A 72,089-nucleotide genomic window follows, 5' to 3' on the forward strand; every position below is an offset into this window, starting at 1 on the left:
GCATGTCAGTCTCGTACCAGAAGAAGCTTTGAAAACAAAAATTAAAAAATGTTGAGCAACAAGTGTCACAGCTTTTTGAATTTATCAACTTCTTTAAAACATTTGGGCAACCATCGAGCTTTAAGTTGCATTTAGTCGACACAAAGTTCCCACATTGACAAACACGAGGTCGATGACCCCCTATGAGCAAACACTTAACTTAATCATTCAGACTTTTAAGTTAGTTTAACTGGTTTACTTCTCTTCATAATGTTTAATGAATCTTAATGTTTCTGTTTGAGCTCCAGTTGGCACTGTCAGGGTCCCTGTGCCTACCCGGTCGGCTCAGCATGGCTACATATGTTTTTATTTTCATTTTTGTTCCTGCTCTCTCCCTTCCTTTCTTTCCCTCCTCCCTCTGCCTGGGCGGAGCTCACCTGTGGGCTCCTGCCCTTGGCCCACGCACCTGTAGCTCATTACGAGAGTGTTCCAGCTCCTTTATAAGATGGCAGCTCTGTGTCTCTCGTCGCTGGACCGTTGCCAACCCTCGTCAGTGTAACTCCAGCTCAGTTAACTCTAGAGTGTTTCTCAGTGATCTTCCGTTGTAATCCCTTCGTGTCTCTGTGTACAGATTCCCTGGACCCACCCCTGTGTTTTCTGAAGTGATCGAGTGTGCGAGGAGTGGAGTAAGCCATCGTGCTTTCTGTGGAGTGTGAAGAGGAGCGTGTGGAGTGGACGGAGTGTGTGTGTGGACTTTCAGCGTCTTTCCCTTTCGTGTGTGGACCCCCGGAGCCTGGCCTTCCCCTCACCTTTGTAAATAGATCACCTGGTGTACTGTAATAAAGACTCTTGTGTTTTCGAGACTTAGGGACTGCGCGTCCAGCCACGATGGACTCAGCAGGCTCGGCGTCACCAGCCCCAGCCCCGGTCTCGTTGGAGGAGCTGTTGCAGTGACACGAGCAGATGTTGATGCGGCTCAGTGGAGACGTTGCTGCTTTGTCTCTGGCTCTCGCCCAGCGGACCCCGTTGACCGACTCTCCGCCCCCGCCAGTCCCCCTGGCGGACGAACCCGCCCCGGGCGCGAGTGCGTCCCGGCCCGCAAGCTTGGTCCAAACTGCTCCTGTGGTCGTCGGGCATCAGCCTCCCTCTCCAGAACTATTTCACGGTGAGTTGGATAAGTGTGCAGGATTTCTCACACAACTCACATTCTTTTTTCGCCAGCAGATTCACTTATACCCTGGTGATGGAGATAAGATCTCGTTCTTTGTGCAACTGTTACGTGATCGCGCATTACAGTGGGCCCAGGCAGTGCTGCGATCCCACCCCGAAATCTCCTACCCCGAATTTCTGTCGAAGTTTAAAAGTGTTTTTGACAAAGGATCCGAGGCTGCCGCCGCCGCTCAATGCCTGTTAAATCTTAAACAAGGTAAACGCAGAATGTCGGATTATTCTGTCGATTTCTGGGTTTTGGCTGAGCAAACGGGGTGGGGGCAGGAAGCGTTGAAGAGTGCCTTGCTACATAACCTCTGTGAGGAATTGAAAGGCGAACTAATAATGCATGACCTGCCTGCCTCTCTCGATTCGCTAATGACTCTGTGCATTAAGTTAGATGATCGCCTTCGGGCTCGCAGAGAACTGCGGGGGCGGGCCTTTCAGGAGCCACGGGCGCTCACGGACCCACCAGCGGGGGAGAGGAGAGCTAAACCCAGCGTTGCCCACGTTGGCGAGCTAAGCGAGGAAGGCGAGCAGCCCATGCAGCTGGGTCGCTCACGGCTAACGCCAGTGGAACGTCAGCGACGCATGGTGTCCGGTGAGTTCCTGTATTGCGGCCGTAAGGGCCACTTCATTGCCACTTGTCCATCTCGACCAAATGGGGGCGCCCATCCATAATTAAAAGTGTCTTTTCAGTGGGACCAATCGGAGCAGGAGGCCTTCCTACGTCTCAAAGAACGGTTCGCTACAGCGCACATCCTCTGCCAACCCGACCTCGAACAACAGTTCGTCGTTGAAGTGGACGCATCAGATTCCGGGGTCGGAGCAGTGTTGTCCCAACGAAAGGAGGGTAAGCTCCACCCGTGCGCCTTTTTCTCTCACCGTCTCTCCCCGGCAGAGCGTTGGATGATGGATGATGTTGGAGACCGGGAACTTCTGGCTATCAAACTAGCACTGGAGGAATGGAGGCATTGGCTAGAGGGAGCTACTCAACCATTCATCGTGTGGACGGACCACAAAAACCTGGAGTATCTCCGAGCCGCGAAGCGACTCAATCTCCGGCAAGCAAGGTGGGCACTCTTTTTCACGAGATTCAACTTTTCGATTACTTACAGGCCCGGGAGCCGCAATGTGAAGCCAGACGCACTCTCCCGTCTGTATGACTCCTCCGAAGCAGAACCTGAGTCAGGCCCGATTCTTCCAGCCTCCTGCTCCATTGGCACGGTGACCTGGGAAATCGAATCTCAAATTAAGGAAGCCCAGAAAACAGAACCAGATCCCGGGACCGGGCCCCCAGGTCAGTTGTTTGTGCCCTCATCTGTTCATTCTCAGGTACTGCAATGGGCACACGCCACCCGGCTCACCTGTCACCCAGGGGTACACCGAACCATACAATTCCTCCAGCGTTACTTCTGGTGGCCCACCTTGGCTCGGGATGCACGGGAATACGTCACCGCCTGCACGACCTGCGCCTGTAACAAGTTGTCTAACCAGCCCCCCTCTGGATTGCTACAACCGCTACCCACTCCGGGACGGCCGTGGTCCCACATAGCCTTGGACTTTGTCACCGGTTTACCGGCTTCAAGAGGTAACACAGTCATTCTAACCATTGTTGACAGGTTGACAGACTCTTGTGTTTTCGAGACTTAGGGACTGCGCGTGAGTCCGTTCTGTCCCGCTGTGACAGGCACAGCTCTCTCTTCTTCTATTCAAAATATGAGCTCAGATTGTTCCAATCACTGTTCTTCTCTCACAGTGAGTTAACCTGACATAGTGTTACAGTGTGGACGCCCCACAAACTAAATACATAAGAGTCTGTTTCAAACAAACACTTAAAGTAAACACACACACACACATACACACACACACGCAATAAAGTAAACACAGTCAACAGTGCTGACATCAGACGGTCCATACAGACTGACGTGTCTCCATTCCTGTACATATTGTCTGTGAAGGTTCTCAGTCATCCAGGTCATCGTAGTCTAAGGAGCTTGGAAAGAAAAGTGTCTGGACTTCTTTAAGTTGCTTGAAGACGTTTCACCTCTCATCCGAGAAGCTTCTTCAGTTCTAAGGTCAAATGGTGGAGAGTCCCAGATTTAAACCCTGTGGGAGTTTCCCCCCAAAGACATGAGCTCACCTGAAGCCTTGGCTGATTGTGACCTACACCCATTTTCACACCTTGGCTCATGTGATTAGGTAGAGGATCATCAGGGGGTCCTTTTGTCCTCTTTGGGGGGATACTCCCACAGGGTTTAAATCTGGAACTCTGTCTGGGAGGCTGTCCTTTAAGGAGGTTTGACATGTGAGAAATTTGTCTTTATGGTTTATACTAAAGAACAAACTGAACTAACTCATAGATTTGACCTGAGGAAGAGTCAACTTTAACCCCAAACTTTATTAAACTAACCTAAATCTAGCCGAGTAGTTCTGCTGCCTGAACCTGACCAAAGTGTAACTGAAACACATTAAAATAATAAACTGACTGAAGAAAACGTCTGTGTTTCACAAAACTGAGAGGTCAGCGGTCCCCCACAGGCTCTCTGTGATGGTCTGATCAGCTTCAGTCCGACACTAAGAGTCTGTTACTGGAGCTCTGTGGTTCTCAGCACGTTTCTCCCAGTCCAACAAACCTTTGTGGACGGCCTTAAATGCATCCCTGTAGCAGGGCAAGGGCGCCCTCTGCTGGTGGACATCAGTGCTCACATAAAGACATTCAGCAGCTTCAGCAGCATCAGTGAAGACTTATTTAAATGGACACAATCTGGAACACTGCTGTTGCATTCACAGACCGTGGGAAACACAGAACTTTCTTTTAAAACTCGTGTTTCACAACACTGTATTTTATATATGCTATGCTGAAAGTCCAAATTCCAAACAAGTTCATATAAAACACAAACACTAGCGCAGGACGCTGAGAAAAGTCCATTATATCTCATAAAAGGTATGAAAATACAACTCACACAAGAAGGGCCAGTTTGTCACAGTCCAGAGCATGATGGCTCCGTGTTTGTGCGTTATTATAAGGATGCTTCGTTTCAGGTAGTTTCTGGTTTATATTGGTGCTTTCTAGTCTTTAGGTTTTGTTTCTGTGCCTCTCTTCTGTCCCTTGTGTTACGTCCAGCTCTTGTCTTTGATGTTTGTGTATTTCCTGTTTTACTTTGACAATCCCGTGTCCTGTGTTAGTGCATCCTGTTTTGCTTCCTCTCTGTCTTGTCATGTGTGATTAGTCCCAGCTGTGTGCTGTGCAGTTCAACATCACACTAATCTAGAGAAACACCAACGTACTAAGAAACACAAAGCTGTGACACTTTAAGCGTTCCAGCTGAACAGCAAACATAAAATCACAGTCTGCTGTTTGGAAGGGCGGCAACAGTTGAGAGCGTTGCTGCCTGAATGACAAACACTGAGGTGAAAGAAGATGGCAGTCAGAAAGTAATGGCTATTGTTTGCAGCAGATGATTTTCTGAGTGTTTTATTAGTAATACTTGGTGTTGTGAATGGTTTCCAGCTCTCTAATAGTTTTTCTTAGAATATTGTTCGATGTCAGTGGAGCTAAAAGTAGAAACATTGTTTGCTACTATTCAACATTCAGGGAACTAGTGAACATTTCCTCAAGGACTTCAACTCCAACTCTTCTCCCACCTCCTCTCCTTTGAAAAAAACATGGTAAACTTGTGATATGCTGACTTTAAGTTGCAGAATTTTACCTTTTTTATTTAGTTTTGATTGACAGTTTTATGAGTAATACATACTTTGAATAATTCTCATATTTATACAGTAGTACCTAATCACACTGGACAACACATGTTTGCATGGCAGTGCACGTTGTCACATAAACCTTGAGACCAACACACTTCAGACCCCCTGGCATGTCTGGTTGCTGGTGAAAAATGTGCATTCTCCAACCTGACTGCTGGCTAGGGATGGGTGCCATGATGGCACCGGTTCTGACATAAACGGTAGTAACCAGACCGAAAAGCAGCGCACATTTCGGTGCTTTATTTCGGTGCTTTTTTTCCCTGAGCCAATTCTAGCCAATCATTTTACGTTTCCGAGGATAGTAGGCGGGTCCAGGTACGTATGTTCTTTTAGAGCAGAGCTACAGATTAAAAATGCCCAAGGCGAAGCGGTCAAAAGTCTGGCTGTACTTCACAGCAAAAGATGCAAACTCAGCAGCCTGCAACAAGTGCTTTAAGCTGATACTGTGATACTGTCAAATGAGGTAACACCTCAAATCTGATGAAACACCTGGCGACGCATAGCGGGTTTTTTTTAAAGCCGAGAAATGCGCCGTGTTTGATAGCTTGCTGCGAGACCTCACACCGAGCACATCTACTGCGGGTGTGGTGCCTGTTATCGGACCCGGAGTTAGCAACATCCCCCGAAAACCCGAAGAGTAGAGTCCTGGCCCCTAGCCCTGTCAGAAATGATGACGGATGATGATGGCAGCAGCAGCTGTTCTTCTCTGCGTGAGTAGCTTCATGTTATTCGTGTATAATTTACGTTGAGTAGGCTAACCACGTTATTACATTAATGCATGTAAGGTGAACTAGCAAACACCGTCGTAGTTACATGCGGCTGTCTTCTTGTTTGATGGCAGATACTCCCTTCACCCTGGCCAAAAAGGCTAAAATGACCAAAGAAAAAGTGGAAAACAGTTAAACATGAGAGGTTTTTGGACAAAGTTTGTGTTTTTTCCATTGTTTAAGCACTGCTTCCAGCCAAGAGTGATACCATATATGCCCTATAGCTGCAGAAAAGGCTAACATTGTTATCTTTTTACAAAAAAACAGCTAAACATGAGAGGTTTTTGGACAAAGTTTGTGTTTTTTCCATTGTTTAAGCACTGCTTCCAGCCAAGAGTGATACCATATATGCCCTATAGCTGCAGAAAAGGCTTACATTGTTATCTTTTTTTAAAAAAACAGCTGAACATGAGAGGTTTTTGGACAAAGTTTGTGTTTTTTTCCATTGTTTAAGCACTGCTTCCAGCCAAGAGTGATACCATATATGCCCTATCAAGGGCGTAGATTTGGTTTTGGCATTGGTGGGGACGGGTGTTTCAACCACCGAACCCCGCCCTATTTCTTTTTTTTTTTTCCTTTTCGTCTTTGCTTCTTGATAAAAAAAGAAGAAATATACTTACCCACATATGCTATTCTACATGCTATTAAACCATTTAAAATTACAATTCATAGTTTTATATGTGAATTATATAATGTTAAATTACTATTAAACAAATGACTGACTAAGTATTTTAGACTTTAGTTTACTTTAGCCATATTCCACATAAATCAGGTATCATATAAAAATAAAAATAGCTTCAAATACAGTCAAGACAATAAAAGAATATGACTTAAGGACTTAAATGTGGGATGGAGCGATTTCGCAGGTCTTTCCTCCCCACTGCTGTCAGACTCCACAACAAAGACTTTTGCAGCTGATCAAACACACACTACACTGTGCAATAAGACGTTGTAAGTTGTATTTTTACTCAGTTGTATATAACATTTGTATTCTATTTTTTATCCTAATGTATATTTTATTCTATTTTATTCTACTATTTTATTCTATTCTGTACAGTTGTGTACAGTATATTATTCTTATTGTAGTCTAAATTTTTGCTATATAACTTTGCACTGTCCACTTTCTGCTGTGACAAAATGAAAGGTTATCTTATCTTATCTTAACACGATTACTTCATTTATAGTACACCAACTTCTCTTATACATTAGCACTAAGAGAACACTAAATGAACTGGTGGTTTTTGTCCATAAAACTCATCTAAGATGACCACAAAATTATTATTCTGTGCTTGATGTGCCTCACCTTTGGCCCTGGCTTTTCCCCTCTGACTGCACTAGGACATATTGATAAAATAACACATTGATTCGTGCCATATAAAAAGTGAGACATGTCAATTCAGATTCTTTGTCAAATCTACACTAATCAATCAATTTACATCAGCAGCCTAACAATTGTAGTGCAAACTGCACTACAAGGTGGAATATTTGCAAAATCATGACTACCTCATGATATTTTGTCTCAAAAATTAACCCCATGAATATGTCAGTGCCACTAGGATGAAATTATTGTGTCCCCCACATTTTAACGTTAGACATATAATTTTAACAGCCTCTTTAAACTAATATCCTGGCTTGCTCGAGGCTGCCGTTTTTTCTGACAGTTTCAATCAAAATTAGAAATGCTACTCTGAGATTGAGATAACTAATAGTGCTGCATGTTGTGCAGTTAGTTTCCAAAACACGTAATTCATGGTTGCATACAATTTTAGATTGATGTGGGCCAAAGCCTAGCATAGCTTGTAACGTTATTATGACGGAAACATTTTATGAGTGAGCTTGGCTTTAATTGACTTACAGGTTTCTTTGAAAAATACTTTCTTATATGCACGTTCTTCCTCTTTGCTACCGTCCTCCTCTCAGCGCAGGTTTGCCGCTGCTGAAACTAAACAGAGCTCCCTGAAAGGCTCAGCCAATCACATTGGCCATATTTGTCACATGAGGTCGGACTCCAGTAGAGAACGTAATTTAACTCTTTCTGCACCGCTGGGTGACTGAGACGCTCACAGATCTTTTTTTTTCTTTCTATCGGGTTTTTTTTTTTTGTTGTTGTTTTTACAAGAAGCGATCAAATTATTGGTGGGGACATGTCCCCTCCGTCCATGCCAAATCGACGCCCTTGTGCCCTATAGCTGAAGAAAAGGCTGACATTGTTATCTTTTTACAAAAAAACAGCTAAACATGAGAGGTTTTTGGACAAAGTTTGTGTTTTTTCCATTGTTTAAGCACTGCTTCCAGCCAAGAGTGATACCATATATGCCCTATAGCTGCAGAAAAGGCTAACATTGTTATCTTTTTACAAAAAAAACCCCAGCTGAACATGAGAGGTTTTTGGACCAATTTTGTGTTCTCCATTCTTTAAGCACCGGTTTGAGCACCGTTTAAGCACCGGCACCGTTTCAAAAGTACCGGTTTGGCACCGGTATCGGATAAAACCTAAACGATACCCATCCCTACTGCTGGCTGGTGAAATTAGTCACAACGAGGGTCATCCACCAAAACCTCCATGTGACTGCTCTGATGGATTGAAGCTTGTCCTGATTGGCTGGAGCTTGCATGGGAGACACCAACGTGCCTGTAAACACTCGCTGAGGATTAGCCAATCCGTGGAAAGTGACTTTAGAGTAAAAGTTGAAGCTGAAGCACGTTGGTTGCAGAGGTAAAGCCCAGCTTTTACTTTGAAAGTGAAGCTCTATGTCTCTCGTTTGGATTGCACTTTCTCAAGTTGTTGATTTTGCAGGTAAACTTCTATGCAGACTGTGGGCAACTGCAGCAATCTGCCATATGTTCTGGGCCCGTGTGTCTGGGACATCACTAAAGCTGGATTTACATCTTTGCGTCCCTTCATGTACCTGTTAGATGAGACAAAGAAAAATGCCAGTTCAGCACCACAAACCTGTGGAGATGGATCGTCCTGCAGTCCTTTAATAAGACAGTAGAGTGTAACCTCTGTGCTGCTGAATGGCAGCTGGTTGAAACGTCAGCTTGAATAAGAAGAACAAAGTGAATTTGTTTACTTCAAAAAGCCCTTTGTCTGTTATGATTTCTGTCTTTTCCTGGCAGAGAAGAAGTTAAGGACAAACAAAAAGCAGAAGCTTGAAAAAGCTTCACCTCCTTTAGAAGCTCTTCTACATATTTTTCTACATATGATGACAGCAGCTCTGAGAAGCCTTGTATAGGACCAGTACAGTAACAGGACCCTGACCAGTTCTTTTCATTTAGTTTTTAACTCTGGTTAGCAAACAGCTTGTAGGCGTCTTATTGCAACCTTCTGGCAACAGCAACACATTGCACACTGTATTAGCAAGTGCATGAAAAATACAAGTGAATATGTTTTTTAACAGATAAAAACATTAAAATAATGTTTAATTTCATGACTATTCAAAAATGCAAACAACATTTCAAGACACATTTTCAATATGGAAGGAAACAAAGGAAAGGAAACAAGGAAACCAAATGCCATTAGGTGAAGAGTTCAGGCTAAGGAGACCTTTAGATGTGTTCCTCTTGTTGTTGCTCTTTTTAGGAGATTAGATGTGAAAGTCAGTTTTTATTGTGACAGGAAGAGGCACCGATTGGCTAATAATCCTAATTATTACTGTTCTTTTGTCTGTTTGCAGAAACATGGCAGACATGTTGCTGCCCTTGAGAGAACATCATTGAAGTGAAACACAGAAGACAACAAAGATATTTGTAATGTGAGAAACTGCAAGGACATGAGCCAAAATCCAATAAAGGGAGCATCACTCCCCGAGGTCTTTAGTGTCTTCTCACATTTATGGAAATGTCCAAAGTTTTGCAGTCGTGCCTAAAAGGCTACAAAAGTGTAAAAGTGCCGTGAGCGGTCAGACATGAAACTGTGATGTTTGTCACTGGAGGAGGAAGTTTCCATGATTTTGATTTAAAGACTTAAAAAGATCAAAGAAGTGCTTCCTGTAAATCACAGCTGAACCTTTATGAGCCTGTAAGCTCTGCCAGTCAATTCACAACGTTGAAGCTTTTCCAGCTCTTTAACATGGCTGCAGGGAGCTCTGCCCGAAGTCTGAAGCCCAGGGTTTAGACATGACCCACACAGAGTAGAGACCAGTCAGGAATCATAATATCCACTCTAGAGCGAACAAAGGCAGGTGTCTACTAACCAAAGAAATCTACAGACGGAGGTTAAGTGTGCATCATTTCTATACAGTCAAAGTCAATAGAAAATGATGTTAAAATGATGATGAAGTGAGTGAACCAGGCCACACAGAAATCTGATCCCAAACACTGATTCAGGTAGATTATAATAAACTGATAATACAGATATATTTCTCATTCTAATCCACAAATAGAAAGTACTTCATGTGTTTGTCTGTGGGGCATCACAAACACAAAGCTGTAGAGACACAAATCTGCTGAGTCGGCTGGTAATAAGGGAAGATTTTCTCCGTGTGAGCCGACGGGTTTGAACCCACTGTCGGGCCTTTCTGTGAGAAGTCTGCATGTTCTCCCCATGTCTGCGTGGATTATTTGCTGAGTCTAAATGTGCCAATGCTCGTCTGTCTCCATGTGTCAAAAGTCTGGCTGTACTTCACAGCAAAAGATGCAAACTCAGCAGCCTGCAACAAGTGCTTTAAGCTGATACTGTGATACTGTCAAAGGAGGTAACACCTCAAATCTGATGAAACACCTGGTGACGCATAGCGGGTTTTTTTAAAGCCGAGAAATGCGCCGTGTTTGATAGCTTGCTGCGAGACCTCACACCGAGCACATCTACTGCGGGTGTGGTGCCTGTTATCGGACCCGGAGTTAGCAACATCCCCCAAGAACCCGAAGAGTAGAGTCCTGGTCCCTAGCCCTGCCAGTGTAGCAGAAATGATGACGGATGATGATGGCAGCAGCAGCTGTTCTCCTCTGCTTGAGTAGCTTCATGTTGTTCGTGTGTAATTTACATTAAGTACACTAACCAGGTTATTATATTAATGCATGTAAGGTGAACTAGCAAACACCGTGGTAGTTACATGCGGCTGTCTTCTTGTTTGATGGCAGATGCTCCCTTCACCCTGGCCAAAAAGGCTAAAATGACCAAAGAAAAAGAGGGAAACACCTAAACATGAGAGGTTTTTGGACAAAGTTTGTGTTTTCTATTCTTTAAGCACCGGTTCAAGCACCGGCACCATTTCAAAAGTACCGGTTTCGTACTGGTATCGGATAAAACCTAAACGATACCCATCCCTAGTTCAAAGCACTTCATAATGATGGAGGTGAGTTTGACAGGACGGTAGTGGTTAAAGCAGGAGGTAGATGACTTCTTGGGTACAGTAATGATGGTGGCGGCTTAGAGGCATGTGGGAACGGCGGCCTGACCCTAGTGATGTGTTAAAGATGTCTGTGAAGACATTTGTGAGTTCCACAGCATAGTCCGTCGGTGCTCGTCCGAGGATGTTATCAGGACCTGGAGCTTTGCGTGTATTGATTTTGGCAGTAGACTTGTAGTCTGTGATGGTTTGTATTCCTTGCCACTGACTCCAAGGCTGTGTCCCAATTCAGGGTATGCACGCTTGAAGTACGCACACTACGCGTACTACGGACGGTGCGTACTACAAGTACGGGAAGTGCGGAAGTGAGAGGCTTGTGAAATGGGACGGTCTAGCCTTCGTCGCGCTGTTCAGGTTGCCTAGCAACCATGATACTAACTGCGAGAAACGTGTCATACAGCAGTGTGTGACAGAAATGAAGGAGAAAAAATGTTTTGTTGGTCCTTCATTTTTGTCATGACAACACTTTGATCAGTTGAGTATCTGAGGCTGAGACCACGGGACTGTAAAACATGATTGGTGGGCTTTATTTCTGTACTGAACAGTCATTTTAAGATTAGCTAGTAAATAACAATTAGCTAACGTTGTTCATGAAACTAAAATCATCTAACTGTGGTAATGTACATATTATATTGCCAATATTATATGTATTTGTAACAGAGCGAAGGTGATTTTTGCACAGTGTTATTAAAGGAGGGAAACCTTCCTCAAAATGGACAGAGCAGTGGAGCAGCCAAGGGAATGCAAACGAATTAAAAACTGTATGACTAAAACATAATCTATTATATTTAAACAGTTAAAAATGTAAAATGAATTAAAACAACCCTGGCCAGGGAACAACACAATAGAAATCAATAAAACACAACATTAAAAATCCAGTGGCGTCCGCCACAGTATAAAAGTCACTAAACATTTACAATCCAGGCAAGCGGTGCAGAACGGGGAAACCCGACGGCGTCCTCGCCTTCCTGTCCCTGTTCTCCGCTCCAGCGCGCTATTAAAAAAAAAGAAGAAAAAAAAGGGCAGCGACAGTAACTAGTCTTTTAGCGGCTACCGTTCAATAAAGTGGGATAAGTCAGAAGACTTACCCCAGGTGGGCAGAGCTCTCAACTCTCTCTCTCTAACTATATATATATATATATATATATATATATACACACACAAACATCACTAATGTCACATAACTTTGCCGACATGTGGCCAACAGTAATGTTTTAATGTTCTTCGTTATTAAACATTCGCACATAAATAAGTGACATAATATTCAGTACTCACTTTTGACAGTTCACTCTTCGGCCGCTCCCTTCTGCCGTATTTTGCGGCAAAATTACCCACACCCACCGCCGCGCTATGGATTATGGGATATATGGGGCCACGAAGCGTGCACCGGACCACGCTTGATATTTGGGGAAATCAACGGCGCATCTGGAGTATGCATTTGAAGTACACTTTGAATTGGGACAGCCGTCGTCGCGTGGCGGTGACGTATTCGCACTTGAAATGCGTACTTCAAGCGTGCATACCCTGAATTGGGACACAGCCCAAGTATCTCTGCTGTCGCTGAAGCTTTGCTGTAGCTGATGCCACGTGACAGGTTTGCCCTTGCTGTTCTTAGGCTCACCTAATTCCCTGCTCTGAAGGCTTGCATTTTTCAACCTTAGGAGCATTTAAACCTGACCTGTGAGCCATGGTTTCTGATTGGCCCGGACAGTGACAGTCCTGGTCTCTATGACATCATCGATGCATTTTGGGATGTAGGCAATGACAGTTTCTGTATATTCCTGAAAGTCTGTGGTGTTGTCGTGTGTGGCAGCCTGTGGTGGAAAAGCAGTCTTGCAGTGCCTCTGAGGACCCTTCTGGCCACACCTGTACCTGCTTACAAACTGGTTTGGTGACTCTGACCAGGGCCTGGAGGAACCCATGGCACACCTAGGTTTCTGCCTGTAGTACTGACCCTTATGCAAAATAGGTGGAATTAAGACACAGTTCCAAAAGCAAACACAACTGATCAGTGCTGAGAGTGGTCCTGTTGCTAAGGTTGGGGTGATCCTGTAATCTCTTATGAACTACCTCCAACGCTTCTATGACTGGGATGCAAGTGAAGACAGATGTAACATCTCTCTCTCACTGTACATGTACTGTTTATAAAAATAGGGGACAAATGTTTGACATCAATTTTGTTCGATTTGAAGAAGGTGGGGGGGGGGCAACTTCACTCACATGTGTTTATAAGGTTGGGAAAACCTGCAGTCAGCTGAGACTTAAGAAGTCACTTGGATGAGTGACGAAACATTTCTCCAACTGAAAATGTCCAGATGAACAGAATCAACCTTTTGGGATTACCTGGATTATTACCTGGATGATTAAGCACGCATGAAGACGTTATTTTATTAATATTTTTAAAATGATAGCAGCACAAACAAAAATTTTTGCAGCACAAACCCGCACAAATGTTCGACATCAATTTTGTTTGATTCCATTAATGTGGGGGGGGCTGGTTGACCTTTGATGACCTCTAGAAATTTTTAGTAATATCTTTTAAATGATAGTAGCACAAACGTTTGACATCAATTTTGTTTGATTTGGGTAATGTGGGGGGGCTGGTTGACCTTTTGACCTTTACATTTTTGTTAATATCTTTAAAACAGAAGCAGCACAAACAACAATTTTAGCAGGACAAACCAGCACAAACGTAGGGCAGTTGATTGACACCCATTTTGTTTGATTTAATTAATGTGGGGGGGCTGGTTGACCTCTGATGACCTCTAGAAATTTTTATTAATATCTTTAAAATGATAGCAGCACAAACGAAAATTTTTGCAGCACAAAGCAACACAAACGTAGCACAAACGTTTGATACCACTTTTGTTGGATTTGAAGAAGGTGGGGGGGCCAACTTCACTCACATAGATTTTTTCAGTCAGTTTTTAAAGTTTCACTCGCTCAGCGTCTCTCCTCTTATCACCGCTGATCAGACACATTTATTTATTTGAAGATGCAGTTAGCGGCTGACACGCTGATGATGCTCAGTAGATCTGATCTTTGTATCTGGATTTATTTGACAGGGACAGTGTTCATGTTCATGGACATCAGGATAAAAACAGAAGATGGAAACCTGCCAGATTTGAGCTAAACTGCTCATTTCCATGTGTAGTCCCTGGGCAGGTCACATGACTCTATCCAACATACAAAGACACACAGACACACAAGAAAAGCCAGAGAAACAAAGACAAATCCAAACAATCCATCATACTGAGTTAAAGTGATCACAGGTCTGCTTTGTTGGAGATGAGCCTTCAAAGTGGAACATGTGGACTGTTCCTTTATTACTACCACTGAAGGCCACGCCCCTCTGGTCATGTGATCATGTGGTTTGTAGGAACGCTCCTCTTCCTCAGAGGATCCACCTGTGCTTCCTCTCCTCTCTCCTCCACCTGTTACAGTGAGGGAACGTCCTCCATGATGGAGGAGCTGCTGGAAAGTGCTGAGAGTTTCCTCCAGAGTGAGACCTCTGTCACAGTTCAGAGGATCTACGGCAGCAGAGACCTTCATGGACACTAAAAGTCTCAAACACACAACAACAACATCACACTGACTCCACTCTGACATCACTGATCAATAATCAAAGAACACACAGATCAAACTGATTGATCAGCCATCAGAGGAGTCGGATCAATGGAGCTGCTTCTGTTCCTGATGTCCCCTGTTTGATCCTGGACCTGAACTCTCCCTGCAGAGGAGACACAAGACAGTCAGACAGAGATTGAGAATCAAACAAACAAATAAAGATACTAACCTTTGACTTTCAGCAGCACAGTTTTCAATCTGATCCAAATGTCCTTGCTCTGGACACCACATTCATATTCTCCACTGTCTCTCTCTGTGGGGTGTTTCAGGGTCAGACTGAGGTCTCCAGTTTTCAGCAGGTCTTCATTCATCTTCGTTCGGTCTCTGTAATCCTGGTGCTGTTCTTCAGGCTGGTCAGAGCCGTTTTCATACACGTGGACCAAAACTGATGGTTCAGGTTCTTCACGTCCCCACTCCACTCTACCATCTCCAGGCAGGTTTTGTGTGGTTTTGAAGGGCAGCTGGACAGACTCCGCCCCCTCCTCCACCTCCACCTGACAGACTGAGAGGACAACAAACACAACATGAGCTGTACAAAGTGTGATTGGTGTTGACAGAGCAGCATCATGTGACTCTTGTTCTGCACTAAATGAAGCGATGGAGTGGCGCCTCCTTCAGGCAGAGAAACAGCTCATGGAGAGAAATAATTATTAGAGCAAAAACAAGAGTGGAGCTGCAAATAAGGCCGAGAGGAACGCTGCAGAAAACTGTTCATGTGTGAATTCATCACTTCATAGATTTATTTGAGCACTAAAATCAGAGCTGCTTCTATTTCTAATATGACAGCTGTACATTAGAGCTGGAACACTTTAAATGTGAGCCATAAAAACATGATACTCTACAAGTGCATTCAGCTCTGACACTCACATCATGAAGGAGACGTGGAAATCACTTTGTTACACAAATCAAAGTCAAATCAATTCTATTGATGGAATATTGTGTGATCAATAGACTGATCAGTTTCTAATCTGTCATCTATCAGCTGCAAATCCAGCAGTGTCAAACAGACTTGGCAGCAGATTAGGACCAAACACAAACACATTGAGACTTTTTCTTCATCAGCAGTTGCAGGTAAATTGCAGCAACAATGCGACTCAGACAGTTTCTCTATAACTGCAGGGCTTCCTGCGCTGCTGTTAGTCAGATACGGATCAACAGGTTGTGGATAGAAAGCAGATTCCTTCAGCAGAGGATCCATATCACACTTGAAGCATGTCGTCGGGAAAACAATCAGTGAAAATGGGACACTTTGAGCCAATTTGAGCCTCAAACTCTGAACATAACCTGCTGCAGACCAGCTGATGTGTTCAGTTACCATGGTGAGGAATTTCACAATAAAGGAGGCGTACGCTCTGTCTTTTCCCGGCCCGACGCTCTGGAACATTTTAGACAAGTTTCCTGGCAGAATACGATCCCGTCCGGAGGCCGACACCATCCTTATCCACATGGGCACAAACCGGATTCCAAACAGCGCTCCCACTTCCTCAAACTGGACTTTGTGTGTCTTTGTGAGGCTGTGAAACAAGCCCACCGTAGTGTTTGTATCTGCGGCCCCACTCCCACCTGTGGCCGTGGGGCGTTTGGGCGGCTGCTCGGCTTCCACACCTGGCTCTCCTCTGTGTGTGACTCCCACAGCCTGGGCTTTAGAGACAACTTCAATGTTTTCTGGGACAGGAGGCATCTTTCTGCAGCAGATGGGCTCCACTTCAACCAATCAGGAGCCAGATCCTCTCTGCTAACATATCATATGGAGTCCAGCGTGCAGGAAACACTCCATCAAGTACCTGTCCACACCTGCCCACACCTGCTGACCGCTCCGTCACTGACTGACGTCCCCCAGGTCCTAGTCCCTATCATCTCAGTTCCACTCTAAACACTAATACATGTTCAGCTGGACTCGGAGCCTCTGGAGACATTTTGGATATTCCAGTCATAATAACTAACAGGACAGTTTGTGCAAGGTGGAGAAAATCTGCTGCATCATCCCATTGATGAAGCATTCAGCTCCACCCTACAGTTTCTCTGCTGCCTCCATCCACCTTGGTTCACTTTGCTCTTCTTAGTGTTGGAGCTCTGAATAGTCAGGCTTTTATTCTGAAGGATTTTACAACTTCCCCTCAGCTTGATTTGATGTTTTGAACAGAAACATGATGAAATCTGGAGAGGACTGTCTAGTCTGTGAACTCTGACCCCACATATGATTGTTTCAGTCAGCCCAGAGAAAGTGGCTGGGTGGGTGGAGCTTTGGCTTCAAATGCTCCCCTATTAAGGTGGATGAAGGGTGTAGTTTGGAGGTGCTGCTTGTTAAAGTGTGAAACAGCTCCTATCTGTGCAGGTATCTCCGCCCTCCTAAGACTCTATCAGAGTTGGAGCTGAACTCTCAGATGTTTCCTGCTCCATGGTTCTTATGTGTGATCACATGATCTGAGCTGCTGATTTTAAGATCCATGTTGATGATCTTACTGACTCATTTGCCACAGAGTTCCTCAGTACAGTAAATTCATTGGTTTCAAACAGCGTGTTGTTGGCCTACATATAACTGCTTCTAGCAGTCTTCATGTATGTGGAATGAGAGGGGAGATGTTATCAGGACCAGTTGCTGATTGGACGTCTCACAGCTGTGAGCGCAGTGCTGAAACTTTGGCTCTGTCCTGTAGCTCTTCACTCAGTCCTCACCCTGAGTGTTTAGAGCCCAGCCCCACATATTCCTGCTCCTCAGGAATTCTGGGATTTGGAGGAAACACAGCTAAACTGACCTGAAGCTGACACGGAGGTCAAGGGGGAGGAGCCACAATACAAGCTGCATCCAGCCAATGGGTGCACTGTTGAGCCTGAGCCCATGGATGTGCAGAGGGTCACATGTTTAGTCCCATTTGTAGAAATGTGTCCATAATGAAGACAAATGCAGTCACACAGCTCTGCAACAGCACAAATCACTTTGATGGAGTTTGTTTGTGCTGCTCTCAGATCTGTACAACACTGACATGTGTGTCAACATGCTGCAGACTCACAAAGATGTGCCGTGTTAGCTTCATGTGTCCATCTGACACTATATTATAGTGACTTGAAGAAATCCCTGCAGCATCACATGCAGAACAAACAGAGGCCACGTGTGGCACAGTTCCTGTAACGGGATGAATCCGTGGATGTGTCGGGATCTGACGCTGAATCATGTTGCTGTTCTTTTCCACATGGTACAGGTCAGCTGTTCCACACAGATTTCAGCTTTCTAGAAGAGTTAGTCTGGAATAAAGCAGCTCTCCTCTGGACCAATCCTGCCTCCAGCTGAGCCGTCACACACACACACATTCACACACAGTCCCAGCAGTTTGTAGCACAGCAGTGATCCTTCTATCAGAAACATGCTGCTTCTCCTTCATCCTCCTCTCATTGATCTGAATCAGCTGTTTTCACAGAGAAACGCTGCACAAATCCTTCACTCCACTATTTCTGTCAGCAGATGACTCGCTCTATCATGGCTGCTGCTCCTTTTTCACTCATTTGTGCTTTGAATCAAATCTGTTTCTCATCATCACCATGAACAGGCTGCTCATCAATCAGCACATTAGCTGTAGATCAGCTGCACACTGATGAAGATGCTCAGACAGACGGGCACACAGAGGACTTTATGATCTGTTCTTACATTCAGTCCAACATGGATCATTTCAGAGTCCAATCATCTCTGGAAACTTGTGCTTACATGGCACACGGTGCGCTGGGCTACTTCAACAAATAGCACTACACCTCTGGTTGTCAGCTTCATCTCTCCATCGCTCTCCCCGTGGCTACAGTACAAGTGAGCTGACACATCCATCAGTGGAGACTGTGGGCCAGTAAGGAGCAGCAGCTGCCTGCAACATGGGCTTTACATTGAAAACAGCCACAAGTCTGGGCCTAACCACGCCTTTGGACTTCTTCTTCATTTCCATGAGATTTACATTTCAGGGAGTTCCCCTGGAAAAAGAGCCATTTTGAAAGCTGTTTGCTGACTTCATCAATAATCTGCTTCAATCATCCAGATGAGAATTCTGAGAATGGAGCAGCCCTGATAGCAGCTCATAGGATCACAGTGTTTTTCATTCAGCTGATTGATTTCACAGGTTAGGAGGTGAACAATCTAACTGTGCTCCTCCTTCCACCTTTGGACCACTCATTTAGTGACAGCCAGGATTTGACAATCAGCTGTGACACAGGAAAACATGAGGTGGGAAACTCTGGAGAAGATTTGCTTTTCTCTACAGGGGAGGCTCGCACATCTAATCTGCTCACAATCACTCAACTCACTTCAACAACATGCTGACTCAGTCATTTCTGCACGTTTCCTCATGTTACAGCCCTGACTTCAGTTCAGCTGAGGAGGAGATGAGGGAGGAGAGAGCAGTGGTGGAGGAGGCAGATAAGGAAGAAGAGGAGGAGAAGATCCAAAGAGGAGGCAGGGGGAGAGGCTCAGGAACAGTTAGGATCAGAGACTTTGAGCCATCATGGACTCCCACTCCTTCCATCCAGCCCTGTGTGGATCAGCAGCTCCAAAATGTCTGCTCACTCATGTTCTTACTGTCTGTGCTCTTCTTTCATTTCACTCATTATATATGAACGGCTCCTAAATCACACTGGATATGGATTTTCTGTCCATCCACACTAATTCTCTTCATTCTCAGCTGATTGTTTGGATGCTCTTTGATAGCACATTGAAAATCCTCACAGTGACTTCTATTGCCACACTGACTGGACAAATACAAAGTTGAAGGCTTCATGTGTTTGGCACCAATAATACTTTGGTAGGTCTGAATTGTGTTTTGAACCATCTCTCAGGACCAAAGTCTTTTTGCTTCATTCACAAAGAGCTGAAGGCTTTTTACCTCACAGTTTGTCCTGTGATATTATTGGATGATGGACTATGGAAAACACAAATGTGCACTTCTTAATGGCTCATATGTGCTGTGAAAGAGCTCTTTGTCATCTTGAAGCCTTTTCAATAGTTTTTCTTTGGCTGTTTGTAAAGTTTTCTGTGTGAACTCTCAGGAATCTGGAGCAGTCTAATAGAAGTCTACTGGGGTATAGAGGGAGGAGCTTCTGTCAGACTCTTTCTGATGAGGAACTGAAGCCGCTCTCATGGTCTCATCAAATCCATCAGACTCTGCTGAGAAAAACAGTCATGTGACCTCTCAGAACAAACAGCCTGTTAGTTTCCTGCTGCCTCCATCACTCACTTTCATTCACTCTCAATCACACTAACATGTTAAAGCAGCGCTATAGCTCACCTGGCTGAGCAGGTGGACTGAAGGCGGGGCTTACTACAGGTGCCTGTGTGTCCCTCACTCTCTCCCCACTTTCCTGTCTACTCTCTGCACCTATATAATAAAGGCAAAAATGCCTCCAATAGAAATCTTTGCAAACACAAAGTCCCACAGCAGCCCCGTGTTCTCCGGCTAAAATGAGAGTTTTTGTCAGTGGAGTCTGGTGGCTTTAACCACACAAACATTACAGCTGCGCTCAAATATCACAAAGAGCTGTGACAGCAGAGAAACACATGAAAATCCTCCAAATATCATCTAGAAATAGAAATCTGTCCACTGTGGGACATGTGAGGCTGACATTAATATGTCTTAAAGTGGGAGATGAAGAAATGATTCCAGGGCCCAAATCATTGAGACAAACATCAATCCACACTTCACTTTGTTTCATGTCTCTAAAGTGGGAATATTTCAGTGTGATGAACAAACGGCCTCCAACAAATAAAGCTGATTTTCTTTTCCTGTCTTTTCTCCAGCGGCCTCAGCTTCTTCCTCTTTCCCCTGTCTTCTTCTGCAGACGCTCCTCTGTAGCTTCAAGCTGTTTCTCTTTACAAGGAGAGCTACAAACCTTTGCATCCAGCCACAAACACCCCATGGGCTCCTCTGGATCATCACACTCAGCATTTTCACAATAAAAGCCTCATATTTATGGCTGCTCCACCCTGACATGTGACAACATCCAAATGACTGGATCAAAGTGTTTGAATGATCTCAGCAGCTTTAAAACTATTGATATTTATACATTTACATTGATTTGGACTAAACTAACAAAACTATTGATTTGATCCAAACTCAAATCATTCCAGAGGCTTTTATTTTGAAGTTAGGATCATTTTTAATGGTCTTCTTAGTCTGTTCATTTAAACACACAGTTGCTGCGCCTGACATTTTTGGCTTTTAGATCAAAACATCAAAGAATTTATTTTATTTGAATGAAATGAAAATAGATTCAAACTAAAAGCTTTTAGAGAATAAACTCCTACATGACCTCTGACCTTTGACCTGTATCTATAGCACTGACCTCTGGCTTTCAGCTCCACCTTTCTCTTCAGCAGGATGTTTCCCTCCCTGCTGTAGACGGTGCAGGTGTAGGTCCTGTTGTCATCATCTGTGGGGTATTTCAGGGTCAGACTGAGGTCTCCAGTTTTCAGCAGGTCTTCATTCATCTTCGTTCGGTCTCTGTAAACCTGGTGCTGTTCTTTAGGCTGGTCAGAGCCGTTCTCATACACGTGGACCTTCCTGTTAATGATGTCCATCCACTCGACTTTAGCGTCTTCAGGCAGGTGAAATGTGGTGTTGAGGGGCAGCTGGACAGACTCCACCCCTGAATCCACCTCCACCTGGGGGACTGAGAGGACAACAAAGCACAACATGAGCTTGGATGGAGACATTTGTGTTGACTCTAACAGGCTGAATGCTGCTGCTTCACTGGGAGCTCACTGTTAGATAGAAAGTGGTCAGTGTGAAGAGGAGACGCAGCAGAAAGATGAAGACTGACAGGAAGAAAGCAGTGAACAGACTGTTGGAGCTGCTGTTAGTGGGACAGGACTTTATTCAGTCTCTGAGGACCAGATTTGACTTGATGAAGCAGAGAAACACAGTCTGAGTGTTTCTGTCACACTCACTTCATCACACAGCTCAGTTTGACAACATTTGGAAGAATTTGATAGAAGCCTTCCTTTAGTAAAAGCACCAATAAAACACCATGAAAACACCTCACTACACACAAAACTGCAGTACTGGCAAATTGGACATAAAGTCTGAAAAGTCAAAGTACTTATTGTGCAGAAAAATGTTCCCATCAGTGTCTATGGATCAATATTACTGCTGCACATGTTTAAGGCTGAGCTCATTTCAAATCCTTTCTATTGTGTTGAATCTGCAGTAATGCATCATATTCTATAAAATCATATGTTTGTAGTGGCTGTCCTGTGAGGACCACGTATCTCTAAATAAACAGCTGTTAATGAGCTCACAAACACAGGCCTACAGCTGGATTTGAAAAAGTCCATTCAATAGAAAATCAACAATCACAGCTGGATTCAAAGGCTTGAGCTCTGTGTGACATGGTTACCTGTCAGTATCTACAGGGGGATTCAAATATGAAGGAAACATGAAGGTGGTGCATTAGAAAAACTGCTGCTTTCAAGTGCAGAGCAACAAACTATTTGAACTGATCCAACTTTATTAACACAGACAAAGATTTGTGGATCAGCTGCTGTAACATTTGTAATGAGCATTAATATTAATAAGTGTGAGTGAACAGAGCTGCTGAAACAGTGAAACTCTCACTGACTGATGTTACGTGAGGCCTTGTTGGCTCATTGTTAGTTGGCTGCACTGAAACAGGAAAATCCAGCTGTTAGTCATAATGTTTGGGTTTGTAAAGCACTTTATAACTGAGGACAGTGTGGAGGAGAGTCTGTGTGAGTCAGCTGCACCAGTGCTTCATGGTTTGGTGTTTTTAACATAAAGTCGTCCCTGTAGATGCTTTTAGTTTGAGTGTCCTTATTTTGCCCTCAGTTATTGGTTCTCACTGTCTCCAGATCAGGTTCAAACACAGAGGAGATCAGGGCTTTGCAGCTGCTCCTAAACTGTGGAACAAAACGCAACATTAGAGACCTTCAACACCCTCCATCCTCTTCCTCTTCTCCTTATCCCAGCTAACACAGAGAGACACTCACAGCACACAGAGAGGAGTGTCGGGGGAAAGGCCCCACTCAGGTGGTGGAAATGACCTCAGGAACTTGTTGCTGTGAGGCAACAATGATCAGCACCACCATACTGTTTGTTTCACTCATGGTTTCTCATTTTATGTTTTGGTTTTAATCTGTTGAATTATTTCAGGACTTTGACTCATTTAAATGTGCATCACTTTGGTCAGCAGCTGTTTCAGTAACACTTTATAACACGACCTGCAAATAAGGCACAAGTAGCCTGTAGTTACCTGTAAGTTTGTGTAACAAGTAGGTTTGTACAGAAAGAATAAAATAATTACACTGTAAGTACATTTAAGTACAGCGTCAGTCATTTTAAGTGCTGGGTTATTTCATGGGAAATTTCCAGAACAACAAACAATATTCCATCTTTGGACTTTCCGGGCCGCGGCTCATATTATGGAGCGACTCAGCCTCAGCCTAACATCCTGGTATTTTATAGCAAAGGACGCTAAGAAAGGAAATCCAGCCACACTGTAGCCGACTGTCTGCATTGTAATCAGGCTGCAATGTAGGGAAGTGTCTACAAAGAAGCTCCAGCTGAAAGGATTTACAGCAGGTTAGTGTGATGACAGATAGAGGTGTAAATGTACTGACATGTAAAGAGTGTGTTGAGAAGGTGGAAGAGTGACGTGTGAGCAGCAGGATGGCTTCATGACAAGAACAAGCACTTCAGATGTACAGAGAAGGTCAGGAGGAGCTGCACTGTTTCTGTGTGCATGCAAACAATGGTTGGTGCAGTACATGTATGAGGACAGAGAGACAGTGGGAAGGTTTGCAGTAGCAGGGAAAGATGGGTTCCTGCTGGGGCTGGATTACATCAGAAATCCACTCTAAGCCCCTTCTTGTTAGCAGTGCTGATGGACAGGCTGGCAGATGAGCTCAGGCAGGAGTCTCAGCAGCTCTGTTTGCTGAGGACATTGTGATCTGTAGTGAGAGCAGGAAGCAGGTGGGTGGAGGAGAGCCTGGAGAGGTGGAGGTATGCTCTGAAGAGAAGAGGAAGGAAAGACAGAATACATGTGTGTGAAGAAGCTGCAGATACGACAGTGAAGATGAAGGAGTCGAGGTGGTGATGGTAGATCAGTTTAAATACATGAAGTCCTCCATACAAAGCAGCAAAGTCCAAAAGAGGTGAAGTGACAGTACAGGCAGGATGGAGTGGGTGCACACATGTATCAGGTGTGATCTGTGACAGGAGGACAGCAGCTAAAGTCAATATGAAGCTTTACAGCCTAGTGAGGCTGTGATGATGGAGACATGACACAAAGACAGGAGGCGACCTGGAGGTGGCCGAGTAGAAGATTTGAACAAGTGAGCAGAATAGAAAGGATGGAAATGAGTGGGTGACAGGGACAGCTCAGGCTGAGGAGTCTACAGGACAAAGATAGAGAGGAAGGCTGAGACTGATGGAAACGTGCAGAAGAGGGACGCTGGATATATCGATGCACCATGTTGAACCTGCAACTACCAAACATCAAGTGTTTGTATGGAAAACCTGAAACAGCCCAGGAAATGTGTTCATCCATAATATTTGTGTTATTAGTCTTTCTATAGTCACCTGAATACAACACAAATAACACACAAACCAACAATCAGCAGTGTTTGTGTTGTTTTACGTTCAGTAACCATGAAGCACAACTGCAAACATTTAGTATCACAAGTAGCAGCTAAAGCATCAAATAAATGTTCCACCTCGTATATTTACACACAAATGTTGTGTTTATTTTTACCTGTGTGTGATTTTGATTTTAGCCTCATCATTGTTTTCCACAAATATACTGCACAGCATCATTTCCTGCTTCTGGTTTTCACACTAAATCTCTCAGCTTGAAAATAATTGGTTGTTATTGGTAGAAGTTATCAAATGAAATGAAAATGATGAACAGACTTAATAACAGGACTTCAAAAAGCTCAAATCTGGAACCTTTGGTTTGTTACTGGATTAAATGAAGACATTAACTGACCTGACATCTGATACTCTGTTTTAGTAAACCCATCTTTTCTCTACTCAGCAGTTTAGTTCTTTTATTGCTGTAATCAAAGCCTCAGGTGGGATGATGTCATTTCCTGTCAGCAGAGGAAGCAGTTGTTGTTGACGGTGGCTTTGCAGCCCACAAACTCTGCACAAGCAAGAATAAAGAGCGCAGAAGACTTCAAATCCTTCCTGTCTCACAGTGTTTTTATCAGCTGATGCTCTAAAATGTTTCCTGATAGTTCAGAGCTGAAGCTCCGCCCACGTCGTTGCTTAGTTACAAATACACAAGCACATGATTGGCCCTTAAATATAATCAGACATCACAGCACAGCTTTAACACAGCACTGTTTTTAAGCTGTTTAAAATATGACAAATAATATTGACAGATTGAGTCACAGATGTGTTTGATGTATTTAATCAGTCACAGCACCAGTGTCCCTCACAGCTGTGGATGTGTTCAGCTTCTCCTGCTGGGTTCACTTTATATACAAACATGTGTTTATTCTAAATATTACTTTCAGTTTGGTATTATTAAGTTTACATGGACAGTTTAAAAAGTGAACTTTAGCCTTAATGAGCTGAAGCTGTAACATTGAATGAAACAAACATGTTTGATGTTATTTTTCTGTTGTTGAATATTAAATCACTTTATTACTGAATGACTGTTTCTGTCTGTCTGATGACATCACAGTCCACACTTCCTGTTACAAATCTGAGTCACTTTAGTATTTCCCACTCAGATGATGTCATTTTAATGAAAGCACTCTGCCGTCCTATCTAATCACAGTCCCAGTCTGAACCATATACTATCCACACAGCTGCTTACTGGCTTCATATTATGTGGAGCACTAAAAGCTGCCTTTCTGTCGAGCTACTGGGAATCTACAAAACCATTAAAGAGGACAAAATGATTCTGTCTGTAGTCGCAGCATCAGATTAGTGAAAGAAACTAAAGTACTAAAAGAATCAAACTGAGTAAACAGATTGAATTGAATGTTTCTTTCTTCTTTTAGTGACGAGCCCTGATCATGTGACCCACAGGTACAAGTTATTATGAAAAGATACCAGAAAGTCTGTCGCCAAGACAACCAAGTATGACAGTGTGAACAACACAACCCTGTCACACAGCAGCATCACTGTGAGCTGCAGCATGTGCATTTAAAACACTATATTTATGAAGTTATGCTTCTATCTTACTGTCTGTGAAATATTCTGTGGAAATGACACGTCCACACTTTTTAATGGGCCCACAGTAACCAGAGATCATTAAAGCTGCACTAAGGAAACAAAGAGGAAAGACTTATAGTGTTATATCTAAGTTTGCTCTGTGACATTCATTTTGTAACACAGCTTGTAAAACTGTTGCAGTTTCCTGTCACTTGCACATGGATCCTTGTAAGAAAGCTCATTTAAATGACTGTGAACAGGGCTCGGTTGTTCTGATGTGCTGGGATTTGACCACAGCCTCCTCCAGGGTTTACTGACAATGGTCCAAAGAAGAGAAGCTGTCCAGTGAGCAGCAGCTCTCTGTGTGAAAATACCTGGTTGGTGTGGATGTTTCTAGCAGGAGAAGCAAATCTGACATCATCTCAAAGCAGTTCTTCAAACATGAAAATCACTTCACTGGATTCAAATCCACCAAGTCTGGATCCAATAGAGCAGCTGTGGCTGTGGTGGAAGTGGATATTTGCATCATGGATGTGGAGATGACACGTGTGCAGTAACTGTGTAACACTATCATGTTAACATGGTGAAAATGTCTCCTTGTTAAAACTATACTACAAAGAATGAAGCAGCTCTGAAGGAAAAAGGGCTCCAGCCCATTACTAACAAGGTGGACCTAATGAAGTGGCCAGTAAGTGTGGTAGTAATGGCTTGTTTGTAAAAGCCAAAAATCAAACACATGATTTTAGCTCTGTACATTCGACTGTTTGGGTCTCCAGATGATAATGAAACAGATGTATTTACATCTATAACTGCTTATTCAGTTCCTGGTGGTGGGAGGTGGATTTAGGCCGACGTTCATCAAACCTAAATGAATTATTTGTCCTAATAGTCAGAGGGCCAAATGTATTAATGAGTGCTGGAAACCTCCATGTGTGTCTGTACAGGTGGAGATCACTGGAGAAGCTGAAAGCTTTGGTGCTTTTCTACTAGTTGGGACGACTCTGTGAAAATCTGCTGACAGTCTGAGGAAGTTTTTGGACTCTTGCTCACAAAGTAAAAGACATTTTACAAAGTGAACAGAAAAGAAACTTGTTCTGAGTGTAAGTGTTGTTCTGGATGCTGATGGATTGTTGAAGCTCATTTTTGAAGAGTTATGGATTGTTTCATGTTCTTCTTTTTTAAGTTGAATGAACACAGCTCAGCTCGTCTCCGTGTTTATAAGCTCACATGATGCCTGTGTAAAGTCTCTGTTAGCTGCAGAGCTCTGAAACTTCACACAGCTTTGGATGATAACATGGAGAAAGGATGTGGAGATTTTCACAGTTCTGCTAGAAATCATCTTCTAGTTATTGTGACTCAGATATGACTGATTGTAGATGAACCACACAGAGCTCAGTTTTAGGCCCCTTCTGTCTCTATTTGCTCTCACTTGGTTGGTCCTACCCACTGTTCCTTAACCTCACTGAATCTTTCATCGAGGAAAGTAGGATAGACAACAGAGAGAGGAGGTATTAGTGGTATTTGAACTGTGTTACCTTAATTTTTTTCACTTGCATGTGTCACCCTGGAGAAGGGTGCTATGTTTGATGTTTGGTTTTCAGTGATGGGAATAACGGCGTTACTTTTTTCAGTAACGAGTAATCTATCTAATTACTATTCCTATCGTTACAACGCCTTTACTAACAAGAAAATGCGGTCGCGTTACTATACTTCAACAAACAGACGGTTGAAGCTGTGTTCAGCTTACCGCATATTATATCAGTTGCACGGAAGTAGCTGTAAGTAATCTGGACGCTACAGCTTTAAGCAGCTGCGCGCTCCCGCGGACGGTAATCACGATCACTGTCCAGCACAACACCTGGAGCTCAGGGGGCAAAACAATCGAGTGCTGCTGTTTGACTGAGGAAGAATAAAGTAGTCGTGGTAAGTCAGTCACATGACCACTTAAAGAAAAAGCAACATGGTGCCAGTTTTTAAATTGTGTCGATAGGCCACGTAAAACCAGAGTCATGATAAACAATATATACGCGGCGTTTTTTCCTCAATAGTTTCATCATGTTTACTGTGTAAGGACAGCGCTAGCAAGCACTCTCTGCTTATGAGCAAAAAACAACAACAACCCCCTGCCCTTTCGTGTTGGTGGAAAAATGCACCATGTCGACCAATCAAAAAATGATATGACATTTGGTTGTTTAGGAAGAGGGGGAAGTTTTAGGAGTGACAGCGAGAGAGAGAGAGAGAAAGACAGCAGAAAAAGAGAGAGCGAGTTTTGAGATGTGAGAGATTTGTGATGTTTAGCGTGTTTGGAGTGTGTAGTTAATGTGTTGTCTTGTGTAGTTAGTGTGTAGTGTTGTGGATAGTTTTGTGTTGTGTGTCAGAACAATGAGGAGCTGCTGTCTCCAGGTAGAAACAGCAGTGATACACCTGCTGCTGTCAGACCTGCAGGTATCAGGCTGTGATGTTCTCCTTTGTAGTGGACAGAAATGTTTGGAGTGGCACAAATAATTTGTGGCATCTTATTGAAGAACAGCTGATTGTTCTGTAAATAGTTTGAAATGTTATTTAAAAAAAGGGTAAAAGGTAAATGGATGCAAATAACTTTGTTGTTTCCAAAACTTGTGCATAGGATTTTAAAATTGACAATTTATATTTGCATTTAAAGTTATGAAATATGATTCAACATGTTTGTGGTTGTTACAGTAAAAAATATAACTTTTTCTACTGTGATTTTATGTTTTTTTGTCTGATTTTAGATCAACTGTGTTAATACAGTATGTCAAAATGAAAACATAACTGTAAATTCAGACACGTGAGGTTGTGCTGAAAAGGATGATACCAAACAAGGCAAAGCAAATAGTTTTTAAAGGTGAAATGTGGAGAGAAAATCAAAAGTAGTTAAAAATGGCCAATTATACCCTGGACCCCAGAGGGTTAAACGCTTTTTTAAAGTAACGCAATAGTTACTTTTCAAGTAATTAATTACTTTTAGAATATTGTAACTCAGTTACTAACTTACTTTTTTGAAGAAGTAACTAGTAACTAGAATTAAATGCTTTTTCAAAGTAACTTGCCCAACACTGTTGCTTTTAGATGAGATGTGTTAAACCTTTTTGCAGTGGTGTTTTTAAAAAAAAAACTTTTATAGTTATGTTTTAATCTTTATTGTTTTTAGATTTAATCCTTGTAGTTATGAGTTTTATTCCATATTTTTATTATTAGGACAGCAGCCTGATTACTAATCATCTTCACCTGCCAGAGTTCATGCTCCACCACTGAACTATCAGCGTGAGCCTGTTGGCCACCAAGCAGTGATTCATGGTGATGGAGTCAGACATGTACAGGAGGAATCAGTGATGATGGAGTCAGACATGGAAAGCTTTTAATGAAGTGTGCAGGTTTGAACTGCTTTACTCAAAGCTGGATTTTTAGATACTATTTTTATATTTTGTTGTCCACATTTTCTTTAATGTTTTTGCCTCCTGGCCACAGCTGTGATTTTTAGTCTCTTAAAAGTTTGACTCTACGTCTTCCTTCACCTGTTCAGAAAGGTTTTTGTCCCCTCACATTTGGACCTTCCACAAATATTTCTACACTACAACATGTTACCTTTCAAATTAAATCTTGTACATGCACCTTGATGATTCAGTAACTCTGTTATGACTTTTTCCATTTGGGTAAGTGTGACAGAAAATACAAACAAAAAACTGTATCTACAGCACCGACCTCTGACTTTCAGCTCCACCTTTCTCTTCAGCAGGATGTTTCCCTCCCTGCTGTAGACGGTGCAGGTGAAGGTGTCTCCATCTGTGGGGTACTTCAGGGTCAGACTGAGGTCTCCAGTTTTCAGCAGGTCTTCATTCATCTTCGTTTGGTCTCTGTAAACCTGGTGCTGTTCTTCAGGCTGGTCAGAGCCGTTCTCATACACGTGTACCTTATCATCATCATTATTCTTCCACTCCACTTTAGCGTCTTCAGGCAGGTGAAGTGTGGTGTTGAAGGGCAGCTGGACAGACTCCACCCCTGAATCCACCTCCACCTGGGGGACTGAGAGGACAACAAAGCACAACATGAGCTTGGATGGAGACATTTGTGTTGACTCTAACAGGCTGAATGCTGCTGCTTCACTGGGAGCTACACCTGCTCAGATCTGTTAGATTCTCCACATGAACAAACTCAGTAACTTATAGAGCTACAACATTGCTCATGTGCTAACCCTGATTAGCATCTCCATTTTAATTCACTGAGTCTCACTGAAACATTGATGCTCGGTGGGCTTAGCTAGTGTGAAGAGATTTTTTAGGATTTTGGGATTTTTATTATGTTATGCTTAAAAGTACGTTTCATTATCTAAATGTGTTTGCTCTTTTCAGTATTCAGCTTAAACTCTGCAACTCTGTGCAGACTCCTAAATGGGGAAGTTACACAGGAAGCCTGCAGTTCTATTTTCTCTCTTCCTGTATGTGCTCTCGGAATAAAGACTCTTCCTTTTTACTGCAGCGGTGCGAGTCTCTCCCTGAGTCTCACCCGTGTACACGTAAACCTGTCTGAGCGTTTTATTCCGACCTGAGTTGCAATACAGGAAAACTCCTGACAGCTAGTAAACTACATTTCAAGTGCAGAGCAACAAACTATTTGAACTGATCCAACTTTATTAACACAGACAAAGATTTGTGGATCAGCTGCTGTTTGCTGCTATAGATATAATCCAGCTGATGTGGGAGAACTACATGTGACACTTTGATGCAGCCATGAATCTGACTGATTTCTTTCCATTTTCAAAGGTTGATGCATCAGTTAAAGTCCTTAAAAAGCTCAGAAATAAAGAGAAAGGTTGGTTAAAGCAAAGAGAGGCACTGGCAGCATTTAAGACACTAAACAAGAGAAACAGATCAGAGAACATCAGACTGAATAAGTGGAATAAAGTGAAACAGAGAACTAACGCTCCCTAAGAATGGAGCTGTCAGAGGAAGAGAGCAGCAAACTGAAAGTCTCTGTTAGCTGCAGAGCTCTGAAACTTCACACAGCTTTGGATGATAACATGGAGAAAGGATGTGGAGATTTTCACAGCTCTGCTAGAAATCATCTTCTAGTTATTGTGACTCAGATATGACTGATTATAGATGAGGACCAAAGAAGGTTTTTACTGAGATTTGAACTGACTTAGCTTAGCCTGTGTTTTAGCCACATGCTAAACAAACACATGTTCAGAAACTAGAAGATGTTACCTTTCAGATGAAGTCTCACACATGAACTTTGCTCCTACAGTTCATCTGCTGAAGCTTTTACATTTGGCTGGAAATCAAATAAAAACCAAAACAGCCACAAACATCAGACATGCTAACACTGTAACATTATTGGATGGAGCCCACTGAGACTGAACCACCATCACTGACCTCTGACCTTTGACCTGTATCTACAGCACTGACCTCTGACTTTCAGCTCCACTTGTTTCTCCATCAGGACGTTTCCCTCCCTGCTGTAGACGGTGCAGGTGTAGGTGGAGTTGTCTCCATCTGTGGGGTATTTCAGGGTCAGACTGAGGTCTCCAGGTTCCAGTAAGTTTCTCTTCATCTTTGTTCGGTTCTTGTATTTATCGTCCTGTTCTTCAGGCTGGTCAGAGCCGTTCTCATACACGTGGACCTTCCTGTCGTCTTTGTCCTTCCACTCCACTTTAGCATCTTTAGGCAGACAAACTGTGGTTTTGCAGATCAGCTGGACAGACTCCACCCCTGAATCCACCTCCACCCAGCGGACTGAGAGGACAACAAAGCACAACATGAGCTGTAGTAACATTTATAATAATCATCTGATGGCCTCCTTACAGTAAACTTATCTCTGTACTGCACCTCAGTGCTGCATTTGATACACCAGAAAATAATGACAATAAAGTAATTATGCTGCTGCTGTGGTTTCTGTCATATCCATCTCATACAGTGGGATGCAAAAGTTTGGGCAACCTTGTTAATAGTCATTATTTTCCTGTATAACTTGTTGGTTGTTACAATAAAAAATGTCAGTTAAATATATCATATAGGAGACACACATACTGATATTTGAGAAGTGAAATGAAGTTTATTGGATTTACAGAAAGTGTGCAATAATTGTTTAAACAACGAAAAAAGACAACGACGTGGATGACCTCCAGTTTTTTAAAATTCATACACAGGTTGGTTCTTGTACTCGACCCTAAAAACTTCAGAAACATGGTGACTCATCAATGACTGACACAAAAGGAGGAACATTTACTGAAGCTGCTGCAACATTTACTGTCAGCACATGTTTCCATGTCAGCCTGCTGTTTACCACCACAGAAGAAGAACAGCTTGTACACATGCAGCCTCTGTGTCAGATCAATGCAGTGAAGCACACACACTGTTTAGTAAAGTCATGTTGTGGAGCTGTTTCACTGATCAGTGACTGAGTCTGAAGGAGGTTTTCTGACTTCTGGAACAAACCTGGAAGTTTCTCTTCAGCTCTCTGTATCAGCTGTTTGTAACTCTCAACTCTTTCAGCTTCTGGAACAAGTTTGTGTGAGCCGCAGTCAAGGAGCCACCAGAGGACACCTGCTAACCATCGGCATTATGGGTAGTGTAGTAGGAGACACTCACCTGACATGAAATAGTGCCGGAAATGAAATAAAAGACCTCCAGAAACCACAAGAAGAACCAGGAGAACCAGGAGAGCTTTGGCCCAGGATGGAAACCGTTCTGTGGAGAAACACAAAGAACAACATGACCTTTGAACTCTGAATGAATGAAATTTTCTTTGCTGAATATACTTCAAGCCAAGATACTTTTAGTCAACATGTTTTCAGCAGTAAAATAATAAAGTTTTATCTGAATGATAAAACCGAGTGATCCGAGTGTTTGTTGCTGACCTTTGACCTGCAACTGTACATCTCCCAGTCTCTCATAGCCATATCTAAGGTCTGTGACGGAGCAGGTGTAGGTGGCGCTGTCAGACAGTTGGAGGTTGGTCAGGTTCAGGCTGAGGTCTCCAGTTTCCAGAGCGTCAGTCTTCATGGATGTTCGGCCGCTGTAACGCTGGTTTTGATCTTTCAGTTCGTCTCCTTGAAGCTGACGCTGGTGGACGGTTGGAGGACTGAGGTCGGAGCGACTCCACACCACTGAGGGGTTGTCTAGTAGTACAGTGTCTAACTGACATGGCAGGATGAACGAGTCCCCCTCATACAGCTCCACAGCTGAGGCATGCTGGGAAACTGAGGACACACAGACAGAGACTCCATGAGTCACTTCGAGGTAAAGATACACCAGGTAGATATTTGTGTTTTTCTTTCCTTTACTTTCTGTACAGTCTCTCACTTCTTATTTTTAATTTTTAGATTCTTTACTTTTCTGTGAATCTGCATGCTGCATGCATGTGTAACAGGTGTATTAAAAAGATCATTTATGTTTCACCAAAGATCCATCCTGTGGTGTTATTTTCATTTGTCAGTCTTGTTTATGGACATGCACGTGTATATATATTTATTTTCTGTATTTATATTTTGGGAGCTTTTATTTTCTTTGTGTGACCTTTGACTTCCCACAGAGTCACTTCCTGTTCCAGTTACAGAGCGATTAAACACAGTCAAAGTAATCGAAGTCATTCAAACATTGTTTGTTCCACATGCATTTTGTCTCACACTGTAACTATATGGTCACGATGCAGTGCATCTTAATTTGTTATATGTTTATATGTATATTTCAGTATTTTAGCAGCTTGATTTATAATGAGGTTTGTTGTGATGTCACACCTCAGTCGGCTAGAGGCCCTGCTGGGGAGAGGTGTGCATGCAGACGTCCCATCATATGAAGTGTTGATTTTAGCATTTACGTGTTGGAAAAAAGCCAAAAAACAATAATAGATATTGAAACTGATTGTTTTTATTTGTTTTTAAAGCTTCTTAAAGATGGCCTATTGTGTCATGTCAGCAACCTTTATTCAGGTTTGTAACTGAGCTCCGTGTGTGGGAAAACCCTGATTCACTGAGCTCATCATGAGTACATGAGTATTATAATATCAGTGCAGCCACGGGTGAGATAACCAGGTCCTGCTGTTATTTTACTCAGTTATATCCTTACTGCAAGAATATAACTGAGTAAATTCATAGAAAGTTATTTAATTACAGCAGGAAAACAAAAACATTTGTAAGTTTTCAATCAGTCATGTCCTTCACAGTGGTTTGGTCCTCCATCATTGAGCATTAAAATTGTTAAACCGTTTTTCTTTGTTTTTATTGCTCGAAATGATTTTTTGATTTCCCATCAGCCCCTTCCACCTGATAGGTGCACAGCTGAAACCAGCTAACAGTATTCAGGCTCCGCCCACAGCACCACAACAGCCTCTACACAGCACACAGTGATCCTGTTGCAGCCCAGAGAAACTATCTGCCAACCTATGATTCAGTTACAGCTCTGACAGGTGTTCAGTGCTCCAGATGTCACAGCACACGTGACATCTGGACTATGTATTACAGACCTGTGACTAAATGACAGCAAGTGACTCACACTGAGTCCAAACTGAACAATGACCACAGTTTCCTGAAGTCTGTGATCCTGTCCAAAGAGGCACAGACCTACTGCTGGAGTCCTACAGCTCATCTGAAAGCCACCAAGAAGAATCCAGTGATTTGAAAGTTGCTGCTTTGGATTGTTAGTTTGATCTGAATCAGAATCCAGTGTTTGATGGAAATCTCCTCCTGCTGCACTTCAACACATTAAAGAGAGAGAGATGATGATGAGAGCAGAGAGAGGAAGGTGTACTTACCGTGCAGGAGGATCACAAACACCACAAACATCTTCATGTTCCTGTCAAACTCAGAGACTCTTTAAAAGCCCTTCAGGACATCAGCTCACAGCAGCTCTCACTTTCCTCTGCTGATCATCTACTGACACTCTCACACTGCTCACACTGTCACAGAGTTCAGCTTCACACTTTGTTAAAGCACATCTCTGGAATGAAGTCCTGCCGGCCACAGATCACTTCTGAGGAAAGAGGAGGACGTCGGCTTTCCTCCTAGTTTCATGCCTGAGCGCTCCGGTTGGAGGCGGCTGCTGCGGCCTCACCCTGACACGCACAAAGCTCCACCTTCAGTCCTGACACTGAAACATCCACTGTAGCTACAATGATGCAGATGTGACCCTCAGCAGCTGGATTTCCTCTCCATAGATGTGTTTCCATGCAGATCATGGACATAAAGCAGCTCCAGGATGAAGAGTGTGAAAGAACTTCTTCCACTACAGTATTCATTACAGCACTGTGGCACTCCACAAACCCTCACACTGTCTCAATCCCTGTTTCCAGTTTGACTGAGAGAAGGCCTGAAGCTCAGCCAATCACAGGACAGGAAGTGATCAGCTGACAGTGATTTGAAGCTGTCAGGGTGAGGCTGCTTCATGCAGGTGTGAAACTATGAGGAAGCTGAACGCCTCCTCTTTCCTCAGAAGTGATCTGTGGCAGTCTGCCATCATGTTTGGCTGCACACACTAAATGTGACTCACTGAAAGTAAAAGAGGTAACGTGTACAAAATTGGAAGAGAGTGGTTGACCAGTTAAGCTAATATATAATAAGAGTGACAACATGATGCACTGAATTTACTGTGGGGAGTGTGGAAAGACCATTGCCAACAATACTGCATTTGTGGCTGCTGCTAATACGTTTCATATTGAAACGCTGAAAAAGCACCAGTGTATCCAGTAAACACATTATATGCTGCGATAAATGCACTGCCCAAGTGTCTCTTCTCCTCACTGCCTTTCAGCAGCAAACAGGTCGTCAGAGGAGCCGAGATGATGATTAAGTTTAACATTGTGTACAATATTGCCAAAGAGTGCCAAAGCACTTTAAGCACAAGCACTTTTTCAGTAACTTCTCTTTCTTGTAGAACTGTGCTGCAAATAAAGAACTTTGTGTTCACGAGATTGTTAGTTAATCATTTACAAATCAATATTGTCTGTATGGACAACACATTTCCCCCCCAAAAAGTGAACATGTAAAGCTGCGGTGTTAATTGATGCGGTTGAAAAATTTTGGTGCACCTTTATTTTGAGATATTACAATCAGAACAGAAAAGAAAAAGAAGAAAGAAATTGGTGAAGAAGTTTATAGAAGGAGAGGGAGAGAAAAAAAACCACTGAGGATCTGCTCCAAACCTGCCTAAACCCCCCCCCCCCCCCAAAAAAAACAACCCAAAAACCCAAGCAGGGGCCTGACAGAGCCAGGGGGGCCAGACCCCACCAAGCAGCAATTAGCCAGCACACACCCAAGCACCAAGAACCACCAACAAACCAGAGGATGGGGGCACCAGCCACCAACAGAGTGTGTTGGGGGGAAATAGTGTCTATTTTGATAGTTTATTAGAGATTTCCATCATGAATTCATTGTGGAAACTGAGCACAAGTTAAAAGACCAAACACAACTAAATGACATGTGTTTATCATACAAATATAAAAGGGTGTTATAATAATATGTGGCTTACACGCCTGTTAAAACCTGCCTGGTGACAGATGACACTGACAGTAATCTGTGCTTTGATTCAACCTGAGAGCTGCTGATGATTGAACTGCAGATTTAATGCAGGAATATTTCCTGTTTGAACTCTTCAGGGACCCGTGTATTTCCTGAGCAAACACTCTTCTCCTCATGCTGCTGCTGTGCTGTCAGCTTTAAAATGCAACAATAAATATTTCTATTGATTTGCACAGAAAGCTTTTAAAAAGCAACAGAACAATAAAAGCAGCAGCAGCTCTGACTGTGTTCATACCAACTTAAATATGTCAAAGTCAGGTTTCTGTTTAAAACAGATCACTGAATATTTGAGTTACAAATACACAGATTTAACTACATTAACTTAACTGTGGTATAAAAACTGGATTTATTGACTGCTATGTAGCAAACATAGAGCTCAGTTTAACAAACAGAGTAGAAAGGTCTGTATAAGAATGAAGCTGCTGATGCAGGACTGTACACATGTTCCTGTTTAGAGGCAAAGTCGCCCTCTACAATGTAGCAACAGGAAATAGAAATATAGTTTTATTTTCCTTCTTTTTCTTCTGGTTCAAGCTGAATACAATTAGAATAAAAAAGTTAGACTAAAGTTTGTACTCACATATACTGATATGATTTTATCATTATGTTAATACAGCACAAGGTTCAGTTAGCTTTGCACAAAAATAGAAACATTGTTCAAATTTCCTGCTCTGACTTGGCCTCAGGATGTCTAGAAGCGAGAATCAAGCGCACCCAAAGGAAACAAGCGCACCAGTGGTCACGTGCTCAGCACACAGAGTGGGAATGACTGAAGGAGCTGCTGTAACGCAGCTATAATGCAGTTTTGTGTGACTGAGTGAGTTGATGAATCTGTAAGTGTTCTTACTTTGGCAGATTCATTAACATGATACTGATTATAATCTGGCTGTAATCTCCTGCAATGACTACAATCAGCGGGATGAGGAATAAAGGACTTTTCTATGGTTTCCTTTAACTGTTGCTAGCTTGTCATATTTATGCCTCACTATTAGCAACTTGTAACACATGCGCTATTTAGCCAATTGTGGGTCTGCAGTGACCCCTTGTGGACATTGTGAGATATTGCTTGTGTTGAGTAGATGATGTGTTGTGATTGTTTTCCTAGTTATCTATGACTCTACTAATTATAAAATTGCCCATTTCTGTTTCCAGAAAACCATGTTTATAGTCACACGTGCTGTTTACTATAAAACAAGAAGTTCAAGTTTGGCTGCACCGAATTCAGATTAAGCCTCACAAACATTTTCATGTAAACAAATCTTTTGTGGGACTTAATTAAAGACAATTAACAAACTCCTGGACTGCTGCAGTCTTTCTGACAGAAGACTTAGACCAGACTTGTGTCCCCAGTATAAATATATTTTACAAACATCCTTTAAAGTACATTTCAGTGACGGAACTTTTTTACTTTTACTACAGTAAAGAAGTTGAATCAGTACTGGAGTATTTTTAATAGTAGTATTTGTAGTTGTACTTAAGTACTGAATGTCTGTACTTTGCCAACTCTCCTCATGTCCTGATGTGTTTACCTGTCCAAGCTGCACAGGTGAGTCTGACTCTGTGAGCTCAGCAGGATTCAGCCTGAAGCCTCTGCAGTGAGACAGCACCCTGACCCTCACACTCAGCTTTTTATTCTGCTTCTTATTACACTTAATGGTCTGTATTTCATATGTGACTCACTTATATATTTCTTATTGTTTTAATCCACAGCTCAGACTGTTCGTTTAAATTAAACCAATTGTTTCCTCCTCTCGCTCTCAGTGTGGTTACTGAACATGAACTCTGATCTCTGAGTGAGAGCAGCACAGATTGAAAACCAGGATAACAAACTGACATACTGTTTGGTTTTTACATGTATTATAATGGGGCTGTCAGCGTTAACATATTATAACGGGCTAATTTGCATCTGTATTAACTCGCTAACATGAATTAGCCCATGTTAACGCACTACCCACTCAGCAAAGACCAAAGCAGACCCCTGGATGGGGCTCAGCCAGCAGGGGGGCTTTTGCAGAAAATTTAGACAAACTGCCCAAAATGCATTGACAGAGACATTTCAGGGATTTTGAGTCAGTCTGCGCTCAGATGGCTTAATTGTTAATCGCGTTAGTCATGATGATGACATTAACGCGTTAATGAGGCTTAAATGAGTTAACGCCGAATAACTCCTTACACGAATTGATCTGCGTTAACTCGTTAACCTGAATTAGCCTTTATTAATGCACTACCTACTACCAGGATAACAAACTGACATACTGTTTTGTTTGGTTTTTAACTGTATTATTATTGGGGCTGTAAGCATTAATGCGTTAATGTGGTCATCACGATTAACGCAATTACAATTTTTAATGCACTCAACCCAATTGGAGTGCACAACATAATATAATAATTAGGGCTGTCAGCATTAACTTATTAAAATAGGCTAATTCGTGTCTGCTTTAACTCGTTAACACGAATTAGCCCGCGTTAATGCACTACCTACTCAGAAAAGACCAAAGCAGACCCCTGGACGGGGTCAGCCAGCACTGCGGCAGCCGGCTCCACCGGCAGCCGGCTATGCCAGAGCAGACCACACACCAGGCCCAGAGTCCTGAGACTCAAACACCCCAGCAGGCAGTGGTGGTCCTAGCCTGTTTGGCGCCCTGGGCGAACACTCCCTCTGGCGCCCCCCCCGCCCCCCCCACACACACACATAAAACATATTGAGGATTGTACATTAACATAAAACTGTTGTACACACACATAAGGAGAGAGAGAGTATGCATAGTATGCAAACGGCTATAATGTGTCATACAATGAGAACAGAACAAATCAACAATTGACAATGACTAATTAATATTATAATGTATTGTTTGGAGTTTAGTCTGTTACTGTTACTATTTTTACCATTTCTTCTTGGAGCAACTGTAATCCACATTATTTCCTTATGGGATTAATAAAGTATTGTGGCGTGTTGGGGGAGCAGCAAGTTCTCTCCCATCATGCCTTGGGACATGTGCAGCTGTTTAGATGTTCTTGTTTTATTGTTTATGTTTACGTTACTTTTAACTGTTACCTTGAATGTTGTGTTTATGCTGCAGTATAATTTCAATGACAGTTATTGTTGATGAAAGAATGTAGTACCATGAGTGAGTTCAGGCTTGTAGTTATTGACCCTCTGAAGCACAGTGTGGTATAGGGAAGTATTTTAATAAAGAGTTCCCCCTACCAGCTTGGGGTTGAACAGCAAGCTCAATCTCTCTGTGAGCTTCTTTGTTGAGATTTCTCTGCATGCCACAGTATTCTGATTCTGATGGTTTCAGGATGACCTGCCATTATCCAATGACACATCTGCTTACCTGTATCATTTGCTCGTTTCTCCTCCTTTTCTTTTCTCTTTTTTCTAAACTGAGCACATGATGGCTTTTCTTGTCCATCTTCCATTGGTTTTAATTTTGCACTCAAGTATGAACACAAATCCCCCAACCCGAGGATCACCACAACATAACCTAACAGACCTACACCTTAGTTCACAGATTCACTTTGTCTAGGGTGTATTTCTGGGATTTCACACAACCCAGGATTCAAATCATGACAACATAATGGGCTTGGATTTACAACATTATGAAGGAAATGTGCTCTATTTGGAAGCAGCCGGCCCCTCCCCTTTCAACAGGTTGTGTGTGAGACTTTAAATCATCAAACTGTAAATTTTAAATTGTTATTGATCCCTTTACCCCTGGTCCTAAAGTGTGTATTTAATTTCTTTCTCTTCTGATATTTATTGTTTGTTTACTTGCACTGCTGTAACTGGAGCCTGGTCGTCTCTCTATATACTGGACTGTATGTAGCGGAGATGACAATAAAGTTTACTTTGACTTCAGCAGCAAGGAGGCGCACCGAGGGCTCTCGCGCTCACTTTTCGTGTATAGAATTTTGAAAAAACATCGGTGCAAATTATAAGTCTGTATCATGATGTCTGGTGTTTTCGTGTTTGTTGGTTTGTTTTTATTTTGTTTTATTTTGCGAGTTGGTTATTAGATGCTGCTCGAGCCGGTGTTGTGCCAAAAAGTGATTGTCTGCCAAAAACTGATTTCCGGTATTTGCCAAAACCTGATTGCTCATATTTAAACTGCTATAAGTAACTTGTTGGGCAATAATATGTGAAACATATGTCAAATGCATCCCTTATGGATGACATAAAGTCATCTTGAGCCACAAACAACATTCGTGTAACAAGGTAGAAGCCGCAATCAGTTTTTGGCAGTTACTTTTATATAACCTTTATTTATGCAGTTAAAAAATCTCATTAACATTAAAAATGTTTTTTGTAAGAGTAAGCTGACCAACAGGACAGCAGAGATGGCAGCAAATATTACAACAGTTCTGTAAAAATATTTTAAGTGGGGATAATTATCCCCACAAAGGACCGGATTGGTTATAACGTAAGTACAATAACACAGAGTTGTAAAGATACTTAAAGAACAGATAATTTTTTAATTCTTCATGTAAGCCCTTTGTAAACCCTGTTCACCGAAGTCTATTTACGAACATACGTAAAGATATTACACATAAAAAATACACAGAAACATTGGAAATCAGTTTTTGGCAGACAATCACTTTTTGGCACAACACCGGTCAGAGAATCCCCCGCCGCCCCGCCCTCTCCTCCCTGTGCCGCAAGCAGCAGGCGCACCTCGCAAACGGAGGGCGCCCTGACGCCCAGCAAATGGGCGATAGAAAACCGATCGGTGCCTACGACATTCCCAATATGCGCTGGCTGATGTCGGGGCAGCATGAGTACGAGCATTTTTTTTTTTTTTTTTGCCGATGCCCGTGATGCCGCCCCCACCACGATGCCGCCCCGGGCAACCGCCCGTGTCGCCCGTATCTAAAACCGCTACTGCCAGCAGGGGCCCAACAGAGTAAAGGGGACAAAGTCAAGGAGCCGAGTTAAACACCCAGGATCCTGATCTCCATGGATGGAAAACAGAGAGACTTAATCAAGTGAAAGATCTTTCAGACTCATTGATCCAGCTCATTCTCTGGATATAATCAGAACTATTAATCAGCATCATTTTGTATTTCTTTTGGAAAATCAGACAATCACAAAAACATCATTATATTTTGAAAAATACTGACAGCCACCAGTGCTCCCCTCAGCCTCCCAGTAGATGCACCTGTGGTATAAATGTCTAAATCCTGCATCACCGTTGATCAGGTGCACCTGTGCTGTGTTTAGTGCGGAGAAACGGAGCTCAGAGGGCTGAATGAGCTCGGCTCAGACCGGAAACAGCGCAGACACGAGGCTACTTTAGCATGGTTAGCTAGCTCTGCCATACCGGAAGTGTCCAATCTGTGACAACAAAGTCCACAGTCTGTTAGTCTGGTCTGTTTCTAACCTTCCCTCATACTTTTACTATTAAAGCCTCATCATTAAATCTGTATTTCCAACACTGTGTGAATTTCCATGACGTCAGAGGCGCGAGCTGCACCTGAGTGTAACACTTCCGGTCACAGAGGACTGTCTGCGGAGCTGCTGCAGGTTAAACAGAGACTTTCTTACCGTTCATGAGGAGCAGGAACACCACCAGCGTCTTCATCCTCCTTTAAAAACAACTCAAACCGACACAAAGTCCCGTTAAATCCTCTGCTGACCCAACGAGCCCACACCTGGACACACCTGCAGCTCCCAAACACGCCCACGCACAAAGTTTACTTTCTGTTTAACAGGAAGTCTCCGTGTGTCGCAGACATCAGATAATAAAATGTGTGTGAAGTAGATTTTAAATAAAACGTATAAATGTGGCACATGAACACAAACAGCTGGATCATTGTGGTCTGACAGGCCTGTTAAAGAAAGTCTGAGGCTCAGTGATGTTTGTGTGAATAGTTCATGGAGCTGTGATCACCTTCATGCAGGAAGTGAACTTTGTTATGGTGAAATTATAAAAATATTTCCATTTAAGAGGTGTTTTATAAAAAATAAAACATTATTATAATTATTATATTATTATAATTTGAAGCTTCAGCCTTTATAGTGGTGAGAGAGTTAAACTGAACACATCCTGTTAAAATATGATTTATGAGGCAGTAATAAGATCTGCCACAGATTAATAACATAATGTGAGTTATTGAATAGCCTCAATAAATTAAGAGTAATATCACCTTTTATTAACTTTTACTTAAGTCATAGCTTTCATTAATATATATATATGTATATATATATATATATATATATATATATATATATATATATATATATATATATATATATATAAACACCCAGCACGCCCCTGCGGGCGGTTTTATCCTTCAAGCTCGGGTCCTCTACCAGAGTCCTGGGAGCTTGAGGGTCCTGCGCAGTATCTTAGCTGTTCCCAGGATTGCGCTCTTCCTGACGGAGATCTCCGATGTTGTTCCCGGGATCAGCTGGAGCCACTCGCCTAGCTTGGGAGTCACCAAACCTAGTGCTCCGATTACCACGGGGACCACCGTTACCTTCACCCTCCACATCCTCTCGAGCTCTTCTCTGAGCCCTGAGTATTTCTCCAGCTTCTCGTGTTCCTTCTTCCTGATATTGCTGTCATTGTCATTGATATTGCTTATGAATTTATCTTGACTAAGAGTGAAATCTTTTTGTGCTCACAGCACTTTCAGTTCAGTTAAATGTCATGTATGTAGCAGCGTTTCACAACAAGTGGTCTCAACCTGCTGTCAGAACCAGAATCCTTTATTCATGAAGTCAGGACCCTGAGTGAAGAACAGGCAGAGACTCTGATCAACAAGCAGGCAGAGCCTCACCGAGGAGCAGCCTGAGACGACCACCAAGGAGCATCAAGCTTCTCCTCGAGGAGCATCCAAAGAGCCTGTCAGACGAGCAGACAGAGACTGTTTTTGTTCTACATCTTCTTCCTTTATCTCCTCCTTCTGGGCCATGCTCCCAGTCTTTCCAGCAGAAGAAGAGAGAGAAGCTCCTCTCCAACACCTGCCACCACCTGTTAAACCCACAGACCATCTCTGCAGTCTCTTCATCCACCTGCTGCCACCTCCCAGTCTTTAAGTCAGGGTGGCCAACATGAAAATAAGAGGAGGAAGAGTAAGTTTAGTTTTGCATCGTACGTCTTTAGATTCTTACGTTTGTTCCTAAATGAACGTGACTTCAGAAAATGATGCACATGTTGTCCTAGAGAACTTACAAACCAGTGCACAGCATTTTATTCACCAGTTATTTAGCTGTATTTTGGTGGCCACTCTAAAATGACGATGCTTAATGTCAATCCCTGACTTCAGTTAAGACGACTTTGTAATTCAACCTGATTTGATTGAGGAAACTAAAACTTACTTTGAGAGAAATATTCAAATATGCGAGTCACATCACAAATGTTCACTTCTTGAGTGAAAACTCAGATTTGATTTCTTCTTCAGTGTAAACAGCGTCTCTGTTTTTTAAACCTTTCATTTCTTAAGTTTTGAAAATGCAGCAGGCAGCAGGTGTTGAAGTTTGAAGCAGTGACTGGGAGCAGGACAGATGAGGTCAGACTGAGAGATGTTTTCAACAGGCTGTTTACAGCAGGCCAGGCTCAAGTTATGGTACATGGACTGATTCTTATACAGCTTATTTCTACTCTGCACTCACAGTGCTTTATACAACATGACACGTTCACCAACCTTCATTCACACAAGCACTTTCTTCTGTGCTGTTTATCTAAGCATTCACACACATTCATACTCTGATGGATGCATCAGAGCAACTTGGGGTTAGTAGTCAAGTCATTGGGGTGAGCCAGACATCGAACCTCCAACCTTCTGATTAGTCAGTGACCTGCTCCACCTCCTGAGCTACAGCCACTGTTCACTGACAGCATGTGTTATTTTTCATACACTCCAGCCATGAACTTTGCTTCCTGCTGGAATTCAAACGTGTTGTTGAGACGAGTGGAGGGAAACGTTCAATGCATTTACATTAAGAGAGTGTATTTCATGTGTACGCTGTCAAACCATTCAGCAAAATTAAGCACAGTCATTGAATAGCTGCTACAGCTAAACTGCATTTGTAGCAGCAGAAACCTACATGGCTGACATAGAAATGAGTGCATGAGGAAGGATCATAGTGTTTCTATGTAAGCCTCAATCTTCAGCTGGTCTTGTTGACTCAGCAGCACAGAAAGCTCTTTATAGGTGCTGATAGATGCTGACCTGTCTCACTGTCCACTGGAAATAATCATGTAGTGACTTGTGTTGTTTGAAGTGTGTAAATGGACATAATTCTAATAACTGATAATGAATATTGATGGTGTCAGTGTTTGATGTTACAGCTACTAAAACCTTCAGAAGAAAAGAACAGAGTCAGAAACAGATGAAAGCAGGAAACTAAACCTGGGATCATAATAATAATAATGTTTTGGTAAAAGCCAGATTTGGATGCTGTGAGAATTCCTCTGATGTGTTACTGATGCCACACGTTCACTGTACAGTATGTGTGTGTGCAGTGCATTTGTATCACTGTGATTCAGTATTTCTGATAGTTAAACATGGCAGACTCACTGCTGTGGTGGGAAAAAGGTTCAAACTGAGTCATGGCCTGATTCTCTATGTGTTGAATTCATGTTTGAAAACTGCTTCCATGATTCATTCAGAGCTGTTTAAAGGCACATAATCAATCTGTTATTTAAAGACTGCTGTTGTTCTTCCTTCTGTCTGGGGGAAAGCAGAAGGAAGAGTGCGGTGGTCGCCTCGCTCTGTTTGGTAAGAAGTTCTTGATTCTCTGACAATGTTCAGTTTCCAGTTATGACCTTGTTGGACAGTAATTAAAAGTGTTGTTGTTGTTTTCTCCTGTCTCAGTTATTTAAGAAATGCAGTGTTTGGAGAAAGTTTCTTGCCATCTTTGTGGAATCATAAAAAGTAGCACACAGTGAGTATTAGATACAGGTTTAGTGTGAAGTTGTTATCTTAAAGTATTTTTGGACCTGTGGGAAAAACACACGTAGTGTCTCACTTAGATGCAAAAGTATTGGGAGTGATTCCAGCAGGACCGTGCTGGGAGCATAAGAGCACTCACAGCAATGAGAGGAAATATATGAACACTATGAGGACACTGACAGAGTGGAGAGCACATGTTCATGTCTTACACAGATTTCTCTGTGAAAGAAGCTGAACTGCTGAAGCAGTGGTGGAAGTACTCAGACTCTTCACTTTACAACAAAGTACTAACATCACACTGTGGAAGGTTTCAGCTGTTTGCATCCTGTATTTGTAGCAGTAATACTGTGTGAGAACGATGCATCTCTGATCAGTGGAGAGAAAAATATCCTGTGTGTGTGTGATGCCTTTAACAGATAATCAGAGGCTTTAAAACTTTGTGAGGAGGCAGAATTTCTCAATAGTAGAAACACTTCAGCTTCAGAATGATCGACAAGAAATTCAAATCACATTTGGAGAAATGTTGTTTCCACTTTGCAGAAAGTTACGAAATGTTAAACTGAAACACAAAAACTAAATCTGTGGTACAAGTTTAGTGAACCTGTACACGAGTGTTTTCTTTGGAATCACTCTGAATTACAAAGAATGGAACAGAAGCAAAAATATCCATCAAAATGACATTTGTGTTTTATTGCACTACTAAAGTCAGTGTATTTATTATATTCCACCACTGGGGTTAAACATAAAAAGCATAAAGTCATCCCCAACCTGATTTCATGTTTTTGGTGTTGTTTGTTTCAGGAATGATATTTTCCAGTGGGTAAAATCTGGGATGACACGTGGGAGCCCACCAGTGAATGTCAGCAGCACTTTGCCTGATGTGCCGCCTCCTTCAGCCAGAGAGTCTTTTCATTGTGTTACAAACAAGTCACATATAATATCTGCAGACTGTACTTGTGTCCTGTCTGCGGGGAACAGTGTCATAAATATGTGGAGCCAAAGATCCAAACATCCAGATACCACATTGGTCACCGACAGGATGTCTTCATTTTAAGCACTTTGATTGGTTACAAATGTCAGACACACATTTATACTTGTTTAAATACATTGTTAGCCGGGACCTGAAATCTGCACTGTCATGAACACGTTTGTCACCAAAAATTTAAAGCTAATGTTTCATGTTTTGTTGGGTTAATCTGGGGTCCAAAATATAATTGGACATTTTTGACTACTTTTGATTTTACATTTGTATTTCACCTTTAAATGTATTTATTTTCTCACCTTGTTTGGTGTCATTGTTTTCAGTTCAACCTCACATGTCTGAATTTACAGTTATTTTTTAATTGACATACTGTATTAACACAACTGATCTGAAATCACACAGAAACATAAAATCCTAGTAGTAGTTATATTTTTACTGTAAAAACCACAAACATGTTTATTGAATTATTGTCATAACTTGAAATGCAAATATAAAGTTTACATTTAAAAAACTAAAAAAAAGTTATATACAACTATTTATCTAAAAATGAAGTTTGTACAACCATTTAAAAATACTACTAAAACTAAAATGAGAGAACAATCAGGTGTCACACAAATTATTTGTGCCAGTGCAAAAAATAGTTTGTCCACCACAAGACAGAGGAGAACATCACAGGTATAAACCTGCAGGCCTGACAGCAGGAGGAGCATCACTGCTCCTTCAAACGTCGGCCGAGCAGGTACTAAAAAAGGACCTGGTACAAGGTCCTCTGACCTAATGGAAAACCCTGCAAACCAGCAACCTGCAAACAAGCCAACTGTGCCGAGGTGATGTGAGTAGGAGGAGGATAGAGGGCCTCCTCACTGACAACAGCACCCGCCAGGTGTGGAGACGTATCCAAGCCCTCACCAACTACACAGAGTCCCCCAACCCCCGACAGCAGCCTCGAGCTCACAGATAATTAACTTTTTGAGATTTCCTTACCTGGATGACTGAGCATGCATCAAGACACTGAGCAGCATGAATAAACAGTGTGTATTTGACAAAGATTAGTGTGCAGCCAGGGTAATTCTCACTGATCAAAACTGTTTTTACAAAATACATGAGAGCATTTTATCTGTTTTTATTTGAAAAGCTGAATAAAATGAGTGCAACAGTACAAACACTGGGAAGAATCTGACATTCCAGGTGAAACATTGCTCTGTGTTTGAGAAGCATTAAACAAAATTATACACTGATAAAAGCTATTTTGGAGAGAGGTATATATAATCTATGCAAATCATATAAGATTTACTCTATTATTGCACTCAGCCAAGGAATTATACAGTAATGGGTTAATTATATCCTTTTCTTAAGAGTAACAACATTACATTAAAAAATGCAGTAAAATATACCCCCAAACCGTGAGTCTTATGTTCCTAATTGCGCATGCGCCAGACCGCGCTTTTTGACTGAGCGGGACAGCAAGCAAATTCTGGGTCCTTTCTTCAGCTTCCATCGAACCCGATCGAACCACAGAAGTGAAGGTAAGCTATTTACATAGGGTGAATGATATATAATAGCGCATGCAAATGGTAATTTTTTAAGTAATGAGCTATTACACTTTATTTGTACTGCTTAGGTCTGTGTAATGCACCATTACTTGAAATGAAACTTTGAATCTGTTGCTGTCTGTTAACCGTCTAGACAACTGTCGGTAAGTTGCAATGAAATGTGTTCGTGGTGCGCTTTTCATCAGTCAGCATGCATGACCAGTCCCGGACTGGTAATCGGAACACTGAGGTCGTGTCCAAATTCATGGGCTGAATCCTCCTGAGGGCCCGGCCTTCGCGAGCTATGTGGTCGGGTCCTCAGAAGGTCGGGTAGGCCGGATGTAAACCTACGTTTAACCTGAGTAGCGAAAGACAGCGGTGATCTGAAAATGATGTGCCAGGAGTTGTGCTGTTCTCGGCGGCTCTAGTGACCCTCGAGCTCTCGGCTAGCTATCGAGCTTGTGGGTAACAGACGTCTCCGAAAATGTCGAAGCACTTGTGCAAATATGCGATATTTTGATAAACCGAGCAGATATTTGAATTTACACACCCACATTCTCGCCTGAAAATATGTTAAAAGTTTATTATGTGACCCAGAAAGAATAATAAGAGTAATTTTAAAACTTAGTAGCGGCCGCCATTGCCGGAAACTGGAGTTTGGCTGGGCCGCGCTATGAATTCTGGGATATGGTGGGCCACGAAGGACACACCCGACCCATCCTTCAAATTCGGGGAAAAGGAGGACGCATTGGTCAGCCTTCGGCGCGTTGCTGTGACGTAATCGGTCTACAAATACGTCCCCGGGAGGATGCAGCCCATGAATTTGGACACCCCCAATAATTACAATCGCGGTCTTTGCAAACCACTTTCCTTCCTTGATGGAAACGAAAATGGACGTCAGACGATCTTTTTTTTTAATTATTATTATTATTTTGAGAAATGAGAGCGGCAATCCTTAAGTTGTGGTGGCTCTGCTTCTGGGTTAACACATAAAGCAGGTAAACAAACTTAAATCCTATATGTCTTTGAAATTCTATGAACACTGGGCAGATCATTCCCAACAGCCGTGTTTTAAAACTCTTAAAAAAACAGCTGTTGCATCCGTCTGCGTCTCCCCATTGAGCTTCACTGTAGCTCATCATCCCGGAGAGCTCACTGAAAGCTTTCTCCCAGCTGTAACTGGCGGCTTTGTTTTAGCAGCACCAGAACTTTCTGAAAAAGCTCTGAAGCATGCTTGCTTGTATTTAAAAATGTGATAGATACCGCTTTGCTCCCGTATCTGCTTCATAATCCGCTCAGCTGTTCGCACTGCGGGGAAACCCTGGGACAGAGCAGCATCATGAACTCCAGCTTTAGGGAGATTTTTCAGCAGCAAAACAAATAAAGCCAACGTGAAACGATCAGTAAAAAACAAAGACTGCTATGAGAGTTTGAATTATTAACTGTATTTATTGATGTGTGGTTAAAGAGTATCTTACGTTCAGTAAGTAGGGGCAGGTCCCGCCTTCCTCACCTCTGATTGGATAGAAAGTCTCTCCTACTTACTGATGATTAAGATACTCGCTCACGAGGTGGGACAAGGGTGTCTGAGAGAGGGAGGGCGTCTCATGAGACCATCAGTGTTGCTCTGACAGAAAGTAGCTGAAGTTCCCCAGGGTGTCACACCAAAATAAAAGCAGGGGGGGTAAAGCTCCCAGCCTGAAATGTTGTCCCAGTCCAGGCCTGTGCATGACTGTCTGACTGCTTGTTTTAAGTTTAAAAATTAGTCAATGCTAGCTTTTTCTAAAAATAAAACAAAGTACTACTGTATCCCACTAGTATGTGTGAAAATACCCACTGTTGCTGCACCTAAGTTTGTTTTTTGAATTGTGGGATCAGGTAAAATATTTTTGAATATATTTTATATTATATTGGGTAGTGTTAGAACGTCAGTGCTTAATAATTGTTTTCATAATCATACGTCCCCAATCATTCAGCGGGCCACATATAGCAACCTGGTTCTTTTAAACACCTGGGGTCCAAATTAATTTTGAATATTATATGTCTGGGCTATAATTTGGAGAAATACGGCATGTTCTGTGAAGCATATTACATCTATGAATATGATCTATGAAGCTAATTCCATGATGCATGAATATTAATCTATGCAATTGCAATGCCTTTATTTTAGTGAGGTAAGTACACAATCTGTTATGTCTGCATAACAGACCCTTGTTAAGTATAACAGACAGACAGACTTCTCAGATAAGAGGAGCAAAGAAAAACTGAAGAAGATTCACCTTATGTTTAATTTCTACCTTCATTAAAGAGACTCAGGTTGATAAATAACTTGTAACCAGGTACATGTCTGAAAATTTCTTTTGTGTAATGTATTTTCTTATTTTTGTTGCATGAAAAATCTGTGTATGTGGACACTCACTATTTGCCCTCTTTTTCAGGTCCTCACGTGTGTCCTTTACAAGCAGAGGCTGGCTGATAGTCGACTCTGTTACCAGTTCTAGGGCTGATGCACCCACCCACGTCCCCACCCCCGGTGTATCCTTTACAGGTATGCAAGTTTCTAAAGAAATAAATCACATTGACCTTGAAAATGTGGTTAATCTTAACCAAAGTCCTCAGTTATGTGAAAATGACTTGGAAATGCAAGTTGTGCAACTTCACAACCACAAAAAGATTAGACCTGCTGAAACACATCAGGCTAATACATGGGCATTTTGGTCGAGTCCACTCCATACCCTGCCTTCATGCAGATTGCCCTTGCACTGTCAAGCCATGGGGTGCATTAAGGACACATTTGTCAAGGCATCATTCACAGTCATCCCAGCCAGGCAACATCCTTTCGTTCACATGCATTGTCTGTAATTCATGCTCTTTTGACAATGAGAGGCAGTTTTTTGAACATCTTGGTGCCCATCTAAAAAAGTTTGAAACTGTGCCATGTGTTTTTGAGGATTGTGATTATCTTTTGCAGCTTATGCGTGCCAAAGGAGGAGCTGCTGGTTCCAAGATGAGACCTTTGCTGGACACTTTGAATGACGTATGTTATTTGACTTTTTTCACAAATATGTAATTATGGAGGGCTGCAGTGGGTAGCAAGAAGGTCCTGGGTTCAAATCCTGGCCCAGGGTCTTTATGCATGGAGTTTGCATGTTCTCCCTGTGCATGTGTGGGTTCCCCCCGGGTACTCCGGCTTCCTCCCACAGTCAGAAAACATGACTGTTAGATTAATTGGTCTCTCTAAATTGTCCTTAGGTTTGCGTGTGTCCGTGCATGGTTGTTTATCCTGTCTGTCTCTATGTTTCCTTGTGATTGACTGTCCAGGGTGTACCCAGCATCTCACCTGTTGAAAGCTGGAGAGAGGCATCAGCCATGTTTTTGTTTTTAAGTAATTCAGTCTTAATGTATGTAAATCACTCGACTTAGTCTTTTCACTAAATTGTATCTCCCTACAGACACAGAACATTGAGAAGAAAAGGGATGTTGTTATCTGCTACCTCATTAGCTACCTCGGGGAAAGACAAGAAGATCTTTTTCATGACTGCCAGGTATCTCATATTGATAACAGATTACTTATTAACTCAAGGGATCCTAATGTTCTTCTTTCCTGTCCTCTCCTATCCCCTGTTCTGCCCTTCTCCATTCATCTTCTGTCCGCTCCCCTCTTTAGATCAACTGAAATATATTGAAAAAGCATCTTAAATAAAATAAAATGTGTTTATGCTTTTTCTTTCTTTCTTTTTAACACGTAGGAATGTGAGGATTACACAGACAATATGATGAAGGTGATCGTGATCCACAACATCATGGCTGAGGAGGATCCATCAGATGTGTCCATTGTGATTGAGGGAAACCAAGTGATGGAGGGATGTGGAAGCCGAACAAAGGCATGTGTACTACTGATGGGACTGATATATGCCCTCAACCTCGAATATCCGAAGGAGCTGAAGAACACATTTGACACTTTTCAAAAACTGTTTTTGGAACTTGATGGGGCGAAACTACTGAACAAGGTCCACGGCCTCAAAAATAAGCTTTTGCAATGCACACACATTTCCCCTCTTGTTCCCAGAGGGTCTTTTGTCCAGACATAGCTTGATGGAGCTGTAATTTTTCTTCTGACAGCAAGCACAGAAACTATTGAATGTTGGTGTTAGTGTTCTGTTCTATCTATACATATGTTTGATAACGTACATGCACAGAAACAACCTTGTAGAGTTTCTGTGCTTTTGGCTTTTAAAATGGACTAAGTCGCCTTGGAAAGTGTTGTCTGCATTAGCTGTTGTGTTGCACTTTATTCTGTGTTTTTATGGAATAAAAACATTGAGATAATGAACCATTTGAATATCTTTTTTGGGGGGGTACATTTTACCTTATATGAATAGGTAATGTTTATCAACTGATAATAATTAAATTTTATTAGTAATTATCAGGTATTACCAAGTAGCAAACAAGAGATAATTTTACCTAATTTCAATGAGTAAGTAGCTGTTGAATGTATACATAAATATGGGGTAAATTTTACCCAATTTAATTAAGTATTTCATAGCTTTTTATTGAAGCTATTTTATACACAATATATTGAACTAAATCAACCACAAAAAAGGCTATGCAAATTGTTACCTCAGATTTATTGGGTAAATTCTATAGATGAGTTTTTACAGTGTATTTGCACATGTCTTAACCCTTGTATGGTGTTCGTATTTTTGTTACTCAGCCAGTGTTCATGGGTCTGGTGGACCTGCTAGAGTTTTGGCTTTCCAGTTAACACTATCAAACAATTTTATGTTAAATTACTCAACAGATGTTTACTTTATCCCAATTACGAGCCATGTGAACAGCAAACATGGTTAATTTTTTCCTTTTACCTTTGTTCGATCACATTTATGAATTAATGTGCTTCTCGTTTTTTGTCAATAAAATGTTATAAAAAAAATAAAATCAGTTCTAATCAAGTGTACATATCCTTATACCATATTTTGCAGGTTTTGATGGTATATACTGCCTAAAGGGGCAACGGCCTCTAAATGGCATGGGTCTCACAGACCCGAACACCATACAAGGGTTAAACCAGACCCCCATGTGCCCTACCTATTTTAATGGTTCAGCCCATATAATGTTAGCTGGGGGAGTTCAGCTCTTAGTTTTTATCATCATCACATGTTCTTTATCCGTCTCCACAGCAGCACTAACTAACAGTTTGTAGCCTCAGTATCTGAATGATTTCTCACATGTTATCTCACCATGTAAACCACAGCAGCCACTGGGGACATTTACACACTTCTTCTTACAACCAGCAGATTTTACAAACACAGTTTATTAGAAAACATGTTTTACCTTTGACTGGTACATAAATATGAACATTTCACAGGTTAATGTTGGGAAAACGAGACAGAACACCATCACAGACTTTTGATATAATATTAACAGAAACAGGCTCTTTGTAAAAAAGTTCATCTGGATTTGAACATAGTTTCATACGTCGGGAATATCAGGCTGAAGTTTTCTGTATTTAAGCGTTAACATGTATGAAACCAGTCTGATGATTTTTAAAGAAAGTGTCTCGTGTAGAGCTGCAACGATTCATCGAGTAATTCCAATAATTGGATTATAAAATTCTTTGCTTCCATGTTTCACAGACCTCCAATAGAAACGTGTTTATGAGCAGCGTGTGAATAAAAGTCTGAGCACATTAAGCCCACACAGCCTCCAGTGTTAAACACAAACACTGATAACAGCAGCAGTGATGATGATGTCACAGTTTAACGTGGAGGCGGAGTCTGTTTACACAGAGAGGCGGAGTCTGTTTACACACTAAAATAATGGATAGCTGCAGGCCTGGTCTCGTGTGTGAGAAGCTGTAAATCAAATATCTTCTACCTGCAAAATTCCTTCAGTTTTATTTCTACAGCAGCAAATGACAACAACAGTCACCTCCAGGAGTTTCTACTGTAAAGTAAAGACTCGACAATAACAGAGAGAAACTCCACCAATCAGACGACCCCCCTATGAGAACGGTGACGGTGGGATCATCCTCATGTTCTTACAGCGTGGTTACAGCGTGGCTATGAAATCTCCACCATGTTAAAGAGTTTTTGGACACTCGATGGGAAACTGCCCGCTCAGGCCCAGCAGTTTGCTTCAATGACCTGGAGAAGAACGCAGGAAATCCTCCAAGGTTTCAAACATGTTTCAGTCCTGGAAATGTGCAATACTACCTGCTGCATTATGAGCTTCAGTAATGAGCACAGCAGTGGACTCAGTGAGTGTTTCCATCACATCCAGGCCCAGAAGACTTGGAGGAAATGAAGATTTTGTTCTTCCACTTATTTCCTGTCATATTCTGCACTTCTTACTTCTTTCAGCTGCCCATGAAATAATGAAACTTTCTGCAAGAAAGACAATAAAGATCAGTTTGATTGTCAACATGAAGTTTGTTTTTATTTGACAGCATCAGCTGTTGCATCAAGTAAGGAGTCAAAGGCAGCAAAGAGCTGTTTGTGTGTTTTTGGAGTGGATCACTGCGGCTTTATTCACGTGTCCTCTCTACAGAAGCTCACTGGCTGTTGGGAGGACCCGGACATTTCCCTCTGGGTTGTTTGGCTCTGTTGGAACTTTGAGGAAGAATAAATCTTATAAAAGCTGATCTCTAATAATTCTCTCTGTAATGTTCAGTATATGTGTGCGTGCTGTGATTGGTGTTTTCCCTGTGAGTGTTTGATGTGACACCTGGAGCTTTAGCTCACCTTGAAAACAGAGGTTATGTTTTTGGTAGCGTGTGTGTGCGTGTCGTTCTGTGTGTGAACACGAGAGCTCGAATAGTTGTGAATGAACTCTGATCAAACTTTGTAGGGGTGTAGAGCGCGCTCATGTTAACAATCTATTCACATCTGGCTCACATCCACCCAAGTCTTCAAGGTCGACTTCATGATTTATTGATGCAAACTGAGAAAAAGATATTTAGGAGCCTCAGACGGTGTGATGATGATCATGAAGCCAGGAAAGAAACAAAGAGAGAAAAGAACAGATTGGAGATCAGAGCTGAACACACACTTTTTTAAAAGCATGCAGGAGCCGTGAGGACGAGCACGGATTCATTCATTCATATCTGCACTGTAATCTGAACTCTCTCTCCCTCTCTTTCTAATCTCATGTCTGAAGGTGAGAAGGACACCGTCTCCCTAACAGAAAAGCTTCTCCACCCACACAGCTGAAGAAGAAGAAGATATTTACAGTGTGTACAATGGCATCACTCTTCCACACACAGACAATCACTTGTTGATGCAGCGTGGTCCAGCTGGGAGTAAGGAGGTAGGAAAGCTGAGCCAGTGTTCCCGCTTTAAAGAAGACACCTTCAGCCAATCACTGACTCCACCCACAACTCAGCATAGTGACAAATACTCAGTACAGGCTAAACAGCACCACCCTCAGGCCAACATGGAGAAAAACATTCACACTGAAACAAGACAAATGATGATCTGGGCTCCAAACATTCATATCCAACACATGTAAAGCCTTCAAACGTCATCTGCTAATGTTTCTGTTTATTCTATGATTATTTTAAAATGAGCTCACAGCCACCTGTCGTCCTGCTGAGCTCCACCAAGGGGCCACTTTAAGGACCTGTCAGATAATCTTATTAGTCAATCATTATCGTATCATTTTACAATTCTCTTTAAACTTTCAGCAACAGCCGTTTAACTTCAGTGATCCTCAGAATGTCTTTGATATCCAGGAGTTTTACCCACGTCCAGTGAAAAATGACAATCTGGACAAATGAAAAAATCCACACTTTTTCTTCTTTGAGTCAGTTCCTGAAGAGGGTCTTATATCTGCCAGACTCCCAGAAACTCAGTGTGTTCAAGAGTGAGCTGACAGTCAGAGTTCCTTCAGTCTCAGCGTGATCCAACCATATTTGTGTGAACAGCATCACAGAGGATTCAGCTGCTTTAAATGGGACAGTGTGAGTAAATAACAGGGACTAGAAAGAGAGAGCAGAGTTCTCCTCAGTAACACCAGGATACCTGACCCCCTCTGAGTCTCGCTTCCCCGCCTCCATCATTTAGTGACGGCCTTCTCTACCATGTCTGTGCCGAGCGCTTTGGTCAGGGCCAAACCTTGTGTAACCATGGCAACTACAACATGACAGCATTCAGAGAGAAACTTGTGAGCCCACGACTACATTAGATGTTTGCTCTGCTGAATCCAGCCAGCCCCTACCTGGCTTTAGTCATATGGGATAAAATGGTAGGGCCAGAGGTGGAAGTAACAAAGTACAAATACTCTGTTACTGTACTTAAGTAGGATTTACAGGTATCTGTACTTTCTACTCCTTACATGTTCAAACAGGCTGGTTACTTTAGGTTTAACACATTTGAGGGGAGTTATTATTTCATCAGTGCGAGTCTTCAAACATCAAAGTGATTTGAGCCTAAACAGAAACACATGAAAGGAAATCCTGTTCATTTATTAATCACATAAAAAGAGACCAAAGAGTCAAACTGTGAGTCACAGTCAGGGCTTAAAGTGGGCCATGTTTTTTTTTGATATGTTTTTGGGACGACACCTGAACGACTGCAGGTGTCTGTAAGTTGTGTTAGCGCTACTTTAGCATCTAGCTAGCCCTGCTGAAGAGGAGCGAGCATAAAGGGAGGAACGTTTTTGAAGTGTCAGCTAATTTCCAATGCAGCGTTTCTATCAGCTCAACAAACATCAGCAAACACACAAACTGTTTGTGTGCAGTTTGTCTCACAGTGTGTTGCAGCTAAAGGTCCAGCTGCTGTATTTCACAGGGAGAGAAAAGAAAGAAAAGAAAAGCTGCTGTAGGAGAGGAACCCAAGCTTTGGCATCGCTCTGAAAACTATCACTAATCCTTTTACTCGCTGGCTTTCAAATAAAAGCTGAAATGAAATTTGTGGCGTTTGCAGGATCTAATCAATCACACAGGATCAGGGGATAAGACAGCAGAGCAGCTGATTTTACACCTGAAGATAAAACTGTAATATTAGAAACATATGAAGATATTACACACACAATACAGACTGCAGCTCAGACAGCTGCTGGAGACAGATGTGTGTGTGTGTGTGTGTGTGTGTGTGTGTGTGTGTGTGTGTGTGTGTGTGTGTGTACTTTAACTCCTTTATTTCACACAGACAGCTTCAGCATTTGTTCTGCTTTCTCTGCTTTTATTTGAATGTAACAGAAAAACACGACTAGAATTTACACAAACATGTTTACAGGCTGACTTTAATGTGTTTCTACACATGTTTGTCCTCTGGTCATGTGATCATGTGGTTTGTAGGAACGCTCCTCTTCCTCAGAGGATCCACCTGTGCTTCCTCTCCTCTCTCCTCCACCTGTTACAGTGAGGGAACGTCCTCCATGATGGAGGAGCTGCTGGAAAGTGCTGAGAGTTTCCTCCAGAGTGAGACCTCTGTCACAGTTCAGAGGATCTACGGCAGCAGAGACCTTCATGGACACTAAAAGTCTCAAACACACAACAACAACATCACACTGACTCCACTCTGACATCACTGATCAATAATCAAAGAACACACAGATCAAACTGATTGATCAGCCATCAGAGGAGTCGGATCAATGGAGCTGCTTCTGTTCCTGATGTCCCCTGTTTGATCCTGGACCTGAACTCTCCCTGCAGAGGAGACACAAGACAGTCAGAGAGACACACACACACACACACACACACACACACACACACACACACACACACACACACACACACACAAACAAACAAACCTTTGACTTTAAGCTGCACTGTTTTCATCCATAGTACTTTCCTCACGATGCGAATGCCGAAGATCCCCTCAATTAACTGCGATTTGTAGACTCCACATCTGTATTCTCCACTGTCTCTCTCTGTGGGGTATTTCAGGGTCAGACTGAGGTCTCCAGTTTTCAGCAGGTCTTCATTCATCTTCGTTCGGTCTCTGTAAACCTGGTGCTGTTCTTCAGGCTGGTCAGATCCGTTCTTATACTGGTGGACGATGATTAAAGGTTCGGGTCGATGGCGTTGCCACTCCACTTCAGCATCTTCAGGCAGGTTTTGTGTGGTTTTGAAGGGCAGCTGGACAGACTCCGCCCCCTCCTCCACCTCCACCTGACAGACTGAGAGGACAACAAACACAACATGAGCTGTACAAAGTATGATTGGTGTTGACAGAGCAGCATCATGTGACTCTTGTTCTGCACTAAATGAAGCGATGGAGTGGCGCCTCCTTCAGGCAGAGAAACAGCTCATGGAGAGAAATAATTATTAGAGCAAAAACAAGAGTGGAGCTGCAAATAAGGCCGAGAGGAACGCTGCAGAAAACTGTTCATGTGTGAATTCATCACTTCATAGATTTATTTGAGCACTAAAATCAGAGCTGCTTCTATTTCTAATATGACAGCTGTACATTAGAGCTGGAACACTTTAAATGTGAGCCATAAAAACATGATACTCTACAAGTGCATTCAGCTCTGACACTGTCACATCATGAAGGAGACGTGGAAATCACTTTGTTACACAAATCAAAGTCAAATCAATTCTATTGATGGAATATTGTGTGATCAATAGACTGATCAGTTTCTAATCTGTCATCTATCAGCTGGAAATCCAGCAGTGTCAAACAGACTTGGCAGCAGATTAGGACCAAACACAAACACATTGAGACTTTTTCTTCATCAGCAGTTGCAGGTAAATTGCAGCAACAATGCGACTCAGACAGTTTCTCTATAACTGCAGGGCTTCCTGCGCTGCTGTTAGTCAGATACGGATCAACAGGTTGTGGATAGAAAGCAGATTCCTTCAGCAGAGGATCCATATCACACTTGAAGCATGTCGTCGGGAAACAATCAGTGAAAATGGGACACTTTGAGCCAATTTGAGCCTCAAACTCTGAACATAACCTGCTGCAGACCAGCTGATGTGTTCAGTTACCATGGTGAGGAATTTCACAATAAAGGAGGCGTACACTCTGTCTTTCCCCGGCCCGACGCTCTGGGACATTTTAGACAAGTTTCCTGGCAGAATACGATCCCGTCCGGAGGCCGACACCATCCTTATCCACATGGGCACAAACCGGATTCCAAACAGCGCTCCCACTTCCTCAAACTGGACTTTGTGTGTCTTTGTGAGGCTGTGAAACAAGCCCACCGTAGTGTTTGTATCTCCGGCCCCACTCCCACCTGTGGCCGTGGGGCGTTTGGGCGGTTGCTCGGCCTCCACACCTGGCTCTCCTCTGTGTGTGACTCCCACAGCCTGGGCTTTAGAGACAACTTCAATGTTTTCTGGGACAGGAGGCATCTTTCTGCAGCAGATGGGCTCCACTTCAACCAATCAGGAGCCAGATACTCTCTGCTAACATATCATATGGAGTCCAGCGTGCAGGAAACACTCCATCAAGTACCTGTCCACACCTGCCCACACCTGCTGACCGCTCCGTCACTGACTGACGTCCCCCAGGTCCTAGTCCCTATCATCTCAGTTCCACTCTAAACACTAATACATGTTCAGCTGGACTCGGAGCCTCTGGAGACATTTTGGATATTCCAGTCATAAAACTAACAGGACAGTTTGTGCAAGGTGGAGAAAATCTGCTGCATCATCCCATTGATGAAGCATTCAGCTCCACCCTACAGTTTCTCTGCTGCCTCCATCCACCTTGGTTCACTTTGCTCTTCTTAATGTTGGAGCTCTGAATAGTCAGGCTTTTATTCTGAAGGATTTTACAACTTCCCATCAGCTTGATTTGATGTTTTGAACAGAAACATGATGAAATCTGGAGAGGACTGTCTAGTCTGTGAACTCTGACCCCACATATGATTGTTTCAGTCAGCCCAGAGAAAGTGGCTGGGTGGGTGGAGGTTTGGCTTCAAATGCTCCCCTATTAAGGTGGATGAAGGGTGTAGTTTGGAGGTGCTGCTTGTTAAAGTGTGAAACAGCTCCTATCTGTGCAGGTATCTCCGCCCTCCTAAGACTCCATCAGAGTTGGAGCTGAACTCTCAGATGTTTCCTGCTCCATGGTTCTTATGTGTGATCACATGATCTGAGCTGCTGAGTTTAAGATCCATGTTGATGATCTTACTGACTCATTTGCCACAGAGTTCCTCAGTACAGTAAATTCATTGGTTTCAAACAGCGTGTTGTTGGCCTACATATAACTGTGGGCTTCAGTATGAACTCCAGGCTTTGAGCTGATGTGTTTCTATCTGATCATTGATGGATTCTGTTTGAGATCATTTTTCCAAGTGATCAGGCAAAAGAAGCTGTGTCAGTACGCTGACGCTCTTTTCATGAGGAAACAGGAGAAACATGTTCATCAGTGTTTCCTACCACCACTGGTATTCCTCCTCCCTCACACACACAAACACTCTGAATGAGCTGAACCTCCTTTGTACATCCACTTTAGATTCAACTGCACCTTTTAAGATCAGGACTAAACGTGGTGCTCGCTCGCTGCCCTGGATTCACAAAGACATTCACAGTCTGAAAAGACAATGCCGGAGGGCAGAAAGGAGACGGAAGAAGGTGAATCTTCAGCTCCGTCATCAAGAAATGAAAGCATGAACGACTGCTTTCAATGAACAGGTGAACGAGGCGAGGGCCGGCTATTTCTCTCCTTTAATTCATTCTAATAAGCACAGCCCAGAGCTCTTTGGAGCTCAGTGGAGCGTCTTTGACATCCTGCAAGTTTTCATCAGATTACGGCATCGAGTGAGGAACGTCTTCACTTTCTAAACTTTCTGAAGGATCAAATGAATGAGAGGAAATCCAAACCAGCAGCTCCTGATTCTTTTCTTGATGTCCCCGACCCCAGCCACAATATCTGATCTTCTTTTCTGCCAGTCTCTGTGGAGGAGCTTTGAAGGACTGTGGCACAACTGAAACGCTCATCAAGCTGTGTAGATATGATTCCTCCAAAGTTCCTGAGTGAAGTTTGGGATGTCCCTGCCCTCGGCTGCTTCCAATAATGAACACTTGTCTGTCCTCTGGCTGTGTCCCAGAATACTTAAAGACAGCCTGTGTGCAAGCACTCATCAAAGATCCAGCCTCCATCCTTCTGACTACAACAATTACAGAGCCAGCTCAAAGTTTCCTTTTAGAGCAGAACTTTTGGAGAACACTGTCTGTCTGAAGCTTCTTGAAGCGTTACGTCCATGCTAGAACTCCACTTTGACTCTGACTGTGGATCCTGCTGAAGCTTCTCCAAATAGTGGAGAAATGAAGACCTCCACAAGATCAGCAGACCCAGCTCAACAATGTCTGCAGGTGCTAACAGGTCAATCTTTGAGACGCTGAATGTTCCCAGTTTCCTGCTGTGAAACTAGAAGTGATGACTATTATTGTAACAGCACTACAGCTGGAACTGCTGACAGGGCTGGAGATGAACTGGATTCTGATTTCAGTCACAGTTTTGGCTTTCAGTCGTCATCAAAACACTTTGTTTCATTCATGTTGCTCTGAAGCTTTCCTTTCTTCTCATTGACGTGTTATGAACCAATCACAGCCCTTTCCTTTACAGCGCTCTGCTTTCACCCCTCCCTAAAAGCCCAAATTCACTCTCAGTTTAGTTCAGCTGGAGCCAAGATGACACAGAGAGCCTTTGGTCCATGAGATCTATCTAGGAGACATCAGTAACATCAGGTTTGTGTGAGCCGTCCTGTAGAACGCTTACATACAGCTGCTTCTGTCTCTGATCTCTGAGTATCTCTCAGCTTCAGCTGGGACTCCACCCAGGTGTTGGTTGGTTGTTGGCACAGGTGTAGAGCTGCTGCAGTGACTCACAGCTGCTTTCATCCAGTTTAAATTCAATGGTGACTTTAAGCGTGTTTCATGTATGAAAGCCAATAAAGACAGAATGAGTGGTCAGAGGTGTCATCATGAGATTCATGGTCAGATTTACTAACAGTTCAAAAGCTGCTGTCTGAATTTACTAAAGAGCTGCAGGTCAGTCTGGGACTGAAACACGAGGAGCAAACTGGTGCCATGCTGCAGTCACAAACATGAGCTGATGGCTGATCTACCAGCAACGTGCTGCTTTCTATACAAACATGCAGCCAATCATGACTCTGTCAGAGCAGCCAATCAGAGGAAAGCAGCAGATGAGGGAGTGTGAGGCAGAGAGTGATGGAGCAACCAGAATAATCCACAGTAAGCTCAGGTTTCACTGATGAGTTTCTCTGTGGAAACAGTTCAGATCAATGAGAGGAGGCTGAAGGAGGATCAATATGTTTGTGATATCAGGGAGAACTCTGCTGATAGAAGCTGCTGGGACTGTGTGAGGTCCTGAGGACTGAGACTCAGGTGGAGCTCAGGATTGATCAGAGGAGAGCTGCATGATTACAAAGTGAACTGTGAGGATCAGCTGACTGTACATGAACATGATTTAGCATCAGATCTGATCAGTTACACACTCTGATAACATCTCCCCCTCTCTGTGCAAATACATGAACACTGCTAGAAGCAACAATCACAACCACATCAGGATCAATCACATTTTGATTGCTTTTTGTGTTCCATTGAGAACAATCTGCAGTAAAGTGTGCGTCACAGACCTGATTTATTTCAACACTTTACTCCAAACTTTGAAAGTGAAACTCCTACAAACACATATGAAATAATCCAGCCACAGAAACTGTCCACAGCTTTCAGTCTCCACATTTACTGTGAAGCTCTGCAGGAAACCCTGACAGCAGCTTTTTAGCTCCAAAGCAGGTTTAGCTCTGGTGCAGAGTGTTAGTGACTCTGCCCGTGGACACAGTTATTTCTGCAGGTGACCTTGTTACAGGTGGATTTGGAGGAGATTCCCTTTCAGAGCACTCAAAGCTTTGTGGCAGGGAGTTTACTGCAGACTGCAGCATGTTTAATACCAAGCATGATGTGAGCCTGATGTGGCTGATAGCTGCTTCTAGCAGTCTTCATGTATGTGGAATGAGAGGGGAGATGTTATCAGGACCAGTTGCTGATTGGACGTCTCAAAGCTGTGAGCGCAGTGCTGAAACTTTGGCTCTGTCCTGTAGCTCTTCACTCAGTCCTCACCCTGAGTGTTTAGAGCCCAGCCCCACATATTCCTGCTCCTCAGGAATTCTGGGATTTGGAGGAAACACAGCTAAACTGACCTGAATCTAACACGGAGGTCAAGGGGGAGGAGCCACAATACAAGCTGCATCCAGCCAATGGGTGCACTGTTGAGCCTGAGCCCATGGATGTGCAGAGGGTCACATGTTTAGTCCCATTTGTAGAAATGTGTCCATAATGAAGACAAATGCAGTCACACAGCTCTGCAACAGCACAAATCACTTTGATGGAGTTTGTTTGTGCTGCTCTCAGATCTGTACAACACTGACATGTGTGTCAACATGCTGCAGACTCACAAAGATGTGCCGTGTTAGCTTCATGTGTCCATCTGACACTATATTATAGTGACTTGAAGAAATCCCTGCAGCATCACATGCAGAACAAACAGAGGCCACGTGTGGCACAGTTCCTGTAACGGGATGAATCCGTGGATGTGTCGGGATCTGACGCTGAATCATGTTGCTGTTCTTTTCCACATGGTACAGGTCAGCTGTTCCACACAGATTTCAGCTTTCTAGAAGAGTTAGTCTGGAATAAAGCAGCTCTCCTCTGGACCAATCCTGCCTCCAGCTGAGCCGTCACACACACACATTCACACACAGTCCCAGCAGTTTGTAGCACAGCAGTGATCCTTCTATCAGAAACATGCTGCTTCTCCTTCATCCTCCTCTCATTGATCTGAATCAGCTGTTTTCACAGAGAAACGCTGCACAAATCCTTCACTCCACTATTTCTGTCAGCAGATGACTCGCTCTATCATGGCTGCTGCTCCTTTTTCACTCATTTGTGCTTTGAATCAAATCTGTTTCTCATCATCACCATGAACAGGCTGCTCATCAATCAGCACATTAGCTGTAGATCAGCTGCACACTGATGAAGATGCTCAGACAGACGGGCACACAGAGGACTTTATGATCTGTTCTTACATTCAGTCCAACATGGATCATTTCAGAGTCCAATCATCTCTGGAAACTTGTGCTTACATGGCACACGGTGCGCTGGGCTACTTCAACAAATAGCACTACACCTCTGGTTGTCAGCTTCATCTCTCCATCTCTCTCCCCGTGGCTACAGTACAAGTGAGCTGACACATCCATCAGTGGAGACTGTGGGCCAGTAAGGAGCAGCAGCTGCCTGCAACATGGGCTTTACATTGAAAACAGCCACAAGTCTGGGCCTAACCACGCCTTTGGACTTCTTCTTCATTTCCATGAGATTTACATTTCAGGGAGTTCCCCTGGAAAAAGAGCCATTTTGAAAGCTGTTTGCTGACTTCATCAATAATCTGCTTCAATCATCCAGATGAGAATCCTGAGAATGGAGCAGCCCTGATAGCAGCTCATAGGATCACAGTGTTTTTCATTCAGCTGATTGATTTCACAGGTTAGGAGGTGAACAATCTAACTGTGCTCCTCCTTCCACCTTTGGACCACTCATTTAGTGACAGCCAGGATTTGACAATCAGCTGTGACACAGGAAAACATGAGGTGGGAAACTCTGGAGAAGATTTGCTTTTCTCTACAGGGGAGGCTCGCACATCTAATCTGCTCACAATCACTCAACTCACTTCAACAACATGCTGACTCAGTCATTTCTGCACGTTTCCTCATGTTACAGCCCTGACTTCAGTTCAGCTGAGGAGGAGATGAGGGAGGAGAGAGCAGTGGTGGAGGAGGCAGATAAGGAAGAAGAGGAGGAGAAGATCCAAAGAGGAGGCAGGGGGAGAGGCTCAGGAACAGTTAGGATCAGAGACTTTGAGCCATCATGGACTCCCACTCCTTCCATCCAGCCCTGTGTGGATCAGCAGCTCCAAAATGTCTGCTCACTCATGTTCTTACTGTCTGTGCTCTTCTTTCATTTCACTCATTATATATGAACGGCTCCTAAATCACACTGGATATGGATTTTCTGTCCATCCACACTAATTCTCTTCATTCTCACCTGATTGTTTGGATGCTCTTTGATAGCACATTGAAAATCCTCACAGTGACTTCTATTGCCACACTGACTGGACAAATACAAAGTTGAAGGCTTCATGTGTTTGGCACCAATAATACTTTGGTAGGTCTGAATTGTGTTTTGAACCATCTCTCAGGACCAAAGTCTTTTTGCTTCATTCACAAAGAGCTGAAGGCTTTTTACCTCACAGTTTGTCCTGTGATATTATTGGATGATGGACTATGGAAAACACAAATGTGCACTTCTTAATGGCTCATATGTGCTGTGAAAGAGCTCTTTGTCATCTTGAAGCCTTTTCAATAGTTTTTCTTTGGCTGTTTGTAAAGTTTTCTGTGTGAACTCTCAGGAATCTGGAGCAGTCTAATAGAAGTCTACTGGGGTATAGAGGGAGGAGCTTCTGTCAGACTCTTTCTGATGAGGAACTGAAGCCGCTCTCATGGTCTCATCAAATCCATCAGACTCTGCTGAGAAAAACAGTCATGTGACCTCTCAGAACAAACAGCCTGTTAGTTTCCTGCTGCCTCCATCACTCACTTTCATTCACTCTCAATCACACTAACATGTTAAAGCAGCGCTATAGCTCACCTGGCTGAGCAGGTGGACTGAAGGCGGGGCTTACTACAGGTGCCTGTGTGTCCCTCACTCTCTCCCCACTTTCCTGTCTACTCTCTGCACCTATATAATAAAGGCAAAAATGCCTCCAATAGAAATCTTTGCAAACACAAAGTCCCACAGCAGCCCCGTGTTCTCCGGCTAAAATGAGAGTTTTTGTCAGTGGAGTCTGGTGGTTTTAACCACACAAACATTACAGCTGCGCTCAAATATCACAAAGAGCTGTGACAGCAGAGAAACACATGAAAATCCTCCAAATATCATCTAGAAATAGAAATCTGTCCACTGTGGGACATGTGAGGCTGACATTAATATGTCTTAAAGTGGGAGATGAAGAAATGATTCCAGGGCCCAAATCATTGAGACAAACATCAATCCACACTTCACTTTGTTTCATGTCTCTAAAGTGGGAATATTTCAGTGTGATGAACAAACGGCCTCCAACAAATAAAGCTGATTTTCTTTTCCTGTCTTTTCTCCAGCGGCCTCAGCTTCTTCCTCTTTCCCCTGTCTTCTTCTGCAGACGCTCCTCTGTAGCTTCAAGCTGTTTCTCTTTACAAGGAGAGCTACAAACCTTTGCATCCAGCCACAAACACCCCATGGGCTCCTCTGGATCATCACACTCATCATTTTCACAATAAAAGCCTCATATTTATGGCTGCTCCACCCTGACATGTGACAACATCCAAATGACTGGATCAAAGTGTTTGAATGATCTCAGCAGCTTTAAAACTATTGATATTTATACATTTACACTGATTTGGACTAAACTAACAAAACTATTGATTTGATCCAAACTCAAATCATGCCAGAGGCTTTTATTTTGAAGTTAGGATCATTTTAATGTTCTTCTTAGTCTGTTCATTTAAACACACAGTTGCTCCGCCTGACATTTTTGGCTTTTAGATCAAAACATCAAAGAATTTATTTTATTTGAATGAACTGAAAATAGATTCAAACTAAAAGCTTTTAGAGAATAAACTCCTACATGACCTCTGACCTTTGACCTGTATCTACAGCACTGACCTCTGACTTTCAGCTCCACCTTTCTCTTCAGCAGGATGTTTCCCTCCCTGCTGTAGACGGTGCAGGTGTAGGTGTGGCTGTCATCATCTGTGGGGTATTTCAGGGTCAGACTGAGGTCTCCAGTTTTCAGCAGGTCTTCATTCATCTTCGTTCGGTCTCTGAAAACCTGGTGCTGTTCTTCAGGCTGGTCAGAGCCGTTCTCATACACGTGGACCTTCCTGTTGCTGATCCTATAACTTGTATAATTGTCCATCCACTCCACTTTAGCGTCTTCAGGCAGGTGAAGTGTGGTGTTGAAGGGCAGCTGGACAGACTCCACCCCTGAATCCACCTCCACCTGGGGGACTGAGAGGACAACAAAGCACAACATGAGCTTGGATGGAGACATTTGTGTTGACTCTAACAGGCTGAATGCTGCTGCTTCACTGGGAGCTCACTGTTAGATAGAAAGTGGTCAGTGTGAAGAGGAGACGCAGCTCCTGCTTCTCAGGAATTCTGGGATTTGGATGAAACACAGCTAAACTGATCTAAAGCTATCAAGGAGGTCAAGGGGGAGGAGCCACAATACAAGCTGCATCCAGCCAGTGGGTGCACTGTTGACCTTCGACCTGAATCTACAGCACTGACCTTTGACTTTCAGCACCACTTCCTTCTTGATCAGGATCTTCTTCCTGTTGTTGTAGGCGGTGCAGGTGTAGGTGTCTGTGTCCCAGTCTGTGGGGTATTTCAGGGTCAGACTGAGGTCTCCAGTTTTCAGCAGGTTTCTCCTCAGCTCTGTTCGGCCTCTGTAACTCTGGTCTTGGTCTTCAGACCAGTCTGAGCCGTTCTGATACACGTGGACCTTCTTGGAGCTTTTGACCCACTCCACCTTTGTGTCTCTGGGCAGGTGAATTATAGTTTTGCAGGGCAGCTGGATAGACTTCACCTCTGTAACCACCTCCACCTGGGGGACTGAGATGCAGAGGAGGAGGAAAAGTTTGTGTAAGAGAAGCAGGATGAGGAGAAAGAACTGTGACAGAGTTTTTACTTATTAATGAAATCACAATCTTAGAGAAAATAAATGGAAAAATAAAAGTATGGGCGCTGATTTATGCACAGCTCTCTGAAGCTCCACCACAGCATTTCATCAGGCAGAGGTCTGGACTGTTGAAACACCTTCATTCTTTTGTTTTTCAACCAGTTTGGTGGACTTACAGAATGGTTTAAATTATAATTGTGAGAAACAGCCACTGAAAAGTGCTCGGGGACATGGCATCAGCCAACGTTTTGTGAGATGGGAGTTTGCTCATTATTTGTAAAAATGCAGAACAAAAGAAAAAAGCTCTGAAACTACGAGTATTGTGCAAAAGAGAAGTACTGGAAAGGAAGACTGTTGGAGAGAAAAGTGGAGCAAGAGGAGGGATTTCTGGGATTCCTGTGGGAGAAAATCTGGAAGAAGTGAAGAAAGCAATTAGAGAAGGAGACTTTACAGGCTTAAGTTGACTGCAGGCTTTCAGCAATGGAGAGAAGGTGCACAGTACATTTGTTTTACTGGAATTTAAAGATGAAGTGCTCCCTGATAAAGTTATGATAGGCTATATGAGTTTGTATGTTGTAACTAGGGATGGACCGATCCGATATTACGTATCGGTCCAATACTGACCTAAATTACTGGATCGGATATCGAAGAGAAATAAAAAATGTAATCTGATCCATTAACTACCACAAAAGCACGTCACAAAACTTGCGACATGGCGTAACCGAGCTCACGACACGATAGAGCGGCTGAGGCGTGCGAGACCTGTCGGCGGTCTGGTTGAGCATTTGGAGCCTCGCTACGTGCTTCAAACCGGCATTTAATGAGGAGGATGTGAGATGAAAACCAGCACAGAGAGACTTTAAAATGGTTGTCATGGTGATTCTACTGTAGATACACTAACAATCATCCTAGATCATTGGGGAGGAAGGATAGTTTGTTGTGGGGACTTCAACTCACATAGCACTTGTTAGGGTTCAATGTTGAGAGAAGAATCCATAAAAACCACAGATCCAGGCGTGTGCAATTTAGACGGCATTTTAATGAACACATGTGTGAGTTCAACAACCCAATCAGTGTTGAACTGTCTTTCTCATATTCAGACAACTGTTTTATGGGGTTAAGAATTGTACAGCCCCCTTTTCTGTTACTAGGCAGATTTACGTCACACCAAAACCACAATGACTTTTAACATAGAACATCATCTTCGTGTCGACGGCTGATGCTTCCTGTTAGCCGCCTTCGCTGTCGCTTATCTCCCTGGAACATCAGGTGCACTTCCTGTAGAAAATGTCACTCATACAGGCACAACTTTGCAGTCTAAAACTCATTTAGTAGGTAAGAGTTTATATCTGTGTGTGTGTACACGTGCAGGGGCGCGTGCATGCTGTGTACTGCGTACGTGTCATGACCTCTCACTATTTGTCTGTCTGTACGTGCAGAGTTTGCATCTGCTTTCTGAACCTTAGTTGACCTCAACTTAAGCAACTTGAACTTTCCCCTATCAGTGATCCCTCTAACTAAGTGTGCGTGTGGCTACGTGTATGTCCGAACCAAGACTATATATGTGTACTCTACTGAGTTAATGTTTTGATCAAAAGCCTCTACTAAAAGCTTAAATCAAAGATAAATGCATAATAACTCTTTGGCTCTTTGGCTTGCACTCGCTCTGCTTTCGGTTTCACTTCTGCAAAACATGCTCTGCAGACGCATTTCCTGTCAGCCTGCAACTCAGTTTTCTCACCCACTGAAGACTATGTGTAAGAATATAAAACATTCAAAAACCTTTAAATTATAGATTCAACTGATTATAACTGAACCTGTAATAAAGACTAATATAATACCAATATATTTGAACATCTGAATGCATCTAGGAAAGCAACATCACTATTAACACTGAAATGTTAATGATGATTATAAAATAGCAGCAAATAATAGCAGGAAAATACTTCTATTCCTCTCACACTTTATGGGGGAATCAGGATGACAGTAATCAGATTATTAGCAGGAATAACTGAGGATAAGGAGTTTAAATACTGGATCAGGTACACAGGTGGATTTTATGAGGGGATAAGGTATCAGCAGCTGATTTTACATTGGTTTCTCAGTCTCTGGCTGGAATTTGCTGGTATTTAAATTTTAAAAATATTTTATATTTTTACATTTTTGAAAGAAACGGGTATTTCAAAAAGAATCTAATGGTGGTACGGTAGAGTCTGATCCTTACTCCAGTCTACAAGGTGGCTGCAGTACACCTAGAAGCTGTTTGCCAACCGGCATAAAAAAGAAGAAGCAGCCTCACAGTGCCTTTCCAAAATGTTCAATACGTTCTGTCAGTAGAAATTACTTCTTCTGTGGTCCATGGTCTGTGACCCAGTGTTTACATTTTGGGTGGTGGGTTAATTTATATTCTAAGGTTTAGTGTCTATTTCGTAGTTCTGGTTCTTTTAGCTGTTTTTCTGCTTGTGTTATATTGTAGTTTCTGGTCTTTAGGGTCTGTTTCCCTGCCTCCTCTGTTCCACATTTGTCACTCCTGTCTCCATGTCCCTTTTCTGTCTCCTCTGTCTGTCTTGTTCCCATGCCTGTTTCTCCCTCAGTCCCAGTGTCAAGCCTGTGTGTCTTAGTCTGTGTCTCAGTGTTTTCTCTCGTCCTGGGTTCAGTGTGTTTCGTTTTCCTTCCCCTGCCTTGTTAAGTTTAGCTCAATTCCACTGCTGAGAGTAAAGAGACCTTTCTAACTGTCATTCATGGCCCCGAGTCTGTAAATAAAATGCCTGAGTGTCACATGTCTGCTGGTAATCTGAGTGTGTTTTTCCCATCTGTAAACCTGAGTCAAGTAGCCACCGGCCTCGTTTTCTGAAGATGATTATTGTAAGTCTGTGCATTCGCCCAAGAGAGCAAATGCTGTGATTTCTGTTTTTGAGCCTGGGAATAGTAAAGACGTGCTGTGTTTACTGCTCCAAAGTTTAAGCGCAGTAATGAGTGGGTTTCTGTGCAGCTAAGCAATGATGTGGTGTCTTTTAAGGCTGATGAAGTCTCAGTGTGTTGTTGCATTTTTCTATTCCTGAGCCCACCCCCTGTGTTAATGACACCACCCATCTCAAGACTATTAGGTGTGCTGGTCAAAGAGCTAATTCAGAGACTGTAAATTTTCCACATCAACCTGCACTTCCTCAGGATTGTTTTGCTCAGCCTCCCGGTCGACGCCCTAAACCGTTTCATCTCCACCACTGGCCACATTGTTGGCCTCCTAAACTGCTGGTTCCTTGTTTTGGGTTCTTGAGAGTCCTCCTTACAGGCCCACTTCCACTTGCCCGGGTCAGGTTTAACTGTGTTTTTGTTTGGTCAAGTTGTTTGTTGGGTGGTCATGGTCCAACCTCTGCCTGCCACACACGGATACAACAACTTCTGCAAATTTTAGTGCAGAAGTTGAACTTAAATCAAAGTTACACTTTGTATGCCAAAATCATCAATATTAAAACAATAAAAGGCTTGAACTACTTCAGTTGTGCGTAATGAATCTAAAATATATGAAAGTCTAATGTTTATCAGTACATTACAGAAAATAATGAACTTTATCACAATATGCTAATTTTTTGAGAAGGACCTGTAGATATAATCCAGCTGATGTGGGAGAACTACATGTGACACTTTGATGCAGCCATGAATCTGACTGATTTCTTTCCATTTTCAAAGGTTGATGCATCAGTTAAAGTCCTTAAAAAGCTCAGAAATAAAGCGAAAGGTTGGTTAAAGCAAAGAGAGGCACTGGCAGCATTTAAGACACTAAACAAGAGAAACAGATCAGAGAACATCAGACTGAATAAGTGGAATAAAGTGAAACAGAGAACTAACGCTCCCTAAGAATGGAGCTGTCAGAGGAAGAGAGCAGCAAACTGAAAGTCTCTGTTAGCTGCAGAGCTCTGAAACTTCACACAGCTTTGGATGATAACATGGAGAAAGGATGTGGAGATTTTCACAGCTCTGCTAGAAATCATCTTCTAGTTATTGTGACTCAGATATGACTGATTATAGATGAGGACCGAAGAAGGTTTTTACTGAGATTTGAACTGACTTAGCTTAGCCTGTGTTTTAGCCACATGCTAAACAAACACATGTTCAGAAACTAGAAGATGTTACCTTTCAGATGAAGTCTCACACATGAACTTTGCTCCTACAGTTCATCTGCTGAAGCTTTTACATTTGGCTGGAAATCAAATAAAAACCAAAACAGCCACAAACATCAGACATGCTAACACTGTAACATTATTGGATGGAGCCCACTGAGACTGAACCACCATCATGAGTCTGACCTCTGACCTGTATCTACAGCACTGACCTCTGACTCTCAGCTCCACTTGTTTCTTCAGCAGCATGTTTCCCTCCCAGCTGTAGACGGTGCAGGTGTAGGTGGAGTTGTCTCCATCTGTGGGGTGTTTCAGGGTCAGACTGAGGTCTCCAGTTCTCAGCAGGTTTCTCTTCATCTTCATTCGGTCTCTGTAAACCTGGTGCTGTTCTTCAGGCTGGTCAGAGCCGTTCTCATACACGTGGACCTTCCTGTTGTTTGCATCCTTCCACTCCACTTTAGCATCTTTAGACAGACAAAC

The 72,089-nt window shown here is 42.7% G+C and overlaps 2 protein-coding genes and 2 long non-coding RNA genes across 4 annotated transcripts in view; 2 read left to right on the top strand and 2 right to left on the bottom strand.

Annotated features, from left to right (window-relative positions):
• Positions 1 to 12,738: 12,738 nt before the first annotated feature.
• On the bottom strand, positions 12,739 to 42,074 carry LOC112845609 (uncharacterized). The gene is made up of 8 exons (XM_025905029.1): positions 41,928 to 42,074; positions 32,729 to 33,070; positions 32,460 to 32,558; positions 31,278 to 31,604; positions 21,014 to 21,340; positions 14,868 to 15,200; positions 14,767 to 14,801; positions 12,739 to 13,026 (listed from the first exon to the last, which is right to left on the bottom strand). Exons 1-8 carry the CDS (start codon positions 41,962 to 41,964, stop codon positions 12,739 to 12,741), a joined length of 1,788 nt encoding a protein of 595 aa, XP_025760814.1. The 5' UTR covers positions 41,965 to 42,074.
• Positions 42,075 to 44,973: 2,899 nt separating this feature from the next.
• On the top strand, positions 44,974 to 46,348 carry LOC102077414 (uncharacterized). The gene is made up of 3 exons (XR_267872.3): positions 44,974 to 45,109; positions 45,206 to 45,275; positions 46,085 to 46,348. It is a non-coding gene; the product is annotated as an uncharacterized LOC102077414 (long non-coding RNA).
• Positions 46,349 to 47,499: 1,151 nt separating this feature from the next.
• LOC109201490 (uncharacterized) lies at positions 47,500 to 52,130 on the top strand. The gene is made up of 3 exons (XR_003218470.1): positions 47,500 to 47,791; positions 50,236 to 51,342; positions 51,547 to 52,130. It is a non-coding gene; the product is annotated as an uncharacterized LOC109201490 (long non-coding RNA).
• Positions 52,131 to 62,830: 10,700 nt separating this feature from the next.
• The window catches only part of LOC106097045 (uncharacterized), a 38,797-nt gene continuing 29,538 nt past the window's right edge, over positions 62,831 to 72,089 (bottom strand). Inside the window, exons 9-12 of the mRNA XM_019357174.2 lie at positions 71,822 to 71,871; positions 67,098 to 67,421; positions 66,529 to 66,815; positions 62,831 to 62,920 (exon numbers count right to left, since the gene is read on the bottom strand). Of these exons, the coding sequence (XP_019212719.2) occupies positions 62,831 to 62,920; positions 66,529 to 66,815; positions 67,098 to 67,421; positions 71,822 to 71,871 (751 nt within the window). The remainder of the gene's footprint in view (positions 62,921 to 66,528; positions 66,816 to 67,097; positions 67,422 to 71,821; positions 71,872 to 72,089) is intronic.

Source organism: Oreochromis niloticus, unplaced genomic scaffold (assembly GCF_001858045.2).
Source record: "Oreochromis niloticus isolate F11D_XX unplaced genomic scaffold, O_niloticus_UMD_NMBU tig00008098_pilon, whole genome shotgun sequence".
NCBI classification, from domain to species: domain Eukaryota; kingdom Metazoa; phylum Chordata; class Actinopteri; order Cichliformes; family Cichlidae; genus Oreochromis; species Oreochromis niloticus.

Coding starts and splice junctions, on each gene's coding strand:
- LOC112845609 (XM_025905029.1), bottom strand. CDS start 41,964: ATGAAGACGCTGGTGGTGTTCCTGCTCCTCATGAACG. Junction 21,341..31,277: donor AGTGGAGCTGAAAGTCAGAG/GTCAGTGCTGTA, acceptor TTGTCCTCTCAG/TCCCCCAGGTGGAGGTGGAT. Junction 14,802..14,867: donor TGTGCTGCTGAAAGTCAAAG/GTTAGTATCTTT, acceptor TCTCCTCTGCAG/GGAGAGTTCAGGTCCAGGAT.